Here is a 72,089-nt window from a genome sequence, read left to right as displayed (position 1 = left end):
GTCTAAGGGTTCATTCATTCCCCAAATGAACCTGGCCACCATGAGTTGCTCTTCGTCTAGAGGTGGTGAATACTTGAGGAGAAGAGCAGATGCCTGGTGATATTCTTTGATGGTTTTGCTCCCTTGGTTTAGCTCTAAGAATTCATTCATTTTGGTTTCTAAAAACCCGGGGGAACAAAATCTCTTCCTTAGATAGGCTTTAAGATCATTCCAGGACTGGATATTTCTATCCAGATGGTTGGTGTCATAATGATTTCTGCATGCCACCCTAGCTGTTTCCACAATTTTCAGCCTGGCAAGAGCCATTTTGCTCCGCTCATTATAGCCTGTGATATCAAAATACTCTTCCATAGCTTCCACCCATTTCTTCACAGCCTTGCCCAGGTTCTCCCCTTCTCCTTTGAAGGGTCCTAGCTGAGTTCTGTGAAGAGCCTTGCGAATGTCAAGGTTAAGCTCTTCTTCATCAATGAGAGGGTCTGGCTAACGGCCACGGTTCCCTTGCCTCATGATTCTGCCAAAAATGTATATTATTAAATTTTTATTTTGATATTGTCCACAAGATCCTAAGACTTAAGAGGTTTGAGAAATAATTTCTTAAACAAGATAAATGATCTTATTGGAGATCTATGACATATGTCCAGTAAACAGATTCTACTTCATCAATTCATCAATAAACAATCACTTATACAACAGGAAATTTTTCCACGAAATATTTCTATCTATAGAAAGGTTGCAATATGTACCTAGAGCAGCTTAGCTCTAGAAGTCAAAATCTCCTCGGGAGACGTATAAGATAACGGTACTAGGCTATAGACATACCCTGATACAAATGTTCCTTATTGCCAAGGGATCTACTATCTTCTCCTTAGGAATAAAGCAACTAAGAAGTTGTGAGAAAGAAGAGATGAGAGAAGAGACAATGTACTCAAGAACTCATCAATGAACCACTAGCCAACTTGATTAGAAATGAACTACAATGCCTCATATATGTAGGAAAGTTCCTCCACCCTTTCCTCCACCCAAAAATGTATGTAAATAGGAAAAAATGGAAATGAATGCTATAAATCCCAAAAATGCCTAGAGGCTAAAGAGTGTGCCACTAGCATGACACCATCTGGAGATGACACCTATCCAACACCTCCTCTTCAGGTCTAGATGATGGAAGGACCAACGCCAACGTGCTGAAGAAGATAATCCAAGGTAGGTCGAGGAAGAGGCTTAGTAAACAAATTAGCAACATTATCTTTGGTAGGACAATACTCAAGCTGAATGCGACCTTTAGAAATCCAATCACAAACAAAATAAAAATGAACATCAATGTGTTTGGATCGTCCTCAAATAACTGGATTTTTGGCTAAAGCAATAGCACTCTGTGAATCTGAGTAGATGAGTGTCCGAGTAGATGAACATCCAAGGTGATTCAGAATTTGAGAAAGAGCATCAGACTTCTTAGGTAAGAAATAAACCCATGATTTGCGAGAGAAGTCATCAACAAGAAGCATATAATACATGGATCCACCAAGCGATTGTACTTCCATAGGTCCTGCAAGATCAGCATGAATAAGCTCAAGTATGTGTGTGGCCCTATGAGTAGCCTCCTCTAGAAAAGAAGCCCGATGCTGCTTTCCTTGAGCACAAGAAGAACAAATGTGATGGCGAGTTTTCTAAAGCTTTGGTAGACCTGTAACCATGTCATGTGAGACAAGATGTTGCAAAGTAGCAAGAGGAACATGGCCAAAGCGGAAATGCCATAGATCACTATCTTCATTAGAAACAAGTGCTTTAGGAGAAGCAAATAATTAATGAAGATGAGACTCATGTGGTGGCAATTGTGCTATAAAAGAGCTTATATGATAAAGCCCAACATTTTGATAACCATGTGCCACACAAGAAAGTGACTGTCTATCAATGATTTCAATCACTTCATCACATCCATTTCACCTCACATCTCATTCATTCACATCTATCATGATTCACATCTCATTCATTCACATCTATCCTGATTCACATCTCATCCATTCACATCACATCTCATTCATTCACATCTATCCCAATTCACATCACATCACATCCATTCACATCACATATCATCCATTCACATCTATCCCAATTTACATCATATCACATCACATCCATTTCACACCACATATCATCCACATTTATTTTCATCACACCACATCCTATCACATCCCATTCACATCTTATCACATCCCATTCACATCCTATCGCATTCCATTTACATCTTATCACATCTTATCACATCCCATTCACATCCTATCGCATTCCATTTACATCTTATCACATCTTATCACATCCATTCACATCCTATCGCATTCCATTTACATCTTATCGCATTCCATTTACATCTTATCACATCTTATCACATCTTATCACATCCATTCACATCCTATCGCATTCCATTTACATCTTATCACATCTTATCACATCCATTCACATCCTATCGCATCCCATGTACATCTTATCACATCCATTCACATCCTATCGCATCCCATTTACATCTTATCACATCTTATCACATCCTATCGCATCCCATTTACGTCTTATCACATCCATTCACATCCTATCGCATCCCAATCACATCTTGTTCCCATTTAGTAGCTTTTCCTACTTTGATACCGATAATGGGACTTTTTCTAAAATTTTACCAATTGTTTGGCTTAGATAAAGGTTCTTTTTCTCGACGACTATTTCCATATTCTTTCTCAATTTCTCAAATGAATTATATTCAATATTCCTCTTTTGAATAAAAGAATTCATGGGATTTACAAAAATCAATTCTACCCATATTTCCACTTTTTCATAAATTGAATTATACTAAAAATTCCTCTTTTTTCCATTTAATTTCTTGGATCTCAAATATCATGGGAATTCCTCTTTTTACATTTAATTTCTTGAATTCTAAATGTCAAAGGAATTCCTCTTTTATCGTCAATTAAATTTATCTAAAATTTCTCTTTTCTTTAATAAACATATTCAATATTCCAAATATACCAAGAATTCCTCTTTTTCCATTTAAATGATTGAATTCCAAATATGATAGAAAATCCTCTTTCATCATTTAAATTTATACATGCATAAAATGATTTTAATTAAAATTTTTCTTAAAAATTAAATAAAAATATCCATTGATCCTAATATGACAAGAATTTCACTTTTTCCATTTAAATGATTGAATTTCAAATATGATGGAAATTCCTCTTTTATCATTTAAATTTTTTCATGCATAAAATAATTAATCTAAAATTCTCTTTTAAGTTTTAAATAAAATATCCATTATTTTAATATTCTAATTTTTCTCTTTCTCCATTGGGATACATGGATCTCCATTATCATGGAAATTCCTCTTTTATCATAAAAATAAAATTACTAAAAAATTCTCTTTTTCTTTAATTTACTATTTATAAATAAACATTAAAATTTAGTTTTCCATGGAGATGACGAGCATTCTTCATTTAACATAGGATGACTAATCCTAGAATATGGTAGGAAGTCTTCTTTTCACATTATGCATAAAAATGATTTATGTGTTAATTTTCAAAAATTTTACCATAGCTCCGCTGTTAATACTGATTATTTTTAATATTTTCTAAAAGAATAAGACTTAGTAATAGGATTATGATAGAGTAACTATTATTTGGACCAATATCCAATTTATGGACTTAATTCTTAAGTTTACCATAATTTATGTAACATTAAAGCATAAAAAGCCATCTCTTTGGCCTCTAGCTTGACTAGCATAGAGTTTGATTTTAGAATTAGCAATTGCTCCATGAGAAGCATCATTTGAATTCAGAATTGGTCATAGGAACCACCATTCTTTGGGGAGAGAGAGATATACAAAAATAAAAACATCCTAAATTAAGAATAAATGTAAACTTTATGTGATTAATCAAATTAAAATTCATAGAGAGCTTCATTTGCATTGAAAAACCATTCAATTGACTACTTCTCAAGCTTGAGAGGGGTTGAGAAGTGAAAAACATTTAGAAGATTAAGAAAAAACCATAAAATCACACCTTACCTCTTGTTTTGCTTGATTCTATATTCTTAGGAGAGGCCCCCAACCAATCAATTGGTTAGTATGTTGAGGAAATCTCCAAGGAAGGTTGAAGAGAGAGAGAAGCTCCAATCTCTCCAAAATGTAGAGGATTTTTAGGAGATAATAAAAAATATACTTATTTTAAGGTAATACTTGCATGGTCTAGTTCACAGATGATAATACAAAAGAAAGAGGGTCTATTTATAAGTGAGGGAGGCCACTAATTGAGTCCAACTAAGTTCTAGAATTTTCCAGCTTCAGTTTGACTGAATTTGGACAAGTTTTGGACCAGTTTGGCTCCCTTTTTTATTTGGTTTGATCCAAGAGAGAGGAGAGAGAAAACTATCTTAATATTTTTCAGTTTAAAACTCATTCACATGTGTGAAATAGGCACCTCCTTGAAGGCTCCCCCTTTCCTTACCAAGGTGTCAAAATTGTATGATTACTCCAAAATATCTCATTTTTTTTAGTAATATTTCATAATTTTTAACTAATAAATCTTGTACTCAGTCGACTCTTCATCTTATGTGGGCATTTACTCATTTTTGGGTATTTTCTTTTATTCATTGGATTTATCTCATCCCAACACTTGGATTAATCTTATTGGTCCATAGGAACCTTAATTGGACCATAATCCAAAAATTTCAGAAAATCTTGACCCTTAGGCTAAGGTCTTTTTAATCATTTTTAATTGATTTCTAATGCACCTTGGAAAATTTATTTTGATTTTTTGTTTTAGGGAAACATATTTTTAATATTTTTAGAATTTGTATATCCAAAAATATCTCAATATTGAATTACCACTCTCTAGAAACTTTTATCTCACTAGGCAAAAACAAGGAAAAATAATACTTTCTTGTATTCAGAAATAGGGAATGATTACAGGGGATTGAAGTAAAGCTTATTCATTATTCAGGCTGAGGAGGAATCTTACAAACAAGGCTGGATCGAAGGATTCCTACGAAACAATTAAGATAGGATTAGTTACGTTAGTTAGATGTAATCCTGAGAGAACCCTTGTTCTGTGGGAGGGAATCATTGGCTGTGCCTCGTTAAAGGAGCAAAAAAGCGATGATTCTATGGACCTGCAAGTCTCTTCTTGATCTGACCGCGTGAGTTCAGGTTTGGTCGGATCAGTTTAAATAGTGATGACTTTGACTCGTTAGATTAATTCCCTCATTTGAAGATTTTCCCTGGAGGAATCGCCCGTGCCTTCCAGGCGAGGTAAGTTTTTGCGGGCTTGATTTCGGCCCCGAGTGTGGATCCCCACCCCACGTGGGAGGTTGATGCTGCTTCCTCCCTGCCAGCACCCTTGGAGGGGGCACTGCGGAGGAGGGGGCAGGGGATCTCACAGCTGGTATCAGAGCTTTTTGAAAGCTAATAAGGAGGAATGAATTCTTATCAGAAAATTGTAATAAAAACTCAGAAAGAGCATTTATATATTGTATTTTTATTATGTAAGCTTTGTAAACGAAGAATTTTAATCAAAGAATTTGATTTTATAGATGGAATATCCACACTTATCTGGTGTTCCTGACCTCACCAAGTCACAAGACATGATTGCGCTCGCCTTCGAGCATCTCATCTCTTCCGCTACAACTCAAACGTGCCAAGCCAGACTTGCAGGCCATTTTGAGGATCTATATTTCCCAGACCCCCACAGTGGAGAGACGACAGCACAAGTGGGTTGCAGGGTAGTATGTCCACGCCTCTTGCGATGAGCGTGTGATGCTGAGGCAAAATCTCTCATTAACCATGATTTTGATGAGGCTGAAAGTGATACATGGTGTTATTTTATATCACCCAACGCCTCAAAATTTTAAACTTTCATGCCAAATCTACAGACTCTTGTTGGATAGTTGTCATCTCCAGATGGTGTCATGCTAGTGGCACACTCTTTAGCCTCTAGGCATTTTTGGGATTTATAGCATTCATTTCCATTTTTTCCTATTTACACACATTTTTGGGTGGAGGAAAGGGTGGAGGAACTTTCCTATATATATGAGGCATTGTAGTTCATTTATAATCAAGTTGGCTAGTGGTTCATTGATGAGTTCTTGAGTACATTGTCTCTTCTCTCATCTCTTCTTTCTCACATGGTATCAGAGCAAGGTGGTGGTGCACATAGAGCCTCCTTATCCTTCTTCCTCTCTACCTCTAGTCCTCTTCAACCCCGCTTTCAATTACATTTTTTCATTCTTCAATTTTCTGCCAAACAAATGCATTTTTGAGGATTGTGCCTAACGAACCTACTGGAATCATCGTGGTCTACAACTTTGCAGAAGAAAGTTTTCGCGAACTCCTCACCGTTTTTGAGTTATTCTTCGCAGACTACCTGCATGCAGAATTTCTACTTACGTTTTTTGCAAAAGCCCTTACTCATCATCCTTGCACTCATTCAATGATGCAAGAGGCTTCAAACCAGCCCCTTACCATCCTCTACAAGTGTGTTTTTAAAGCACTTTAATCCAAGTCCTACAACTCTACTTGCGGTGAAAACATTGCCAACTAGTTTTCCCTACATGTGGTAGCTTTTTTTGGAGGCTTCTTGTGGAGAGATTTCGTGGCTACGTTTTCATCATCAACTTCAGCCCTCTTCATGGTGTTTTGAGGTACATATTCATCCTCTTTTCTACACCTTTCTACCGGCTGAAAATTCTACTTTGCTACACACTTTCTGTTTGCGTTTTTGTGGACAATCAACTCCTCCATACTCCTTCTACCTAAGGCTACATTCTCAGCCCTTGTTTGGTGGTTTCTATCGAGTCTATTGGTTCATATATCGGCTGGTTTTGTGGCTGCATTTTTCGCACTATCTTTGTGCATATTTTGGAGATACTTCCTTGGTGGACAACCCATCTATTGGCTGCGTTTTTGGAGGTACGACACTTCTTTCCTTGTGTTTTCCCAGCCTCCACTCCCTATGGGATCTCGGAAGTTCTCTACTCCAAAAGACAAAGGCAAACTTGAAGATACTATGGATCCTACATCTCCTATGACGTTGGACCGGCAACTGATATGATGTGATGTGGATCGGGGTAGATATGAATGGATGAGATGTGAATGAATGTGATGTGATGAGATGTGGATATGGGTAGATGCGAGTGGATGCGATGTGATGAGTATAAATGTGGAAAGATGTGATGAGAAGGAAAATGATGTGATTGGATGAAGGATGATCGGAATACATATGATGAGAAGGAAAATGATGTGATTGGATGAAGGATGATGGGAATACATATGATTGGACTTGGATTATTGATGTGGAACAATGTGGAAACACGAGAGTTCATTATAGAAACTGTATTTATGACCTACTTTTAAATGACTGTTTTATGTCAAGAATGCTGGGGAAGCATTTTGACCATCTTGTGAATGAGGTCATGGAGACCTGAGTGTTGGAGACCTGAGTGATAAAGTTGCAACAACTAATGGAGAGTTAATGGAGGACATCTCATGTAGCACAGTCAGCCAAGGTCTTGACCAGCCTCGCTTCGATTTAAATGGTGAGCTTCCAGTATCGTGGATGAGGGACCAAGGAAACGGCCTGAGTGAAGTGCTAGGTGAACTGCGAAGGATCCTAGAGTGTGCTGACCATGCGGTGCTCAAGCTCTAGGCTGCCAAAGATACCCACACGTGCATCAAGGAAGATATTGGAACAAGGAGTAAGAGTTGTTTTCTGAGTTTGGGCATGGATTTGGTTGATTGACCTTGCTGGTCCTTAATGGATGAGTCCATGGCTCTTTTATATGGATTTGGTTGATTGACCTTGCTGGTCCTCAATGGATGAGTCCATGGCTCTTTTATATGGATCTGTTGGTTGATCTTGCTGATCCTCCAAGGGAGAGTCCATCTAGATTTTTATAAGTGAATATATTTCTGAGTACTATGAGCTAGGAACTATTGAAAAGGCTCCTGAGTGGACAAGTGGTGAGCGTTCTGGTTGCCAATGATGCCATAGGTACACCGATGAAGGAATGATCGGAAACTAGAAATCACTCGGATATTTTGGAGGATTATGATCAGTGATACTATGATTTCAGTAAAAGATTGTTTTAAAGTTAGCTGAATCTATGAAACAGGTAATTTCATTAAAAGATTATTTTAAAGTTAGCTAAATCTATGAAACAGGTAATTTCATTAAAAGATTGTTTTAAAGTTAGCTAAATCTATGAAACATGTAATTTCATATTGGGTGTGTAAGTGGTGTGACTATCTTGAAGTTTGCATGAAGTGCCGGCCAGGGGGCCTGGGAACTCTTTTCCCTAGTACCAGGGACAAAACATAACCAAATTCCTAAACGGATACTATCACTACAGTCGTTGGGCAGTCGGCTAACCCATGGGACTGAGGCTGGACTGATGGATTCCTAAAATGAGACTCAATTTTGTTATAGTACGATAGATGAAGTAAATCCCAGACAGTCCTTGTTCTATGGAAAAGAATCAACGACTGTGCCTCTCGATGAGGAAAAAAGCGTTGGTCTCTATGATCCAAGTACAAGTATTTTCCTTGATCTGACCATGTGACTTACGAGTTCGATCGGATCAGTTTGGTTAGTGAGGTGACCTTGACTACGTTAGAATAAAAAATATCCCATGGAGGAATCGCCCGTGCTTTTTGGGCAAGGGAAGTTTTTTTGGGTTCAGTTTTGGAAGAACCGAGGGATTAGTCTCTTGTCTATATATCCATGGGTGAGGCCCCGAGTGAGAGGCTCTTCCCTGCACAAGAAGTGCTACTTCCGCTATTAGCACCCCCGAATTCATTGTGCGGAGGGGGTAGGGATCTTTCAGCTGGTATCAGAGTGAATTAGCTAAAGTGGAACAACCGAGAAGCCAAAAATGTCAAAAATTTATGAAGTACCAGTAAAAGATTGTAATTGTGTGATGAAATTCATACAAATTGAATTCAGAATGTAGCTTCATAAATTTGTAATTGGGTCTTCATATGGAAGTACCGCAATTGTATGGAATCCTTGACTTGCCTGAGGCCCATTAGCAATAGAGTTTGATTTTAGAATTCAGAATTACTCCATGAGAAGCATCATTTGAATAGAGAATTGGTCATAGGAATGACCATCTTTGGGCGAGAGAGAGATACACATAAAAACATCCTAAATTAAGCATAAAGATAAACTTTTTGTGATTATTCATTAGAATTCTTTGGAGAGCTTAATTTGTAATGAAAAACCCATTCATTTGAAACTTCTCAAGCTAAGTGATAAAGTTGCAAACAACAGCTGATGGAGAGTCACCGGAGGACGTCTCGTGTAGCAAGGTTGACTAGCCTTGGTTCGATTTAAATGGTGAGCTTCTAATAAGGGACCAAGGAAGCGGCCTATGAGTGATGCGCTAGGTGACCTGCGAGAAGGAGCCTAGAGGGTGCTGACCATACGGTGCTCGGGCTCTGGGTCGCCAAAGATACCCATGCATGCATCGAGGAAGAAAATGGAACAAGGAGTTAGAGTTGTTTTCTGAACTCGAGCATGGATCTGGTTGATTGTCCTTGTGCTGGACCTTTAACGCGGATGAGTCCATGGCTCTTTTATATGGATCTATTGGTTGATCTTGCTAATCTTCAACAGAGAGTCCATCTGGATTTTCTTATGTGATTATATTGCTGGATAGTATAAGCTAGGAACTATTGAAAAGGCCCCTGAGTGAATAGGTGGTAAGCATTCTTGTTGCCAATGATGCCATAGGTACACCGATGAAGGAATGATTGGAAATTAGAATTCAAGCTCGATATTTTGGAGGATTATGATCAGTGATACTATGGTTTCATTAAAAGTTTGTTTTAAAGACAACTGAATCTATGAAGCATGCAATTTCATATTAGGTGTGTAAGTGGTGTGACTATCTTGAAGTTTGCTTGAAGCGCCGGCTAGGGGGCCTCGGAACTCTTTTCCCTGGTACCAAGGGCAAAACATAACCAAATTTCTAAATGGATCCGATCACTACAGTGGTTGGGCGATTGGCTAACCCATGGGATTGGATGGGGTTAGGTTGGACTAATTGATCCCTAAGATGAGACTCAATTCTTTTAAGTTATAATAGTTAAGGTAAATCTCGGATAACCCTTGTTCTATGGAAAAGAATCAACGGTTGTGCCTCTTAATGAGGAAAAAAGCATTGGACTCTATGATCCAAGTGCAAGTCTTTTCCTTGATCTGACCATGTGACTTACGGGTTCGATCAGATCAGTCTGGTTAGTTAAGGCTCTTGACTACGTTAGAATAAAAATATCGTGGAGGAATTACCTATGTCTGCTGGGCGAGGGAAGTTTTTCTGGGTTTGATTTTGGAAGATCTCTTGTTCAGATATCCGTGGGCGAGGACCCATAGTGAGAGGAGAGTGAGAGGCTCTGCCCTGCGCAAGAAGTGCTACTTCCCTGCTAGCACCCCTGAATTCATTGCGTAGAGGGTGCACGGATCTTTCTGGTATCAGAGCGAATTGGCTAAAGTGGAACAACCAAGAAGCCAGAAATGTCAAAAATTTACAAAGTACCAGTAAAAGATTGTAATTGTGTGATGAAATTCATACAAATTGATATTCAGAATAAAGATTGATAAATTGGAAATTGGGTCTTCAAATGGAAGTACCATAATTGTATGGAAATCCTGACTTGCTTGAGGCCTAGATATGATGGTATTTACCTTATAGCTCCAAGGACCGTGCTACCCGTATATACCATGGGTATATCTACAGCTCTTTACTGACAATATATATGAGTATATCTAAGAACTTGAAGTTATAACCAAAAATGCAATCTAGAGGATGAATTCGAATGCTGGTTTTGATATGATTTTAGAATGCTAGTTGAGAATTGATGAGTTGATTTGGATTGTGATTGAAAGATGATGGTTCCTGAATTTTGGTTGAAGGAAGATAAGTTGAACAAAGCCACAATGAGGATGAATGGGATGAATCCCAGTGATGATGTTAGTAACTAGAATGAGGATTATGACTTCAGCAAATCACTATGAGATTAGTGGATTGTGCTGACAGATTGCTGCTGTTATTGTTAACCTTTGACCTAGTGGATCTAATTAGGGGATGACAAATTGAGAACCTGCATAACTGAAATTCTCGTGGAGGAATGTTCAGATGAAATTTTCGGTATGATGGACCATTATTGTGTTAAGGATATGAATGATATGTTCTGAATGAATTTTTCTCTGATAATGAGTTATGTGTGTTCTTCTTGTAGAATGGATATTTATCCCAGGATTCTGCGTGGATTGACCAGACTATAAGGAACCCCAGAATCAGTTGGATCTTAAGGTGAAAGAGTTTTTCCTCCTGCTGTTTGTGAGATGAGGACATCTCGCATTTTTTAAGTGGGATAGGATGTAAGATTCCTCCCTCCAGTTTTTGAGGTGTAAAGGTGTAAGAGCCTCCCCTTCTTTTCTTGAAATTATTCCCGTCTCTGAAATAGGAGAAAGATCTTGTTTTACCTTGTTTTGGCTTAGAGAGAGAAAATGTCTAGAGAGAGATAATCCAAAATTTAGATATCTTTGGATTAAAAAATCTTCCTAGTTTCTAAAATGTATTCCCCTGAAACAGAAGTTTAAAATGAAATTCCCAATGTGCATTAGGAATTAATTGAAAATGGTATAAGGGCATTAGCCTAAGGGTCTACATTTTTAGAAACATTTGGATCATGGTCTAATTAGGTTCCAATGGGTTGATTGGATTAATCCAAGTGTTGGGATGAGATAAATCTAAAGAATAAAATAAAATATCCAAAAATGAGTAAATGCTCACATAAGATGAAGAGTTGACTGAGTACAAGGTTAATTAGTTAAATATTATGAGATATTACCAAAAAAATGAGATATTTTGGAATAATGATGCATTTTTGACACCTTGGTAAGGAGAGGGGAATCTTGAGGTAGGCGCCTTTTTCACATGTGTGGAAGGGTTTTTAATTCAAAGAAATTGTGATATTTTTATCTCTCCTCTCCTCCTGGATCAAACCAAATCAAAAAGGGAGACAAGTTGGTCCAAATCTTGTCCAAATTGAGTCAAAATGAACCTGGAAATTTCTAGAACCTAGTTAGACTTGGTTAGTGGCCTTCCTCACCTATAAATAGACCCTTACTGTAAGATTCCTTCCCAAAACCCCCTTTTGATGTCTAGTATCTTCCCCTGTAATCAATCCCTCTTCAGAAATATAAAGACCTTGTTTCTAACTGTTTTAACCTAGAGAGAGAGAATATTCTAGAGAGAGAATATTCAGATTTTTAATATTTTTAGATAGAAAATTATCTCATCTTATTAAAATAAGTTCCCCTAAAACAGAAATTCAAAAAGAACTTTCCAATGTGCAATTAGAATTTATTGGAAATGGGTATAAAGGAGGTCTAAGGGTCTAGATTTTCAGAAATTTTTGGATTATGGTCCAATTAAGGTTCCTATGGGCCAATAGCATCAATCCATGTGTAGGGAGGAGATAAATACAATTTATAAAAGAAGATACCCAAAAATGAGTAAATGCTCACATAAGATGAAGAGTTGAAAATGTACAAGGTTTATTAGTAAAAAACTATGAGCAATATTAAAAATATGAGATATTTTGGGTATCCAAAAATGAGTAAATGCTCACATAAGATGAAGAGTTGAAAATGTACAAGGTTTATTAGTAAAAAACTATGAGCAATATTAAAATGATTCCATTATGACACATATGTAAGGAAGGGGAGTTCTTTAAAGGAGGTGCATATTTCACATAAGATGAAGAGTTGAAAATGTACAAGGTTTATTAGTAAAAAACTATGAGAAATATTAAAAATATGAGATATTTTGGGTATAATGATTCTATTATGACACATATGTAAGGAAGGGGAGTTCTTTAAAGGAGGTGCATATTTCACATGCTTGAATGAGTTTTAAACTCATAAAAATTGAGATATTTCATCTCTCCTCTCTCCTCATTCAAGTCTAGTTCCAAAAAGTTAACTTAACTGACCTAAAAATGGTCAAAAATTGACCAAACTGATTTGGAAAATTCTAGAATCAGTTTGTTTGGTTAGGAGCTCAATTTTTTCTATAAATAGAAGCCTCCCCCTTGTTGAAAAAAATATAGTGTTTATGCATCGTTACTCTACTCCACCTAAACTAAGAACTGTGAATTCATTTAATAATTCACTAGTTTTTGGAGCTTCCCTATTTCTTCAATCCCCATTAGTGGCTCCATCAACATACTTAACCAATTGATTGGTTGGGGGCCTCTACCGTGAACAAAGAATCAAGCAATTTGTAAGGTAATTAGTGAATATTGATCTTTTCTATGTTTCTCTCTTCTCAACCCCTCTAAAGCTTGAGAAGCTTAATTGGTATGGTTTTTTTTAAATGCTATTGAAGTTAATTGGTGAATAGTAGTGAAGTGTTACATAATTTAATAAATGCTATTGAAGTTAATTTCCATTTATGTTTAAATTCTAATGGTTTTTATGTAATTTCTCTCTCTCACTCAAGAAATGGTCATACTCATGACCCATTCTCAATCCAAATGAAGCTTTTCATAAAGCTTTTCCTTAACCCAAGATTAAGCTATGCTTGAGGCCAAATTAATGGCTTTTTTCTATACTTTTAGTTTATGCATATTGATGATTCAACCCATTATGGATTGATGATCCAATTAGAGACCATTCTAATTATTTCCTTAATGATAAGCTTTATCCCTTAGAAAAATTGAGATTTATCAGTCATAGCAGCGGAGCTATGGCAAAATTTTATAAAAATTACGCATAAAATAATTTCATTCAAAGCATAAAAAGAGGACTTCCTACCATATTCTAGGAATTATCATCCTAGATTAATTGAAAGAATTTCATTATAATCATGGAGAAATTGAATTTTTATATTATGCATAAAGAATAAGTTTTTATATCAAAAGTGTTACTTTTATCATTTTTATTTACATACATAGAAGTATGCATAATGGATAAATTTTTATATCAAAAGTGTTACTTTTATCATTTTTATTTACATGCATAGAAGTATGCATAATGGATAAATTTTTATATCAAAAGTGTTACTTTTATCATTTTTATTTACATGCATAGAAGTATGCATAATGGATAAATTTTTATATCAAAAGTATTACTTTTATCATTTTTATTTACATGCATAGAAGTATGCATAATGGATAAATTTTTATATCAAAAGTGTTACTTTTATCATTTTTATTTTCAAGCATAGAAGTATGCATAATGGATAAATTTTTATATCAAAAGTGTTACTTTTATCATTTTTATTTTCATGCATAGAAGTATGCATAATGGATAAATTTTTATATCAAAAGTATTACTTTTATCATTTTTATTTACATGCATAGAAGTATGCATAATGGATAAATTTTTATATCAAAAGTGTTACTTTTATCATTTTGATTTTCAAGCATAGAAGTATGCATAATGGATAAATTTTTATATCAAAAGTGTTACTTTTATCATTTTTATTTTCATGCATAGAAGTATGCATAATGGATAAATTTTTATATCAAAAGTGTTACTTTTAGCCTATTGAATTTCATGCATAGGGATATGAAAAAAAAAATGATTATTTTATTATAAAAGTGTTACTTTTATCACATTTGAAATTCTTGCATAGAGGTATGCATAAAAGATGATTACTATATTGTAAAAATGTTACTTTTATCATAATTGGATTTCATGCATAGAGTTATGCATAAAAGATATTTTTATACTAAAAGTGTGATTTTCATCATAAATAGATTTTATGCATAAATTAGATGCATAAGAGAAATTCTTTTATTCTAAAAGTGTAATTCCTACTAAATTGAATTTATGCATAAGAAGATGCATAAAAGATTGATTTTAATTCAAAAGTATCATTCTCATCTAAATTGAATTTATGCATAAGAAGATGCATAAAAGATTGATTTTAACTCAAAAGTATCATTCTCATCTAAATTGAATTAAAAGATTGATTTTTATTTCGAAAGTGTTAGTATCCTTAAATGGAATTTATGCATAATTAGATGCGTAAAGAAATTTTATATCAAATATAAGAATTCCCTTATATTCTATAAATAGATATGGGAAGGGATAGGATGCGATAAGAGATGTATGTATGTGGATGTGTGGATGTGGAGATGGGAGTGTGGATGTATGAATGTGAAAATGGATGTATGCATGAAGATGTATATGCATAGATGTGAATGTGGATGTAGATGTGGCTGTATAGATGTGAATGTGAAATGTGGATGTGGATGTATGTATGTATGTGGATGTAGATGTGGATGTATAGATGTGAATGGGAATGTGGATGTGGATGTATGTATGTATGTGGATGTAGATGTGGATGTATAGATGTGAATGGGAATGTGGATGTGGATGTATATGAATGTGGATGTAGATGTGGATGTATAGATGTGAATGGGAATGTGGATGTGGATGTATGTATGTATGTGGATGTAGATGTGGATGTATAGATGTGAATGGGAATGTGGATGTGGATGTATGTATGTATGTGGATGTGGATGTGTGGATGTATGTGGATGTGGATGTATGAATGAGGACGTGATAATGGATGTATGCATGTAGATGTGGATATATGGATGTGAATACGAATGTGGATGTGGATGTGGATGTATGGATGTGGATATGGATGTGTATGTATGAATGTACATAAGGGATGTGGATGTATAAATGAGGATGTGAAAATGGAGGTATGCATGTAGATGTGGATGTATGGATGTGAATGTGGATGTGGATGTGGATGTATAAATGAGGATTTGAATGTGGATGTGAATGTGAATGTGGATGTGGATGTGGATGTATGGATGTGGATATGGATGTGTATATATGAATGTGGATATGGGATGTGTATGTATGAATGTGGATATGGGATGTGGATGTATAAATGAGGATGTGAAAATGGATGTATGCATGTAAATGTGGATGTATGGATGTGAATGTGAATGTGTATGTGAATTAATGTGTCTTCGATATGAGGAAATGGATGAGAATGAGTACACATTGAATGGAATGTGGAATAAGTAATGTGGACTAAGGAGGGATAATGTGGAAAGACGAGAGTTCGATTTAGAAACTGTATTTTGTGACTGTTTGTAAATGACTGTTTTATGTCAAGAATGCTGGGGAAGCATTTTGACCATCTTGTGGATTAAGGTCATGAAGACCTAACTGTTAAAGTTACAACTGCTGACGGAGAGTCAATGGAGGACGTCTCGCGTAGCAAGGTCGACCGAGGTCTTGACCAGCCTCGGTTTGATTTAAATGGTGAGCTTCCGGTACGGTGGATGAGGGACCAAGGAAGCGGCCTATGAGTGAAGCGCTAGGTCACCTGCGAAGGATCCTAGAGGGTGCTGACCATACGGTGCTCGGGCTCTGGGTCACCTAGGATACCCACGCGTGCGTTGAGGAAGATATTGGAACAAGGAGTAAGAGTTGTTCTGTGAAAACGAGCATGGATCTGGTTGATTGACCTTGCTGGTCTTCAATGGATGAGTCCATGGCTCTTTATATGAATCTGTTGGTTGATCTTGCTGATCGTCAACGAGAGTCCATCTTGATTTTTATAAGTGATTATATTGCCGAGTATTATGGGCTAGGAACTATTGAAAAGGCCCCTGTGTGGACAGGTGGTTAGCATTCTAGTTGCCAATGATGCCATAGATACTCTGATGGAGGAATGATGGGAAATTATGAATCAACTGGATAAATTGGAAGATTGTGATCAGTGGTACTATGATTTCATTAAAGGATTGTTTTAAAGTTAGCTGATGCTAAGAAAAAGGCAATTTTCATATTGGGTGTGTAAGTGGTGTGGCTAGTTTTATGCTTGCATGAACTTCCGGCTAGGGGGCCTTGGAACTCTTTTCCTTAGTACCCGGGACAAAACCTAACAAAATTCCAAATTGGATCCCATCACTACAGTGGTTGGGCGGTTGGCTAACCCATGGGATCGGCGGATGGGGTTAGGCTGGACTGATGGATCCATAAATCGAGACTCAATTTCTGTTATTACGATAGATAAAGTAAATCCCGGATAGTAATTGTTCTATGGATAGGAATCAACGGCTGTGCCTCCTTGGTGGGGAAAAAAGCGTTGATCCCAATGATCCAAGTGCAAGTTTCTTCCTTGATCTGACCAAGTATCTTTATAGATGCAGTCGGATCTGTTTGATCAGTAAGGGTTTTGACTACGTTAGAGTAAAAATTATCTTGGTGGAATCGCCCGTGCTTTCCGGGTAAAGGAAGTTTTTTCGGGCTCGGTTTTGGATAACCGACGGATTAGTCTCTTGTTCGGATATCCGTGGGCGAGGCCCCGAATGTGGGACCCCTGTCCCACGCGAGAAGTGCTACTTCCGCTGCTAGTACCCCGAATCCGTTGCTCGGTGGGAACAGGGATCTCACAGTTGGTACCAGAGCCAATTGGTAATAAAGATCAACTGAGAAGCCAAATATGTCAAAAATTTATCAAGAAGCACAAAAAAAGTTGTAATTGCGTGATATAATACAAATTGTTAATTCAAATTAAAATTCGTAAATTAGTAATTGGGTCTTCAATTGGAAGTACCGCAATTGTATGGAACCCTGACTTGCTTGAGGCCTAGACATGATGGTATTTACCTTATAGTTTCGAGTTTCATGACTATCCGTATATACCGAGGGTATAACTGCAGCTCTTTACCGGCAGTATATACGAGTAAATCTAAGACTTGAAATTATAAGCATTAATGCTATCCAGTTGATGAATTCGAATGTGGTTGATATGATTTTTAATTCTGTTTGGGAACTGATGAATTGATTGGGATTCTGATTGAAAAATGATGATTTTTAAAATTTAGTTGAAATAAAATAACCTGAGCAAAACCACAATGAGGATGAATGGGACGAGTCCCTGTAATGATAAATGATGAAAATGATTTCAGCAAATCACTATGAGATTAGTGGATTGTGCTGTCAAAGTGCTACTATTAACACTTGACTCGGTATATCAAGTTAAGGGATGACAAATTGAAAACTTGCTTGACTGAAATTCCCGTGGAGGAATGTTCAGAAAGAAAAATTTTCGATCTGATGGACCATTATCGTGTTAAAGATATGAATGATATGATCTGAAATGAATTGTTATTTAATGATGAGTTCTATATAAGGGATATTTATCCCCGTATTCTGTTGGGTTGACCAGAATATAAGGAACCCTAGAATAAATTGAATCTTAAGAAAAAGAGTTGTCCTCTACTTGGCGAGATGAGGACATCTCGCACTTTTTTAAGTGGGGTAGAATGTAAGATTCCTCCCCAGTCTTCGAGGTATACAGGAGTAAGAATCTCCCTTTTTGATCTTATAATTATTCCCTCTCAAAAATCAAAGAAAGATTCTGTTTAAAAAAAGGAAGACCCTTTCCCTAGAATACTTCTCAAGAGTCACGCTGTTTTAAGGATTCAGAACAATGAGTTCAGAAGTGAAAATCGGTGTTTTGGATACCAAGGTTTTGGTTTTCATTCGAGTACGGCCCAAAAGAAGTTCTTTATCTCTTGGGGAGTATAAGAACTTATCCCCCAGATATTGTGAGCCTTATATCTGAATTCAATGAAAGTAGATGACTTAGCCTACAAGCTTCTTTTACCTCCTCATCTCAAAGTTCTTAATGTATTTCATAGAAATATATGCCAAACCCAAATCATGGAAAGACGGTAAAACTTCAGTGGCAAGATACCGTTGGCTTCTAGGTTACGCTAACTCCTTCCTTTATATAAGTCGTAACTTTTACCTGTCGCTCACAGTAATCTTACTTCCATCGATCTCCCTTCTTCTTAATCTCCTTCATGGCTTGGCAACAGGAATTAGTTTTATCCATGATGATTTCTCACCTTCAAGACGCAAGTGAGTCTGTGAAGAAAGATTTTATTGAACAGTATGAGCGCTCACTTTTTCCTCACTTGGGAACGTCTGTAGCTCAAACCAAATGGCGTACCTATCAAGACATAACTAGGGTAACACCCTGGGGTCAGCAGCACTTTCGTAACAATGTCCGCTTGGCCATGGTTATCGAAGCCTTGGGTTTGGGTCCCCGATTCTACTGCGTCATGAGATCAAGACATCTTGGGTTTTCTGAGCGGGTCTTCTTACTGGCGTATTTTCTTCCTCATGAGAAGATATGCCTTTACCCCATTTTTGGCTTACCTCTCAGAGGTCCTTTTGTTAGATCACCTCATACCACTGAGATAGGTGCAGCAATAACCAACAGAATTATTCCCATAGATGAGTTACCTTATACGTGCGCAACTTGTGAGTGCTGCTTTTGTGACCATATGATGGACGGGCTTATGGAAGTGTAAAGAGTTCTTCTATCTTTACTGTATAAGTTCCGAGAATGAATAAAGTTTTAATCTTGTTCTTTTCTTGAATCTTGCTCTCTTTGAGACTTTTTCTTGGTGGTTAATCCTGATTTAAATTTTTCTCTAAGTCTCATAATTCGTGCATCTTGCGAAATTATCCCAGTTTGCGAGATGAGGACATCTCGCGTTTTTAAAGTGGGGTAGAATGTAAGATTCCTCCCCAAAACCCCCTTTTGATGTCTAGTATCTTCCCCTGTAATCAATCCCTCTTCAGAAATATAAAGACCTTGTTTCTAACTGTTTTAACCTAGAGAGAGAGAATATTCTAGAGAGAGAATATTCAGATTTTTAATATTTTTAGATAGAAAATTATCTCATCTTATTAAAATAAGTTTCCGTGAAACAGAAATTCAAAAAGAACTTTCCAATGTGCAATTAGAATTTATTGGAAATGGGTATAAAGGACCTTAGTCTAAGGGTCTAGATTTTCAGAAATTTTTGGATTATGGTCCAATTAAGGTTCCTATGGGCCAATAGCATCAATCCATGTGTAGGGAGGAGATAAATCCAATTTATAAAAGAAGATACCCAAAAATGAGTAAATGCTCACATAAGATGAAGAGTTGAAAATGTACAAGGTTTATTAGTAAAAAACTATGAGCAATATTAAAAATATGAGATATTTTGGGTATCCAAAAATGAGTAAATGCTCACATAAGATGAAGAGTTGAAAATGTACAAGGTTTATTAGTAAAAAACTATGAGCAATATTAAAATGATTCCATTATGACACATATGTAAGGAAGGAGAGTTCTTTAAAGGAGGTGCATATTTCACATAAGATGAAGAGTTGAAAATGTACAAGGTTTATTAGTAAAAAACTATGAGCAATATTAAAATGATTCCATTATGACACATATGTAAGGAAGGGGAGTTCTTTAAAGGAGGTGCATATTTCACATAAGATGAAGAGTTGAAAATGTACAAGGTTTATTAGTAAAAAACTATGAGAAATATTAAAAATATGAGATATTTTGGGTATAATGATTCTATTATGACACATATGTAAGGAAGGGGAGTTCTTTAAAGGAGGTGCATATTTCACATGCTTGAATGAGTTTTAAACTCATAAAAATTGAGATATTTCATCTCTCCTCTCTCCTCATTCAAGTCTAGTTTCAAAAAGTTAGCTTAACTGACCTAAAATGGTCAAAAATTGACCAAACTGATTTGGAAAATTCTAGAATCAGTTTGTTTGGTTAGGAGCTCAATTTTTTCTATAAATAGAAGCCTCCCCCTTGTTGAAAAAAATATACTGTTTATGCATCGTTACTCTACTCCACCTAAACCAAGAACAGTGAATTCATTTAATAATTCACTAGTTTTTGGAGCTTCCCTCTTTCTTCAATCCCCATTAGTGGCTCCATCAACATACTTAACCAATTGATTGGTTGGGGGCCTCTACCGTGAACAAAGAATCAAGCAATTTGTAAGGTAATTAGTGAATATTGATCTTTTCTATGTTTCTCTCTTCTCAATCCCTCTCAAGCTTGAGAAGCTTAATTGGTATGGTTTTTTTTAAATGCTATTGAAGCTAATTGGTGAATAGTAGTGAAGTGTTACATAATTTAATAAATGCTATTGAAGTTAATTTCCATTTATGTTTAAATTCTAATGGTTTTTATGTAATTTCTCTCTCTCACTCAAGAAATGGTCATACTCATGACCCATTCTCAATCCAAATGAAGCTTTTCATAAAGCTTTTCCTTAACCCAAGATTAAGCTATGCTTGAGGCCAAATTAATGGCTTTTTTCTATACTTTTAGTTTATGCATATTGATGATTCAACCCATTATGGATTGATGATCCAATTAGAGACCATTCTAATTATTTCCTTAATGATAAGCTTTATCCCTTAGAAAAATTGAGATTTATCAGTCATAGCAGCGGAGCTATGGTAAAATTTTTATAAAAATTACGCATAAAATAATTTCATTCAAAGCATAAAAAGAGGACTTCCTACCATATTCTAGGAATTATCATCCTAGATTAATTGAAAGAATTTCATTATAATCATGGAGAAATTGAATTTTTATATTATGCATAAAGAATAAGTTTTTATATCAAAAGTGTTACTTTTATCATTTTTATTTACATACATAGAAGTATGCATAATGGATAAATTTTTATATCAAAAGTGTTACTTTTATCATTTTTATTTACATGCATAGAAGTATGCATAATGGATAAATTTTTATATCAAAAGTGTTACTTTTATCATTTTTATTTACATGCATAGAAGTATGCATAATGGATAAATTTTTATATCAAAAGTATTACTTTTATCATTTTTATTTACATGCATAGAAGTATGCATAATGGATAAATTTTTATATCAAAAGTGTTACTTTTATCATTTTTATTTTCAAGCATAGAAGTATGCATAATGGATAAATTTTTATATCAAAAGTGTTACTTTTATCATTTTTATTTTCATGCATAGAAGTATGCATAATGGATAAATTTTTATATCAAAAGTATTACTTTTATCATTTTTATTTACATGCATAGAAGTATGCATAATGGATAAATTTTTATATCAAAAGTGTTACTTTTATCATTTTTATTTTCAAGCATAGAAGTATGCATAATGGATAAATTTTTATATCAAAAGTGTTACTTTTATCATTTTTATTTTCCTGCATAGAAGTATGCATAATGGATAAATTTTTATATCAAAAGTGTTACTTTTAGCCTATTGAATTTCATGCATAGGGATATGAAAAAAAAATGATTATTTTATTATAAAAGTGTTACTTTTTGTTACCATATTATAGTAGTGATGTGTGTGAACACACTTAGGACCGCCGGGGCACTTTTTCCCTCACTAGGAGGTTTTTTTCCCCCGTGCATTGTATATACGCCCATTATCTTCTAGGGCTTGTTATCTTTCATTTTTGGCACTCATAATACACTACTGTGTTGTGCTCAAGCTTCCTCATCTTCTTGAAGTTGTGTGTGCATTCCTGCAACCCTAATTCCAACAATTGGTATCAGAGCAGGCTTCCTCCTCCCGGGCAGCATCACCGGCACCTGCCGCTTCATCTCCTCCGATTGCGACGAGGTTTCACGAGCGTCTGCAGGTTAGTATATGCCGTGGTCATTTCGCCCTCCGTTTTTGCATTCCAAGTACTGCGCAGGCAAAATCGTCCTACTGTGCAGATTTTCTGTCAAGATTAAAATCTGCAGGACAGGTGCCCATTCGTCTGTTTTGAGCTGTGCTACATAGCACAGGTCGATTTTATACAGGTTTACCTCTTACAGACAGCATTTACATCTAGTAGTACAGTCATTGGCCATGGCTGACAACAATGATGTATTCCGCATGTTGGCTGCTGAGGATAAGTTGGATGGCACCAACTATCCATTGTGGGCATATATGATGCGACATGTATTGGTAGCAAAGGGGTTATGGAACATTGTGCAGAGTATTGATGCATGTCCTATTGTGGCTGGGAATGCTGCAAACACATCAGAAACAGGTACTGTTGATGATGGTGCAGGCACAAGTGCTGTAGCAGCTGTTCGAAAACCACCACTTTCAGCAGAGCAGATTCGTTGGGATGGTAGAGATGCGCAGGCTCATGCCTTGATTGCGCTGTCTGTCAAACGTACCATTATCCCACATATTCGCTCCTGCAGGACTTCTAAGGATGCTTGGGATGTACTTGCCACATTGTATCAGGCAAGAAATGAGGCTCGTGTTGCTTACCTCCGAAAACAGTTGGAGAGTGAGCATATGAACGAAGGTGATTCTATGGATAGCTTTTTGACAAAGATCAAGGATTTCAAAGAGCAGCTCATTTCTGCAGATGAAATCCTGTCAGACAGTTCACTTGTGCAGACTGTTTTGAATGGTCTACCAGATTCTTATCAGGGTTTTGCTTCCACTCTTCGCTTGATGATGAAAGGCAATCCCAATGCCTTATCATTTGAGGAGTTAGTTTCTGTTTTGCTGCAAGAAGACCAGTCAAGGCAAAACAGGAATATTATGCGTGTCGCAGATCAAGCTTTCGTTGCTAATCAGAGAAGCGGGAAAGGTAAAGCTGGCTTTTCTTCTAGTAAGCAGAAATCTGCAAATGCTGCGCAACCAAAGAAGGAAGACAAAGATGAGAAGAAGGGTGACAAACAGAAGACATTTTGCAAGTACTGTAAGGGAAATGATCATGTCATCAAAGCGTGTCCTAAGCTGGCTGCGAAAGAGGCTAAGAAGAAAGAGGCTGGTATGGCTGTTGTTGCAGATGCCTCTCCTTCTAACAATGAATCTGCTAATGTTGTGCTAGATACAGAATGGGCATTCAATGCGCAGTGCAGTTATGACCCATCTTTGCATGACACATGTATGTCTGCAGTAGATTCAGATGTATGGTACTTTGACAGTGGTGCCACTAAGCATATCACCTCGCAGCGCAGTTTATTCACCTTCCTTGAGTCTGCTCCCACAGGGAATACTGTCACTTGTGCCAATAACTCCTCTTATCCCGTTGAAGGAGTTGGACAGATTGTGCTGAATGTTGCAAATGGCAACACCTTTACACTTTTTGATGCATTGTATGTGCCAGGGATCAAAAAGAATCTGCTGTCAGTCTCCGCATTTGCCAAAACAGGTTTGGTTATAAAATTTGTGGATGACAGATGTACTGTTCATGATCTCTCTTGTGGTGACATCATTGTAGCATCTGGTTCACTATGTCGAGGGCTGTATAAGCTCAATATGGATGGCAAATGTGTAGAGGATTCAGCATGTGCTATTATGGATACGCAGGCTATTTCAAATGCAAAACTGTGGCATGCACGTTTTGGTCATCTGAATTTTGCAAGTTTGCTGCGCCTGCAGAAATCTGAAATGGTGTCTTCTTTGCCTAAGCTTGAGGCACCTGTCAAGCATGTTTGTGAGGGCTGCATATTGGGTAAAATGCAGCGTGCTTCCTTTCCCAAAGATGGATCAGTGAGAGCTGAACGCAGATTGCAGCTTGTTCACAGTGATGTTTGTGGTCCCATGCAAACTCCATCATTTGGAAACTACCTTTACTTCGTGACTTTCATTGATGATTTTACCAGGCATGCATGGGTATATCCTTTGAAGGCAAAGTCCGAAGTGTTTTTGTGCTTCAAACAGTTTTTGGTTATGGCTGAAAATGTGTCACAAAGTAAGATGGGCACCCTCCGTTCAGATCGAGGGGGGGAGTATATGTCTTCAGAATTTAATGCATTTCTGGCTGAGCGTGGGATAAAACACCAATGTACAGTGCCGTATACACCACAGCAAAATGGTGTGGCTGAGAGAAAAAACAGGTCTCTCATGAAAATGGCAAGATGTATGGTTAAGAGTCAAAGTCTACCACATGGTTTTTGGCTTGAGGCTGTCATGTGTGCCACTTATGTACTAAACAGGTGTCCCACCAAAGCATTACAGGTTGTCACTCCATATGAGGCTTGGCATGGCCGCAAGCCATCTGTTGGCCATTTACGTGTTTTTGGTTGCCTAGCATATGCATTAGTGCCTGTGCAACATCGCAGAAAATTGGATGACAAAGCTGTCAAATGTATTTTTGTTGGATATAGTGCTGAGAGCAAAGGCTATCGTTTGTATCATCCACAGACAAAGCGCATTTTGGTTAGCCGTGATGTTGTATTTGTGGAAGATGCAGTTCAGCCCTTGGTTTCATGTACTAAGGAGACAGATATCAGCTCACGTGATGTCTATGATACATTGTTGCCTCTTTTCAGTGGTGCACAGTCAAGTGCAATACCTCATGAGGCAGTTTTTCAGCCTATGCAGGTTTTAAATGATGGCACAGATCAGCCTATATCTGATGCAGATGTGCATGATGCACTTGAGGATGAGAGACAAGAGATTGAGGGCTCTAAAAACATGCCTAGATGGTTGGTGCAGACTTTGCGTGACAGCAAGTTGGATGCCCCTTTGTCTAGTCGCACTCGTTCTGGCTCTCATGGTGCCTCTTATGCGTCAGATTGTTATGCATTGGCTGTTTCTAGTATGTGCGATGAAAGTGAGCCTGTTTCATTTGATGAGGCACAAAGTTCAGAAAATTGGATGGCTGCTATGCAAGCAGAATACGATGCTATTATGAAGAATGGTACATGGTCTTTATGTGACTTGCCCCCTGGCAAGAAGGCCATTGGCACTAAGTGGGTATACAAATTGAAGCGTAAGCCTGATGGCACAGTGGATCGTCATAAGGCTAGGCTTGTTGCAAAAGGTTATGCTCAAGAGAAGGGCATTGATTTTGATGAGACTTTTGCTCCCACATGTCGTATGACCACTGTTCGTAGCATCTGTGCATTGGCAGCTCATAATGGTTGGAATGTACATCAGCTGGACATAAAGACTGCGTTCTTAAATGGAGATTTGCATGAGGAGGTGTATGTATCGCAGCCTCGTGGTTTTGTTCAAAGAGGGCAGGAAAACAAAGTGTGCAGGTTAAAAAAGGCTTTATATGGTTTAAAGCAAGCTCCACGAGCTTGGTATGAAAAAATACATGCATATTTGACTGCACATGGGTTTCAGAATAGTCCAACAGAAAGCACTTTGTATGCTAAACGTGTGGATGGTGTACATCTAATCATTGCTCTCTATGTCGATGACATGCTGCTCACAGGACCAAATGAGAGTCATATTGCTGATTTTAAGGCTGATTTGAATGCCTCTTTTGAGATGTCAGATTTGGGGCATTTGCATCATTATTTGGGGATACAATTTAAGCAGTGTGATGGAGGTATTGCTTTGTGTCAGACAAAGTATATTGAAACATTGTTGCGGAGATTTGGCCTTGAAGACTGCAAGCCTATTGCTACTCCAATGGAGACAGGTTTGAAGTTGAGTCTTCATGATGCTGGAGATCACTTTGATGTCACACTCTATCAGACAGCTGTTGGTTGCCTCATTTATGTATGCATTACGAGGCCAGACATTCAATTTGCAGTCTCACAGGTGAGCAGATTTATGCATAGCCCAGGCATTAAGCATTGGCAGGCAGTGAAGCGTATCTTTCGCTATTTGAGTGGTACTCGGCATCTTGGGTTGTTTTATCCCAAGGGGGGATCATTGTCGCCAGATTTACATGCTTTTTCAGATTCTGACTGGGCTGGTTGTTATGACACACGCGTGTCCACGAGTGGTTTTTGCTTCATGCTTGGAAGCTCATGCATATCATGGTTGAGCAAGAAGCAGCCTACTGTGGCCACTTCTAGTTGTGAAGCTGAGTACAGGGCAGCTTTCACAGCTACAGTTGAGTGTGTGTGGCTCAGACGCCTTATGGCTGATTTGGGTGTTGGGCAGCCATCTGCCACCACCATCTTCACTGACAGTCAGAGCGCATTGGCAGTTGCACGGAACCCAGTGTTCCATGCTCGTACGAAGCACATTGAGGTGCACTACCATTATGTCAGGGAGAGACTCTCTGCAGGAGAGATCAGTTTGGCTTATGTGCCAACACAGGATAACCTTGCAGACCTTTTCACAAAGGCTCTGCCTCGTGAGAAGTTCGAAGCTTTTCGCAAAGCTTTGGGCTTACTCCCTTTTGTGGATTCGTCCACATAGCTAGACACTTCCCTATACATGAGTGCTAGCTCTTGTTCACCGCATCACTCCAGGGGGGATTTGTTACCATATTATAGTAGTGATGTGTGTGAACACACTTAGGACCGCCGGGGCACTTTTTCCCTCACTAGGAGGTTTTTTCCCCCGTGCATTGTATATACGCCCATTATCTTCTAGGGCTTGTTATCTTTCATTTTTGGCACTCATAATACACTACTGTGTTGTGCTCAAGCTTCCTCATCTTCTTGAAGTTGTGTGTGCATTCCTGCAACCCTAATTCCAACACTTTTATCACATTTAAAATTCTTGCATAGAGGTATGCATAAAAGATGATTACTATATTGTAAAAATGTTACTTTTATCATAATTGGATTTCATGCATAGAGTTATGCATAAAAGATATTTTTATACTAAAAGTGTGATTTTCATCATAAATAGATTTTATGCATAAATTAGATGCATAAGAGAAATTCTTTTATTCTAAAAGTGTAATTCCTACTAAATTGAATTTATGCATAAGAAGATGCATAAAAGATTGATTTTAATTCAAAAGTATCATTCTCATCTAAATTGAATTTATGCATAAGAAGATGCATAAAAGATTGATTTTAACTCAAAAGTATCATTCTCATCTAAATTGAATTTATGCATAGGAAGATGCATAAAAGATTGAATTTTAATTCAAAGTGTCATTCTAATTTAAAATGAATTTATGCATAGGAAGATGCATAAAAGATTGATTTTTATTTCGAAAGTGTTAGTATCCTTAAATGGAATTTATGCATAATTAGATGCGTAAAGAAATTTTATATCAAATATAAGAATTCCCTTATATTCTATAAATAGATATGGGAAGGGATAGGATGCGATAAGAGATGTATGTATGTGGATGTGTGGATGTGGAGATGGGAGTGTGGATGTATGAATGTGAAAATGGATGTATGCATGAAGATGTATATGCATAGATGTGAATGTGGATGTAGATGTGGCTGTATAGATGTGAATGTGAAATGTGGATGTGGATGTATGTATGTATGTGGATGTAGATGTGGATGTGGATGTGGATGTATAGATGTGAATGGGAATGTGGATGTGGATGTATGTATGTATGTGGATGTAGATGTGGATGTATAGATGTGAATGGAAATGTGGATGTGGATGTATATGAATGTGGATGTAGATGTGGATGTATAGATGTGAATGGGAATGTGGATGTGGATGTATGTATGTATGTGGATGTAGATGTGGATGTATAGATGTGAATGGGAATGTGGATGTGGATGTATGTATGTATGTGGATGTGGATGTATGAATGAGGACGTGATAATGGATGTATGCATGTAGATGTGGATATATGGATGTGAATATGAATGTGGATGTGGATGTGGATATGGATGTGTATGTATGAATGTAGATAAGGGATGTGGATGTATAAATGAGGATGTGAAAATGGAGGTATGCATGTAGATGTGGATGTATGGATGTGAATGTGGATGTGGATGTGGATGTATAAATGAGGATTTGAATGTGGATGTGAATGTGAATGTGGATGTGGATGTGGATGTATGGATGTGGATATGGATATGTATATATGAATGTGGATATGGGATGTGTATGTATGAATGTGGATATGGGATGTGGATGTATAAATGAGGATGTGAAAATGGATGTATGCATGTAAATGTGGATGTATGGATGTGAATGTGAATGTGTATGTGAATTAATATGTCTTCGATATGAGGAAATGGATGAGAATGAGTACATATTGAATGGAATGTGGAATAAGTAATGTGGACTAAGGAGGGATAATGTGGAAAGACGAGAGTTCGATTTAGAAACTGTATTTTGTGACTGTTTGTAAATGACTGTTTTATGTCAAGAATGCTGGGGAAGCATTTTGACCATCTTGTGGATTAAGGTCATGAAGACCTAACTGTTAAAGTTGCAACTGCTGACGGAGAGTCAATGGAGGACGTCTCACGTAGCAAGGTCGACCGAGGTCTTGACCAGCCTCGGTTCGATTTAAATGGTGAGCTTCCGGTACGGTGGATGAGGGACCAAGGAAGCGGCCTATGAGTGAAGCGCTAGGTCACCTGCGAAGGATCCTAGAGGGTGCTGACCATACGGTGCTCGGGCTCTGGGTCACCTAGGATACCCACGCGTGCGTCGAGGAAGATATTGGAACAAGGAGTAAGAGTTGTTTTGTGAAAACGAGCATGGATCTGGTTGATTGACCTTGCTGGTCTTCAATGGATGAGTCCATGGCTCTTTATATGGATCTGTTGGTTGATCTTGCTGATCATCAACGAGAGTCCATCTTGATTTTTATAAGTGATTATATTGCCGAGTATTATGGGCTAGGAACTATTGAAAAGGCCCCTGTGTGGACAGGTGGTGAGCATTCTAGTTGCCAATGATGCCATAGATACTCTGATGGAGGAATGATGGGAAATTATGAATCAACTGGATAAATTGGAAGATTGTGATCAGTGGTACTATGATTTCATTAAAGGATTGTTTTAAAGTTAGCTGATGCTAAGAAAAAGGCAATTTTCATATTGGGTGTGTAAGTGGTGTGGCTAGTTTTATGTTTGCATGAACTTCCGGCTAGGGGGCCTTGGAACTCTTTTCCTTGGTACCCGAGACAAAACCTAACCAAATTCCAAATTGGATCCCATCACTACAGTGGTTGGGCGGTTGGCTAACCCATGGGATCGGATGGGGTTAGGCTGGACTGATGGATGCGTAAATCGAGACTCAATTTCTGTTATTACGATAGATAAAGTAAATCCCGGATAGTAATTGTTCTATGGATAGGAATCAACGGCTGTGCCTCCTTGGTGGGGAAAAAAGCGTTGATCCCAATGATCCAAGTGCAAGTTTCTTCCTTGATCTGACCAAGTATCTTTATAGATGCAGTCGGATCTGTTTGATCAGTAAGGGTTTTGACTACGTTAGAGTAAAAATTATCTTGGTGGAATCGCCCGTGCTTTCCGGGTAAAGGAAGTTTTTTCGGGCTCGGTTTTGGATAACCAACGGATTAGTCTCTTGTTCAGATATCCGTGGGCGAGGCCCCGAATGTGGGATCCCTGTCCCACGCGAGAAGTGCTACTTCCGCTGCTAGTACCCCGAATCCGTTGCTCGGTAGGAACAGGGATCTCACACTTACTTTTTTGTAAAAAATATTAGAACTATATCATGCAATATTATATTAAAATAATCATATTTTCTATTATCCCTTAAATTTTTCTCTCTGGGGAGCTTGGAGCTCTCTCTCTCTACAACAACTCTTGGAGTTGCTCTTGTCCTCTTGGTGGACCAATTGATTGGTCGACTGCTTCACTACTAATAGAGAATCAAGCCAAACTTGGAGGTAAAATCAAATTTTATGGTTTTTTCCAATTTATCTTAATGACTTTCTTCTTCTCAACCCCTCTCAAGCTTGAGAAGCTTTCTAAATAATTATTTTAATTCAAATCAAGCTTTCCCTTAAAGTCTTAATGCTTAATTAAGAAAAAGTTGATCTTTATGCTTATTTGTAATGCTTTCTTTAAGTAAATCTCTCTCTTTAAAAGAATAACCATCTTTATGGCTAAATCCTTTGAAAAAGGATGCTTCTCAGTGATAGTCTCTTAATTCAAAGCTAAACTCTATGCTTTATAAGCTAGAGATTAAGAAAATGGTATTTTTATGATTTTGTGTTACCAAAATAATGGTTATTTCTTTTAGATTATTTATAAGTAGTTAAAAACTACTTTGATTGATTCTAAATGAGAAAAAGATTATCCTATCAATTTGGGAAAAGAGAAGTAATGGAAATAGCTTAATCTAGTGGGATAATTATAGTTAAGTTTATGATTATGGTTAAAATTATGATTTAAATTCATAATTTGATTTTAAGCATAAAAGAGGAAGTACTATCATATTTCCATTACAAGTTTTTAATCTTTAGAAAAATTTGAGAATTATCAGAGTAATAGCAATGAAGCTATGGCAAATGTTTCAGACAATAATACATATCTTATTTTTATGCATAATGCTAAATAATGCTAAAAGAGGACTTCCTACAATATTCTAGGATTGGACATTCTATGCAAAAAGAATGATTTTTATCATATTCATGAGAAATACTTTTTTTTATAATTATGCATAATTAATTGATTAAGAGAAAAGAGTAAATTTTGGTAAATTTATTTTATGAAAAAAGAGAAATTCCCATGATATTTAAGATCCAGGTAATTAAACGAAAAAAGAGAAATTTTTGGTAAATTTATTTAATGCAAAAAGAGGAATTCCCATGATATTTGAGATCCAAGTAATTAAATGGAAAAAAGAGAAATTTTTGGTAAATTTATTTTTATGCAAAAAGAGGAATTCCCATGATATTTGAGATCCAAGTAATTAAATGGAAAAAGAGGAATTTTTGGTAGATTTATTTTATGCAAAAAGAGGAAATCGCATGATACTTGAGATCCAAGAAATTAAATGGTAAAAGAGGAATTTTTGGCATAATTCAAATTATGAGTATTTATCAAAAGTGGAATTTTGAGCATTATTTATTTTATTGGAAAATATGGGTAGAATTGATTTTTGTAATCCCCATGAATCTTTTACTCAAAAGAAGAATATTGAATATATTTCACTTGAGAAATTTGAGAAAGAATATGAAAATATGCATCGAGAAAAAGTACCTTTAACTAGGCCAAGCAATTGGCAGAAACTTAGAAAAGTTTCATCGGTATCGAAAGTAGAAAACAGTACTAAAAGTGGATGTGATAAGATGTGATGTAGAGCTAAATGAATGTAAATAAATGTGACGGGTTCTAAATAGATGCGATGTGATTAGAGATAAGATGTGAATGCGATGTGATAAGATGTGAATGCGGTGTAATGAGATGTGATGTGATGTAAATGGATGTGGATGTGAATGTGATACAATGTGAATGTGATGTGAGGAGATGTGAGTGGATGTGATAAGATGTGGTTAAGATGTGATGTGATGTAAATGAATGTGGCTGTGGATGTGAATGAGATGTGAATGGGGGTGATGTGATGTAAATGGATGAGAATGAGATGTGAAGTGATAGATGTGCATGTGAATGAATGGATGGATGTGGATAGATGTGAATGAATGGATGGATGTGGATAGATGTGAATGTGAATAGATATGCATGTGACTGATTGGATGGATGTGGATAGATGTGAATGTGAATGAATGGATGGATGTGGATGAATGTGATGAGATGTGATGTAATGTACATGGAATAAATGAGATGTGATGTGAATAGATGTGGACGTGATGTAATGTGGATGGAATGAATGAGATGTGATGTGAATAGATGTGGATGTGATGTAATGTAGATGGAATGGATATGATGTGATATGGATGGAATGAATGTGATGTGATAAGGATAGATGTGGATGAAATGTATGTGATGTGATGAGGATACAATGAATGTGATGGATGTGGATGGGTATGAATGTGAATGGGTTTGATGGATGTGAATGGGTGTGATGAGATGTCAATGGATGCGATGAGATGTGAATGGATGTGAATGGATGTGAATGCGATGAGATGTGAATGGATGTGAATGCGATGAGATGTGAATGGATGAGATGTGAATGGATGTGAATGTGATATGATGATATGTGAATGGATGGGTGAGATGTAAGGTGGATGAATATGGATCTAAGTAGATGTGAATGGATGAGATGTGATGTGGATAGATGTGATGTGACGTGATGTGGATCTAGATAGATGTGAATGGATGAGATGTGAGGTGAATGGATGAGATATGAGGTGAATGGATGTGATGTGGATCGGGGTAGATGTGAGATGTGATGTGATGTGGATATGGGTAGATGTGAATGGATGAGATGTGATGAGGATGGTTGTGACGTGATGTGATAATAATTGGATGTGATGAGATGTGATGTGGATGAATGTGATGTGATGTGGATAGATGTGATGAAATGTAATATGATATGATTGGATGAGAATGGATGAAGACGATGGGAATACATATGACTGGATATGGAATAAGTAATGTGCATTGATGTAGAAGAATGTGGAATAATGAGAAATGATGTGGAACAATGTGGAAAGATGAGAGTTTGTTAGAAAATGTATTTATGACTTGTTTTTAAAATGTCAAGAATGCTAGGGGGAAGCATTTTGACCATCTTGTGAATGAGGTCGTTTGGAGACCTAAGTGATAAAAGTACAATAGCTGATGGACAGTCAACGGAGGACGTCTCATGTAGCAAGGTCGGTCGAGGTCTTGACCAACCTTGATTCGATTTAAATGGTGAGCTTCCGGTTACGGTGGTTCCTTGGATGAGGGACCAAGGAAGCGGCCTATGAGTGAAGCGCTAGGTGACCTGCAAAAAAAGGAGCTAGAGGGTGCTGACCATATGGTGCTTAGGCTCTAGCTCGTCAAAGATACCCACACGTGGAGAGGAAGAAAATGGAACAAGGAGTTAGAGTTGTTTCTGAACTCGGGCATGGATCTGGTTGATTGTCCTTGCTAGTCCTCAGCGGATGAGTCCATGGCTCTTTTATATCATTTTTAATTGATTCCTAATGCACATTGGAGAATTTATTTTGAACTTCTGTTTCAGGGAAATATATTTCAGATATTGGAAGAATTTTTATATCCAAAAATATCTCAATATTGAATTACCTCTCTCTAGACTTTTTCTTCTCTCTAGGCAAAAACAAGGAAAAACAATATTTTCTTGCATTCTGAAATAGGGAATGATTACAGGGGATTGAGGTAAAAGCTTATTTATTATTCAGGTTGAGGAGGAATCTTACATGCTCTCCGAGTTTAAAAATGCGAGATGTCCTCATCTCGCAAAGTGGGGGTAATCTTTTACTAACTCTTCTTCTTTCTCCCAGGTGGCGTCTTCTAGAGGGAAGAACTTCCACTTGACTAAAAACTCTTTGAGGACTCTACTCCTAAGAGAACCTTCTCCCGAACATCAAGGATTTTTTAGGTTGGAGTAACATCTGGCTTTGAGTCAAAGAAATCAATTGTTCATCATCATCAAGCACGTGACTCGGGCTAGGAACATATTTCTTAAGCAAACTGACATGGAATACATTATGTACCTTAAGATGGGGAGGTAGAAGAAGTTTATAGGCTAAATCGCCTACTTTCTTTATAACAGCATACGGTCCACAATATCTAGGAGAGAGCTTCTTGTACTTCCCTAAAGATAAGGAACTTCTGTTTGGACGTACTCGAATGAAGACCATATTTGATTCTTCAAACTCTCTCTCTGATCTCATTTTATCTGCATACTGCTTTTACCTATCTTGGGTTGCCTTAATATCTTTACGGATTGATTGCATTTGCTGGTCCATGTCATCAAGCATTTATCTGGACATTTTAACTTTGATCAATGGGTCGGACCAAGTCAATGGTGTAAGGCAATCTTGTCCATACAGAGCTTTCAAAGGGCTCATCCCAATGCTTCTATGATAAGAAGCTTTGTAAGCAAATTCAACCAGATGCAAATGGCTTAACCACTTCTTGGGTTCCCTGCCACACAGCATGACTGAAAGATATCTTCTATTACCCGATTCACTCTGGCCATTTGTTTCGGGGTGATAGGTTGTACTGAGATCCAACAAAGTTCTTACTGCTTCGAAGAATGCAATCCAGAATTTCGATCTGAACTTGGGATCTCTGTCACTTACTATCCTCTTGGGTAAGCCATGCAATGTGAAGATCTCTTTAAGGAAAACTCTGGCAACATCCACTACAGTGTATGTTTCTTTCACTGGAATCAGATGGAAAACTTTGGTTAGTCTGTCAACTACCACAAAAATGGAGTTGTAACCTAATTGCACTGAAGGTAGTCCAGTGACAAAATCCATACTCATACATTCCCACTTCATCTGTGGAATTTCTAGGGACTGCAGTTTTCTAGGAATCTTGACTCTCTTTGCCTTGACTCTTTGACATATCAAGCATTGTCGCACATGATCAAGTACATCCTTTTTGAGTCCTAGCCAAAAGAGGCTTTTCTTCACAGACATATAGGTTTTTATAGACCCTCGATGTCCCAACTAACAGGCTATCATGGGTTTCTCTCAGAATCCTTCCCTTTATTCCCTCATCATTGGGAATTCATAGCCGATTATTATAATACATGCATCCTTCATCCAATTTGTACCCAAGAACTCGACTCATTTCTTGAGGAGTCTTGCTTTCCTGCATCAGAAGGTAGCAATAGGGGCAAAGAATTTGTCTTGCATGATTCTCTCTCTTGCTTTCACTGATCAATGGATTTGACACCACTGTAATTACAAGCAAGGAGGCTATTCTGTTGAGTGCATTTTCCACCACATTTTCTTTCCCCGGCCGATACTTGATTTCAAAATCGAATTCCTACAGGGTCTGCATCCATCTCCTTTTACGCATGTTGAGATCCCTTTGGGTAAAGATCCACTTCAGACTTTGATGATCTGTCATCAAGGTGAACCTTTGTCCCCCCAAAAGATAATGTCTCCACAACTTTAGAGCATAAACTACTCAGAGTAACTCCAAGTCATGGATGGCATAATTTCTCTCATGTGTTTGAGCTTTCTGGATTCATAGGCCACTGCATGACCTTCCTACATAAGAGCACCACCTAAGAAGGCAAACCCACTGGCATCAGTAACTACCTCAAAAGGTTTGGTAAAATCTAGCAATTTAAGGATAGGGTTGGTTACTAAGGCTGTCTTTATCTTATAAAAGGCACTCTAACACATAGCAGTCCACTGAAATAGGGTACTCTTCTTGAGAAGGTTAGTTAAAGGGGATGCTATCTGAGCATACCTAGGTATAAAGATTCTATACCATCCAGTTAATCTTAGGAATCCTCTCACTTCCTTTATCGTCTTGGGTTCCCAGCGGCTCGGCCAATCTATGTGATTGCTTGGATCTTTGTGGGGCTAGGAGAAATCCCATCTTTAGACACTATGAATCCCAAGTATTCCACCTGGTAAAGAACACTTGCTCTTTTTTGCAAAGAGTTGGTAATTCCTCAGGATTTCCACGACCTAAGACACATGATCTTCATGATCTGCAGCATTCTTTGAGTATAACAAGATGTCATCAAAGAAGATAAGAACAAAATCATCCAAGTATTCTCTAAAAATATCCTGCATAAGATGATTAAACATCGCTGGGGCATCAGTCAATCCAAACGGCATGACTATGAATTCATAATGCCCATAGCGAGTATTGAATGTTGTCTTCGTGATGTCCTGATCCTTGACTCTAATCTAGTAGTACCCAGATTTAAGATCTATCTTTGTGAACATTTGGGTTCCACAACCAATCCAGAAGTTCATGGATCCTAGGGATAGGATACTTATTTTTAATTGTTAATTGATCCAATCCTATGTAGTCAATACAGAGTCTTAATGTTCTATCTTTCTTCTTCTGAAAGAGAACGAGCACACCCCAAGGTGAGACACTAGATCTAACAAATCCCTCCTCTAACAGTTGTCTTTACTTCTCCTTAAGTTCTATGGCTTTAGGGACTAGAATTTTGTATGCACGTTGGGCTATTGGCTGAGCTCTGGGGGGTTAACTCGATCTCATGATCTCCTTCGCGAGGAGTCGAAGACATCTCAGTCGGCACTTCGGGGAACACATCTACATACTCACTTAACCACTCTGGTTCCTTACCCTTGCATTTTATGTCTACCGGATTCATCTTAACGACATAAATAGCTTGCCTCTTTCTGAGCCCTTTTAATAATTTAGAAGCCTTGACTAATTGCAGCAGTGGGGATCTAGGAATTCCCGTTCCTTGAACTTTATTCTCGTGAAGGTCAAGGAAAGAGATGGTTCCATTGTGACAATGAATGTCAGCATGATTCTTATAGAGCCAATCCATTCCAAGGATTCCATCATAGATTCCCAAGGGTAGGACTCTGAACTGGCAATCTATTACGCTCCCATCTAGACTAAACTGAATAAGGTCTGTCTCAAGGTGTGTGAAAAGAATCTTTCCACTGGCCAATTCCACTTGCATAGGTTTCCCTGATTTTTGATTTAGGACTAACTTACACAGACATCCTAGGGAAATAAAAGAATGAGTACTGCCTGAATCAATGAAAAGCTTGAATTGCTTACCCTGGTACTCTACTAGAGTTAGGAAGATTGAAAATTGACGATTCTTCCCCTGATGCTTAATTGCAGCATAGATCTGTCCTTTTTCTTCCTCCACTTCCTCAGCTATAGTGATGGCTCTAGCTCTGCAGTTTGAGGTGGAACTCTCTCGTTCGTTCATTCCCCAAATGAGCCTGGCCACCATCAGTTTCTCTTCGTCTAGCAAAAACGAGAGAGCTTTACGTACTCAGATGACGCTGTCAATAAGAGAACAAGCAAACATTAGTTCTCAAGGGGAGCATGCATTGAGAGGGAAACAATGTGCAAACAAAAGCCAATGAAGGAGATGTGTAGGAAGGATATGTGCATGCAGAAGACATGGAAGAGGAGCACAATACCTTTCTGAGCGGACTTTGCTGTTGGGGGGGCGTATGTTGTCTGGGAAGCTTCACCTTGCTCTGGCATCGTTGAAGGGCATGACTGAGTCAGCATCCGCAAAGGGTCTCTTGCAGCTCCTAGGGGGGGTGTTTTTCTGGGGGGTGGGATCACTCATCTCTATGCACACGGCTGTGAAACGGTGAAACCATGAGTGATGTGAGGTAGCAGAGGGATGAATGGGCAGGAAGCTCGCTTGGTGAGAGGGAATGCAGGAACGGAGCAGAGGGAGAAGAGGAGTACAGGGAAAAGGGGGGCGCACGCGACCGGCCAAATCAATGCATGCTTAAAAGAGGGTGGCCCGTTTCCTTTTCATGATGGCCCACTATTTTCCATATTAAGAGAAGGGGGGCACCAAATCATTACATGCTTTGAAGAGGGGGGCCCAATTAATTTTATGATGGCCCACTATTTTCCATATTACTAATTTTAAAAACACTAATATTCCCTCCTTTTAGGGGCTATTGGTGGTACCACCAGAAGCGTGGTACCACCTATACATGCTTTCACCCTCTCCCGTTAGATGATTTTCTTGGTGGAATCGCCCGTGCCTTTCCGGCGAGGGAAGTTTTTTTGGTTTTGGTTTCTGAGGAGCTGCCGCACTAGTCCCTTGTCCGGATATCCGTGGGGGCAAGGCCCCGAGTGTGGATCCCTGCCCCGCGCGAGAGAAGAAAAAGTCTTCATATAAATAAAGAAATGTTTTGTGGAAAATTCCATGTTATATAAGTGATTGTTTATTATATGACGAAATTGAAGAAGCAAGATCTGTTACTCGGACATATGTCATAGATCTCCAATAAGATGGTTTATCTTATTTAAGCAATTATTTCCTAAACCTCTTAAGTCTTAGGTTCTTGTTGACGAAATCAAAATAAAAATTTAATAATGTATCATTTTTGGCAGAATCATGAGGCAAGCAAACCGTGGGTTGACAGCTAGAACCTCTCACTGATGTGAGGAGGAGCTTGACCCCGATGTTCACAAGGCCCTTCATAGAACTCAGCGAGGTCCCTTCAAGGGTGAAGGGGAGAACTTGCGCGAGGCTGTGGAGAAGTGGGTCGAGGCCATGGAGGAATATTTTAATGTCACCGGATACAACGAGAGGAGAAAAATGGCTCTCGCTAGGCTGAAGATTGTGGAAATAGCCAGGGTGGCATGGAGAAACCATTGCGATACCAACCATCTAGATAGGAATACCAAGTCCTGGAGTGCTCTCAAAGCTTATCTAAGGAAGAGATTTTGTCTCCCCAGATCTTTAGAAACCAAGATGAATGAATTCTTAGAGCTAAACGAGGGGAACAAAACTATTGAAGAATATCATGAGGCATTTGCTCTTCTCCTCAAGTACTCACCACCACTAAGGCTTGAGCATGGAGGGCAAGCTGCCCAAAGACCTTACTGTCGAGGATTTGCCACCTGAGGAGTGGCTGACTGTCTGCAAAGTTCCCGAAAAGAAGAAGACAAAGGTCTTCCTACATATGGTGTAGGATCACCTATACGACGCTTGCTGTCTTTTGTATCAGAAAGTGTACCAGGTGCCACCCTCTAATGGGGAACTAATGACAAAGTTTGCTAGGGGTGTTTGCCTTTGAGAATTGTGCAGCTACTAAAGCTCAACCCGAAAGTCACAAGATTGCATGGGCTATGGTGGGTGGTATGGTCTTGGAGAATGTGAAGGCTCAACGGGGAGGTTTGAATCGCAAAGTGAGGAAGTTCATGTCCGATTATGGTGTTTCTATCTTATATGGACAAACAGAGCATGCTGTTGACTCCTACGCCTTGACAGTGTCTAATCACCCTGCAAAACCGACTGAGGTTGCATCCCAGCCCCTATACATAGAATGGTTAGGTAGAATTGCTGAAGATCTTGATGGGTAGGCCCATATTGCTGAAGCAAAGGTTGGTTCTGCTAAATTGGTCTTAGCAGAGAAGAGGGATTTGTGGCTACGCAACGAAGGCACCTACTCGGCCTATGCCCCGATTATAGTAGAGATGGAGAGACTTAGAGTAGACATGGAGATATTAAAAGCATCTCCCCTAGAAAATGAAGCTCTCATTCTGAAGAAGGAAGCTGAGATAGGAGTGCTGGAGAGGGTAGTCTCAGTGGCTTCTGGTGCTGTGACGTCTGCTGTGCAGAGATGGAGGAGGTATCCACTATGCAAGTACTTTTGAAAACTCAAGCATTTTTCTATCCTTTAAGTAGTGGTCCAAGCACTTGCAAGTGATATATGCACTTGCAAGTGATTTAAGCATTTGAAAGTGGTGTAGCATTTACACCACTTGCAAGTGCTTGTTTCACTTGCATCACTTGCAAGTGCTTAGAGGTCATCGAGTTCATAGACCACTCATAAGTATTGAGACCACTTGCAAGTGCTGTGACCACTTGCAAGTGTTATACCACTGTAAGTGCTTACATCACTAGAAAGTGCATAGAAATCATGCAAGTTCTTAGAAGTTTAACAAGTGCTTAGACCACTTGAAGGTGCTAAGACCACTTGCAAGTGGTCATACCTTTTGCAAGTGGTCATACCACTTGCAAGTGCTAAGGCCACTTGTAAGTGTTCATGCCTTTTGCAAGTTCTAAGACCACTTGCAAGTGGCCTTACCACTTGCAAGTGCTAAGGCCACTTGCAAGTGTTCATACCACTTGCAAGTGCCTAGGCCACTAGCAAAGTTCAAGACCACTTGCAAGTGTTCATACCGCTTTCAAGTGCTCATACCACTTGTTGCAAGTGCCACTTGAAGGCACTAAGAACACTTGCAAGTGGTCATACCACTTGCAAGTGCTAAGGCCACTTGTAAGTGTTCATGCCTTTTGCAAGTTCTAAGACCACTTGCAAGTGTTCATACCACTTGCAAGTGCGCCTAGGCCACTAGCGAAGTTCAAGACCACTTGCAAGTGTTCATATCGCTTTCAAGTGCTCATACCACTTGCAAGTGCTTAAAACACTAGAAAAAGCACAAAGCACATACAATTTCTAAGACCTTTAACAGGTGCTTAGAACACTTGGAAGAGCCACTTGCAAGTGGTTGCATCATTTGCAAGTGCTTAGACCACTTTCAAGTGCTTAGACCACTTTCAAGTGCTTAGACCACTCATTGGTGCTTAGACCTTAGGGCACTGCTGCACAGACCACTTTTAAGTGCTTAGACCTTAGGGCACTGCACAGACCACTAACAAGTGCTCAAACCACTTACACATGCTTGAAAGTTTTGATGGTGGCTGGTTGTTTTTCATTATGTGCAGGCTACGGTTGAGGAAATGGAGCATGTGTTATATGAGATGAGGAGACAAGCCTCCTTCGTGAAGGAGGCATGCACTTTCTTGAAGAGAGAGGGGAGAGCCCTTCTAGTGCCTACCCCGCCTGCCAAGTCTATCCTAGGTGCTGACACTGTCCTCATTAGTGGATCTTGTGTGGCCTGTGGCCCGCGTTGTCAAGCAAACATGTAGCCGGCTTTTATTATCTACCATGTGCCCACAAGTACCACCCCTTTTGCTTTTCCATTGTCTGTGCAACTGAACCCAAGTGCATTGTTCCGGACTATTCGTGGGAGATACCACTTGTAGCAAGATGTTGGGCACTTGGGAATGCATATGAGGAGTCCATAGGTAAGGCATGCCTCTTTCATAGGACAGGATTCATGCTACTTTTGATATGTACATTTGATATGTACAGTAATTGTCTGTTATGTCTCATTTGAGCCAGAGGCTGGCGAGGGGGTGGAACCAGCTGCTTCCACCTCGTCCATGCATGATGTGGATGCCCCCTTTGACCTAGACGCCTTGATGATGAAATACAAAAACATGGTGGGTGATTGTAGTCTATCTACTGAAAAAATTGATGTGCTTAGTGATGGAGGCATCTCAAGGAGGGAGACACCTGGTTCTGAGATCACACAAGGTAATTTTGGTTGCTGTAACATGTTATCCTTAGACATGATTATCCATGATCATTGTGATCATATTAACTACCTGTGCTCCTAGCTTGATTTCCTATTGCTATCCCAGGTATTGATGTCGTTAAGACATTAAGTCATGTTAGTGCTCCAACTGGAGAGCCAAGCCGCGTCGACAAATGTGTACATACTGAAGAGGAGTTGGACCCAGATATGGAAGAGACCCTCCAATTTGTTGCAGGAGAGCTGCAACAAGCCGCATCGTTAAAGGAGTACATACTGAAGAGGAGTTGGACCCAGATATGGAAGAGACCCTCCAATTTGTTGTAGGAGAGCTGCGGAAGAAGAAGAAAAGGTAGGTGGAGGATGGGCCTCTTCGGGACCCCAAGAAAAGTACTAACCCAATTTTCCTCAAAGCCTAAGCATGCAAGAAGCTTTAGCTTCTTGCAACTTTGTAGCTTTTTGCTCATGCAAGCCGCATTATTTTGCAGCAGTATAATATATAAGTCCTTTGTCTCAGTGTCTGTGTGTGTCCTGACCATCTTAATTGACGTGCATGTAGTTAAAATTCAAGTTGTTGGCTCGAAAACCCTACCACCCACCACCACTGATGAGGTAAGCACATTGAGCACTGTCCACGCTATCAGTTTTGACGCTTCAATGACTCTCGAGACCTGGCAGTCGTTGTTGACTTCAACAAGGTTCCTTTGTGCGTGCACGATAAGCGCAGGACAGAGATTCCCCCAAATGTCTCAACACTATACTTTTCCAAAGTTCGTGAGGATGAGAGAACATCACCTATTATGTATGACAGGATGCAGAGGTGTTCTTACTTGCATTGAGTCAGGTTGCAAAGGTATTTGTGTGGACCTCCCATAGAGGTAGGGAGTTGGAGACAGCCATGGATAAGTGCCTGCCTCAAGCCAAGAAATGTATGAGTGGATGGCTATCGCAAACCGCTTGCCATGTTTTCACTTGGCACTTCGATATTCCTCCTAGGCCAATGTTCTTGAAAAACCTGGATACCTTCTGGCATCTTTTCTCGAAATTCAATAAGACAAATACACTTGTGCTAGATGACTCATTGTATAAAATGTACTCTAATGATCCTGCATGCTATGTGATCCTTCCTGAAGTGGAGAAGCAAACTGAGGGGCAGTGGGAAAATTTTTTGAAACAGGATGTAGCTGACTTTGTGTTTGTTGCAGTGGGCAAAAAGTGCTGTGACATAGCAAAAACTGTCAGCAGAGAGTGTCCTTTTGATGTCAGGGATGATGCCTTGCAACGGTCTAATTCGAGAATCGTGCGGAACAATGTTGAGGAAATGAAAGAAATTGAAGCCCCCAACCTGGATCCTAAAGAAAGAAAGTATAAGCGTCCAAAAAGTAAAACAACAAATTAGAAGTGCTTTGGCTGGCATTTTTCCCATTGTATAAAGGACTTCCTGTAGCCCCTTCAATGCCATGACACCATGCCCTTACTATGTAGCTTAATGTATTTTGACACTGTGCCTTTATTGTGTGGCTAACTTCCAACACTCCTTGACATATATACAAACAAAAATGGTTTTGACCTTGGAACGATTTTGTGTCTATCTGGTATCATTTTCTTTAGTTTATACTGTGGTTGCATTTTGTGGAATCTTAAGAAAGTGATGGTTTGAAAGTGCTTGTCTAGGTACTGAAGTGCTTGTCAAGTGGTTTAAAAGTACTGGTCTAGACACTAAAAGTGCTTGTCAAGTAGTTTGAAAGTGCTTGTCTAGGTATTGAAGTGCTTGTCAAGTGGTTTGAAAGTGCTTGTCTAGATACTAAAAGTGCTTGTCTAGGTACTGAAGTGCTTGACAAGAATTTCTCAAGTGGTCTGAAAGTACTAAACATGTGCTTGTCTAGGTACTGGAAAGTGCTGGCTAACTGTTGGTCAGGTAATCTGAAAGTGTTTGTCAAGGTGCTTAAAGCGCTTGTCAAGTGGTCTAGAATGCTTGTCTAGGTACTAAAAGTACCACAGAGTAGGTGCTTACCATGTGGCCTCCAAGTGCTTGTCAAGTGCTTGTGTAGGTACCTTCAATTGTTTAGGAAGTGCTAGTCAAGTGGTCTGAAAGTACTTGTCTAGTTACTTAAAGTGCTTGTCTAGGTACTTAAATGCTTTTCAAGTAATCTGAAAGTACTTGTGTAGATCTTAGAAGTGCTTGTGTAGGTAGTAGAAGTGCTTGTTAAGTGGTCTTAAAGTGCTTGTCTACTACTGAAAGTGCTATCAAAGAGTTGAACGTGCAAAATAGTGCTTCTTAGGAGGACGCATTGTGCTAGCTTGAAAGTTAGAACTTACAAGTTCTCCTTTGGGGGCATGCTATTATAGATTTGTTCAAATACATCATTTGACAATTCATATACTTTAGGCTCACCTTCTACCAAAAGGAAGTTCATTATCTTTAGGGAAGTACAAGAAGCTCTCTCCCAGATATTGAGGACCGTATGCTATTATAAACAAAGCGATTTAGCCTATAAACTTCTTCTACCTCCCCATCTCAAGGTACATAATGTATTCCATGTCGATTTGCTTAAGAAATATGTACCCAGCCCAATTCACATGCTTGATGATAAACAATTGATTTCTCTCACTCAAAGCCAGATGGTACTCTAACCTGAAGAAATCCTTGATGTTCAGGAGAAGGTTCTTAGGAGTAGAGTCCTCAGAGAGTTTTAGTCAAGTGGAAGTTCTTCCCTCCAGAAGATGCCACCTATCAGAAAGAAGAAAAGTTGGTAAAAGATTACCCCCACTTTGTGAGATGAGGACATCTCGCATTTTTCAAGTGGGAGAGGATGTAAGATTCCTCCTCAACCTGAATAATAAATAAGCTTTTACCTCAATCCCCTATAATCATTCCCTATTTCAAAATGCAAGAAAATATTATTTTTCCTAGTTTTTGCCTAGAGAGAAGAAAAAGTCTAGAGAGAGGTAATTCAATATTGAGATATTTTTGGATATAAAAATTCTCCCAATATTTGAAATATATTTTCAAGAAATAGAAGTTCAAAATAAATTCTCCAATGTGCATTAGAAATCAATTAAAAATGATATAAGGGACCTTAGCCTAAGGGTTTAGATTTTCAAAAAAATTTAGATTATGGTCCAATTAAGGTTCCTATGGGCCAATAGGATTAATCCAGGTGTTGGGATGAGATAAATCCAAAGAATAAAAGAAAATACCCAAAAATGAGTAAATGCTCACATAAGATGAAGAGTTGACTAAGTACAAGGTTTATTAGTTAAAAATTAAGAGATATTACTAAAAAATGAGATATTTTAGAGAAATGATGGATTTTTGACACCTTGGTAAGGAGGGGGGACCTTTGAGATAGGTGCCTCTTTCACATGTATGGAAGGGTTTTTTAATTCAAAAAGTTGTGATATTTTTGTTTCTCCTCTCTCCTGGATCAAAGTGGATCAAAAGGGGAGCCAAACTGGTCCAAATCTTGTCCAAATTGAGTCAAACTGAAGCTAGAAAATTCTAGAACCCCGTTGGACTCAGTTAGCAGCCTCCCTCACCTACAAATAGACCCTTATTCTTTTGTATTTTTATCTCTGAGCTATACCATGCCAGTATTACATTAAAATAATCATAGTTTCTATTATCCCTTAAATTTTCCTCTACTTGGGGAGCTTGAAGCTTCTCTCTCTCTTCAACAACTCTTGGAGCTCTCTTCTCCACTTGTTAAACCAATCGATTGGTTGGGGGCTTTACTTCTAGAAAAAGAAACAAGCTAATTCTTGAGGTAAGAATGAATTTTATGGTTTTTTGTTAATTTCCTTAAATGACTTCTCTTCTCAACCCCTCTCAAGCTTGAGAAGTTTTCTAAATGGTTGCTTTAAATTCAAATCAAGTTTCCCTAAGAACCTTAATGTTTAATTAAGAAAAAATTAATCATTATTCTTATTTAGAATGCTTTCTTATGTATATATATCTCTCAAAAAGAAAAGTCATCTCTATGACCAATTCTCTAGCAAATGAATGCTTCTCATTGATAATTTCATAGTTCAAAACCAAACTTTAGGCTTGATAAGCTAGAGATTAAGAAAATGGTATTTTTATGATTTTTTGTTAACAAAATAATGGTTATTTCTTTTAGATTATTTATAAGTAGTTAAAAACTACTTTGATTAATTCTAAATGAGAAATAGATTATCCTGTCAATTTGGGAAAAGAGGAATAATGGAATCAGCTTAATTTCTGTGGGATGAATATAATTGAGTTTATGATTATGGTTAAAATTATGATTTGAATTCATAGTTTAGATTTAAGCTTAAAATTAGATTTTCTATCATATTTTCATTACAATTTTTTATTCTTTTAGAAAAATTAAAAGTTATGAGTAATACAGCGAAGCTATGGCAATTTTTTCTTAAAAAGATACATATCTTTTTTTTTATGTATAATACTAAAAGAGGAACTCCTACCATATTGTAGGTTAAGAAATCTAAAGTAAAAGAATGATTTTGACCATATTTAGGAAAGCATACTTTTTATTGTATTTATGCATAATTAATTAATTAAGAAAAAGAGAAATTTTTAATAAATTTATTTTATGCACAAGAAATTTTTAAATGATAAAAGAGGAATTCCCATGACATTTGGAATTCAATCATTTAAATGTGAAAAGAGGAATTTTTGGTATATTCAAAATAATGGATATTTTTATTTAATTTAAAAAAGAGAAATTTTAGATAAATTTATTTTATGTATAAGAATTTTTAAATGATAAAAGAGGAATTCCCATGACATTCACAATTCAATCATTTAAATACAAAAAGAGGAATTTTAAGTATATTAAAAAAAAGATATTTGTAATTAATTAAAAGAGGATGAAGTGGGAATGTATCAGTATGGATTTTGTCACAATTAAGTTACAACTCCATTTTTGTGGTAGTTAAAAGACAAACCAAAGTTGCCCATCTGATTCCAGTGAAAGAAACATACACTGCACTGGATGTTGCTAGAGTTTTCCTTAAAGAGATCTTTAGATTGCATGGCTTACCTAGTAGGATAGTAAGTGACAAAGATCCCAAGTTCACGTCGAAATTTTGGAATGCATTCTTTGAAGCAGTAGGAACTTTGTTGGATCTGAGTAGAGCCTATCACCCTGAAATAGATGGCCAGGTAATAGAAGATATCCTTCGGTCATGCTGTGGTGGTGGCAGGGAACCCAAGAAGTGGTTAAGCCATTTGCATCTGGTTGAATTTACTTACAATGCTTCTTATCATCATCAAAGCATTGGGATGAGCCTTTTCAAAGCTTTGTATGGACAAGATTGCCTTACATCATTAACTTGGTCCGACCCATTAATCAGAGTCAAAATGTCCAGACAAATGCTTGATGACATGGACCAGCAAATGCTTGATGACATGGACCACAGCAAATGCAATCAATCCGTAAGATATTAAGGCAGCCCAAGATAGGCAAAAGCAGTATACAGAGATAAAATGAGATCAGAGAGAGAGTTTGAAGAATCAAATATGGTCTTCATTCGTGTACGGCCAAAAAGAAGTTCCTTATCTTTAGGAAAGTTGTGAGATCCCTGTTCCCACTGCGCAACGGATTCGGGGTACTAGCAGCGGAAGTAGCACTTCTTGCGCGAGGCAGGGTCCCACACTCGGGGGCCTCGTCCACGGATATCCGGACAAAAGACTAATCCGGACAAAAGACTAATCCGTCGGTTTTTTTTCAAAACCAGACCCGGAAAAACTTCCCTTATCCGAAAAGCACGGGCGATTCCACCAGGATAATTTTTTACTCTAACGTAGTCAAAACCCTTACTGATCAAACAGATCCGACTGCATCTATAAAGATACTTGGTCAGATCAAGGAAGAAACTTGCACTTGGATCATTGGGATCAACGCTTTTTTCCCCACCAAGGAGGCACAGCCGTTGATTCCTATCCATAGAACAATTACTATCCGGGATTTACTTTATCTATCGTAATAACAGAAATTGAGTCTCGATTTACGGATCCATCAGTCCAGCCTAACCCCATCCGATCCCATGGGTTAGCCAACCGCCCAACCACTGTAGTGATGGGATCCAATTTGGAATTTGGTTAGGTTTTGTCCCGGGTACCAAGGAAAAGAGTTCCAAGGCCCCCTAGCCGGAATTTCATGCAAACATAAAACTAGCCACACCACTTACACACCCAATATGAAAATTGCCTTTTTCTTAGCATCAGCTAACTTTAAAACAATCCTTTAATGAAACCATAGTACCACTGATCACAATCTCCCAATTTATCCAGTTGATTCATAATTTCCCATCATTCCTTCATCAGAGTATCTATGGCATCATTGGCAACTAGAACGCTCACCACCTGTCCACACAGGGGCCGTTTCAATAGTTCCTAGCCCATAATACTCAACAATATAATCACTTATCAAGATGGACTCTCGTTGAAGATCAGCAAGATCAACCAACAGATCCATATAAAAGAGCCATGGACTCATCCGTTGAGGACCAGCAAGGTCAGTCAACCAGATCCATGCCCGGTTCCAGAAAACAACTCTTACTCCTTGTTCCAATATCTTCCTCGACGCACGCGTGGGTATCCTGGGTGACCCAGAGCCCGAGCACCGTATGGTTAGCACCCTCTAGGATCCTTCGCAGGTGACCTAGCGCTTCACTCATAGGCCGCTTCCTTGGTCCCTCATCCACCATACCGGAAGCTCACCATTTTAATCGAACCGAGGCTGGTCAAGACCTCGGCCGACCTTGCTACGCGAGACATCCTCCATTGACTCTCCGTCAGCAGTTGCAACTTTATCAGTTAGGTCTCCACGACCTTAATCACAAGACGGTCAAAATGCTTTCCCAGCATTCTTGACATAAAACAGCCATTTACAAACAGCATTTACAAATAGTTTACAAATACAATTTCTATATTAACTCTCATTTTTCCACATTATCCCTCATACAATCCACATTACTTATTCCACATTTCATTTATATGTGTACTCATCCAATCATATCATTTTCCATCTCTTCACTTCAGATTCCTTCACATCTCATATCATATATTCACATCCATATCCACATCCATACATCCACATCCACATCCACATCCACATCCACATTCACATCCATACATCCACATCTACATGCTTAACTCCATTTTCACATCCTCATTTATACATCCACATCCCATATCCACATTCATACATACACATCCATATCCACATCCATATCCGCATTCATACATACACATCCATATCCACGTCCACATGCATACATTCATTATCACGTCCTCATTCATACATCCACATCCACATACATACATACATACATCCACATCCACATCCACATTCCCATTCACATCTATACATCTATATCTACATGCACATTTCATCCATACATCCACATCTATATCCTCATTCACATCCATACATCCACATCTACATGCTTATCTCCATTTTCACATCCTCATTTATACATCCACATCCCATATCCACATTCATACATACGCATCCATATCCACATCCACATGCATACATATATCCACATCCACATTCCCATTCACATATATACATCCATATCTACATGCACATTCACATCCATACATCCACATCTATATGCTCATTCACATCCATACATCCACATTCATGCATCCACATCTACATGCATACATCCATACATCCACATCCACATTTACATCCATGCATCCACATCTACATGCTTAACTCCATTTTCACATCCTCATTTATACATCCACATCCCATATCCACATTCATACATACGCATCCATATCCACATCCACATGCATACATATATCCACATCCACATTCCCATTCACATATATACGTTCATATCTACATGCACATTCACATCCATACATCCACATCTATATGCTCATTCACATCCATACATCCACATTCATGCATCCACATCTACATGCATACATCCATACATCCACATCTATATCCTCATTCACATCCATACATCCACATCTACATGCTTATCTCCATTTTCACATCCTCATTTATACATCCACATCCCATATCCACATTCATACATACGCATCCATATCCACATCCACATGCATACATATATCCACATCCACATTCCCATTCACATATATACATCCATATCTACATGCACATTCACATCCATACATCCACATCTATATGCTCATTCACATCCATACATCCACATTCATGCATCCACATCTACATGCATACATCCATACATACACATCCACATTTACATCCATGCATCCACATCTACATCCTCATTCACATCCATACATCCACATTCATACATCCACATCCACATCCACATTCACATCCATACATCCACATTCATACATCCACATCCACATCCACATTCACATCTATACATCCACATCTACAAGCTTATCTCCATTTTCACATCCTCATTTATACATCCACATCCCATATCCACATTCATACATACACATCCATATCCACATCCACATGCATCTTATCATATTTTATCACTTCCCATATCTTTTATGCATACCTCTATGCATGAAATTCAATTATGCTAAAAGTAACACTTTTATAATACAATATTCAACTTTTATGCATACCTCTATGCATGAAATCCAATTTGATAAAAGTAACACTTTTGATATAAAAAAATTATCCTTTATGCATACTTCTATGCATGAAAATTAAAAATGATAAAAGTAACACTTTTGATATTAAAAAAATTATCCTTTATGCATGATATTAAAATTCAATTTCTCCATGATTATAATGAAATTCTTTCAATTAATCTAGGATGATAATTCCTAGAATATGGTAGGAAGTCCTCTTTTTATGCTTTGAATGAAATTATTTTATGCATAATTTTTATAAAAATTTTGCCATAGCTCCGCTGCTATGACTGATAAATCTCAATTTTTTCTAAGGGATAAAGCTTATCATTAAGGAAATAATTAAAATGATATCTAATTGGATCATTAATCTATAATGGATTGAATCATCAATATGCATAAACTAAAAGCATAGAAAAAAGCCATTAATTTGGCCTCAAGCATAGCTTAATCTTGGATTAAGGAAAAGCTTTATGAAAAGCTTCATTTGGATTGAGAATGGGTCATGAGTATGACCATTTCTTGAGTCAGAGAGAGAAATTACATAAAAACCATTAGAATTTAAACATAAATAAAAATTAACTTCAATAGCATTTATTAAATTACGTAACTCTTCACTACTATTCACCAATTAACTTTAATAGCATTTAAAAAACCATACCAATTAAGCTTCTCAAGCTTGAGAGGGGTTGAGAAGAGAGAAACATTGAGAAATTATAGAAAAGATCAATATTCACTAATTACCTTACAAATTTCTTGATTCTTTGTTCACGGTAGAGGCCCCCAACCAATCAATTGGTTAAGTATGTTGATGGAGCCACTAATGGGGATTGAAGAAAGAGGGAAGATCCAAAAACTAGTGAATTATTAAATGAATTCACAGTTCTTGGCTTAGGTGGAGTAGAGTAACGATGCATAAATACTATATATTTTTCAACAAGAGAGAGGCTTCTATTTATAGGAAAAATTGAGCTCCTAACCAAACAAACTGATTCTAGAATTTTCTAAATCAGTTTGGTCAATAATTGACCATTTTTAGGTCAGTTAAGCTAACTTTTTGGAACTAGACTTGAATGAGGAGAGAGGAGAGATGAAATATCTCAATTTTTATGAGTTTAAAACTCATTCAAGCATGTGAAATATGCACCTCCTTTAAAGAACTCCCCTTCCTTACATATGTGTCAATGGAATCATTTTAATATTGCTCATAGTTTTTTTACTAATAAACCTTGTACATTTTCAACTCTTCATCTTATGTGAAATATGCACCTCCTTTAAAGAACTCCCCTTCCTTACATATGTGTCATAATGGAATCATTTTAATATTGCTCATAGTTTTTTACTAATAAACCTTGTACATTTTCAACTCTTCATCTTATGTGAGCATTTACTCATTTTTGGATACCCAAAATATCTCATATTTTTAATATTGCTCATAGTTTTTTACTAATAAACCTTGTACATTTTCAACTCTTCATCTTATGTGAGCATTTAAGGGACTCCCCTTCCTTACATATGTGTCATAATAAAATCATTATACCCTAAATATCTCATATTTTTAATATTGCACATAGTTTTTTACTAATAAACCTTGTACATTTTCAACTCTTCACCTCATGTGAGCATTTACTCATTTTTGGGTATTTTCTTTTTACAAGTTGGATTTATCTCCTCCCTACACATGGATTGATGCTATTGGTCCATAGGAACCTTAATTGGACCATAGTCTAAAGATTTCTGAAAATCTAGACCCTTAGGCTAAGGTTCTTTATACCTATTTTCAATTAATTCCAATTGCACATTGGAAAATTCTTTTTGAATTTCTGTTTCAGGGGAACTCATCTGAATTAGAAGAGATATTTTTCTATCCAAAAATATTCAAAATCTGAATATTCTCTCTCTAGAATATTTTTCTCTCTCTAGGCTAAAACAGCAGATAGAAACAAGGTCTTTATATTTCTGAAGAGGGATTGATTACAGGGAAAGATACTAGACATCAAAAAGGGGGTGGGAGAGGAATCTTACATTCTACTCCACTTAAAAAATGCGAGATGTCCTCATCTCGCAAACTGGGATAATTTCGCAAGATGCACGAATATGAGACTTAGAGAAAAATTTTAATCAAGATTAACCACCAAGAAACGTCTTAAAGAGAGCAAGATTCAAAATAAGAACAAGATTTAAACTTTATTCATTCTCGGAACTTATACAGTAAAGATAGAAGAACTCTTTACACTTCCATAAGCCCGTCCATCATATGATCACAAAAGCAGTCCTCACAAGCTGCACAAGTATAAGGTAACTCATCTATGGGAATAATTCTGTTGGTTATTGCTGCACCTATCTCAGTGGTATGAGGTGATCTAACAAAAGGACCTCTGAGAGGCAAGCCAAAAAGGGGATAAAGGCATATCTTCTCATGAGGAAGAAAACATGCCAGTAAGAAGACCCGCTCAGAAAACCCAAGATGCCTTGATCTCATGACACAGTAATATCGGGGACCCAAACCCAAAGCTTCAATAACCATGGCCAAGCGGACATTGTTACGAAAGTGCTGCTGACCCCAGGGTGTTACCCTAGTTATGTTTTGATAGGTCCGCCATTTGGTTTGCGCTACAGAAGTTCCCAAGTGAGGGAAAAGTGAGCGCTCATACTGCTCTATAAAATCCTTCTTCTCACAGATTCACTTGCGTCTTGAAGGTGAGGAATCATTATGGATAAAACTAGTTCTTGTTTTGCCAAGCCATGAAGGAGATTAAGAAAGAAAGGAGATCGATGGAAGTAAGATTACTGTGAGCGACAAGTAAAAGTTACGACTTATATAAAGGAAGGAGCTAGCGTAACTTAGAAGCCAATGATAACTTGCCACTGAAGTTTTACTGTCTTTCCATGATTTGGGTTTGACACATTTTTCTATAGAAGGCATTAAGAATTTTAAGATGAAGAGATAAAAGAAACTTGTAGGCTAAGTCACCTACTTTCATTGAATTCAGATATAAGGCTCACAATATCTGGGGGATAACTTCATATACTCCCCAAGAGATAAAGAACTTCTTTTGGGCCGTACTCGAATGAAGACCAAAACCTTGATATCCAAAACATCGATTCTCACTTCTGAACTCATTGTTTTGAATCCTTAAAACAGGTGGGACTCTTGAGAAGTATTCTAGAAAAAGGGTCTTCCTTTGTTAAACAGAACTTTCTTTTATTTTAGAGAGGGAATAATTATAAGATCAGAAAGGGAGATTCTTACTCCTGTGGTGGCTGGGGAGGAATCTTACATTCTACCCCACTTAAAAAGTGCGAGATGTCCTCATCTCGCAAGGTAGAGGACAACTCTTTTTCTTAACATCCAATTTTATTTTGGGGTTCCTTATATTCTGGTCAACCCAACAGAACACTGGGATAAATATCCCTTGTATAGAACTCATCATTAATATTCAGATCATATCATTCATATCTTTAACATGATAATGGTCCATTAGACCGAAAAATTTCCTTCTGAACATTCCTCCACGGGAATTTCAGTCAAGCAAGTTCTCAATTTGTCATCCCTTAACTTGATCTACTGATCAAGTGTTAATAGTAACAATTTGACAGCACAACCCACTAATCTCATAGTGATTTGCTGAATTCATTATCATCATTCCAGTTATGAATATCATCACTGGAACTCGTCCCATTCATCCTCATTGTGGTTTTGTTCAGATTTTTATATTTCAACTAATTTTAGAAATCATCATTTTTCAACTAATTTTAGAAATCATCATTTTTCAATCAGAATTTTCAATCAGAATCCAATTCAATTCATCAATTCTCAAACACAATTAAAAATCATATCAACCACATTCGAATTCATCATCTGGATAGCATTAACGCTTATAATTTCAAGTCTTAGATTTACTCGTATATACTGTCAGTAAAGAGCTGCAGTATACTCTCGGTATATACGGGTAGTCGTGGCTCTTGGAATTATAAGGTAAATACCATCATGTCTAGGCCTCAAGCAAGTCAGGGATTCTATATAATTGCGGTACTTCTATTTGAAGACCCAATTACCAAATTACAAATTTCAGTTTGAATATCAAATTGTATGAATTATATCACACAATTACAACCTTTTTGTGTTTCTACATAAATTTTTGACATATTTGTCTTCTCAGTTGATCTTTATTAACCAATTCGCTCTGATACCAACTGTGAGATCCCTGTTCCCACCGCGCAACAGATTCGGGGTACTAGCAGCGGAAGTAGCACTTCTTGCGCGAGGCAGGGTCCCACACTCGGGGCCTCGTCCACGGATATCCGGACAAAAGACTAATCCGTCGGTTTTTTTTCAAAACCAGACCCGGAAAAACTTCCCTTATCCGAAAAGCACGGGCGATTCCACCAGGATAATTTTTTACTCTAACGTAGTCAAAACCCTTACTGATCAAACAGATCCGACTGCATCTATAAAGATACTTGGTCAGATCAAGGAAGAAACTTGCACTTGGATCATTGGGATCAACGCTTTTTTCCCCACCAAGGAGGCACAGCCGTTGATTCCTATCCATAGAACAATTACTATCCGGGATTTACTTTATCTATCGTAATAACAGAAATTGAGTCTCGATTTACGGATCCATCAGTCCAGCCTAACCCCATCCGATCCCATGGGTTAGCCAACCGCCCAACCACTGTAGTGATGGGATCCAATTTGGAATTTGGTTAGGTTTTGTCCCGGGTACCAAGGAAAAGAGTTCCAAGGCCCCCTAGCCGGAATTTCATGCAAACATAAAACTAGCCACACCACTTACACACCCAATATGAAAATTACCTTTTTCTTAGCATCAGCTAACTTTAAAACAATCCTTTAATGAAACCATAGTACCACTGATCACAATCTCCCAATTTATCCAGTTGATTCATAATTTCCCATCATTCCTTCATCAGAGTATCTATGGCATCATTGGCAACTAGAACGCTCACCACCTGTCCACACATGGGCCGTTTCAATAGTTCCTAGCCCATAATACTCAACAATATAATCACTTATCAAGATGGACTCTCGTTGAAGATCAGCAAGATCAACCAACAGATCCATATAAAAGAGCCATGGACTCATCCGTTGAGGACCAGCAAGTCAGTCAACCAGATCCATGCCCGGTTCCAGAAAACAACTCTTACTCCTTGTTCCAATATCTTCCTCGACGCACGCGTGGGTATCCTGGGTGACCCAGAGCCCAAGCACCGTATGGTCAGCACCCTCTAGGATCCTTCGCAGGTGACCTAGTGCTTCACTCATAGGCCGCTTCCTTGGTCCCTCATCCACCATACCGGAAGCTCACCATTTTAATCGAACCGAGGCTGGTCAAGACCTCGGCCGACCTTGCTACGCGAGACGTCCTCCATTGACTCTCCGTCAGCAGTTGCAACTTTATCAGTTAGGTCTCCACGACCTTAATCACAAGACGGTCAAAATGCTTTCCCAGCATTCTTGACATAAAACAGCCATTTACAAACAGCATTTACAAACAGTTTACAAATACAATTTCTATATTAACTCTCATTTTTGATCCCTCATACAATCCACATTACTTATTCCACATTTCATTTATATGTGTACTCATCCAATCATATCATTTTCCATCTCTTCACTTCAGATTCCTTCACATCTCATATCATATATTCACATCCATATCCACATCCATACATCCACATCCACATCCACATCCACATTCACATCCATACATCCACATCTACATGCTTAACTCCATTTTCACATCCTCATTTATACATCCACATCCCATATCCACATTCATACACACACATCCATATCCACATCCATATCCGCATTCATACATACACATCCATATCCACATCCACATGCATACATTCATTATCACGTCCTCATTCATACATCCACATCCACATACATACATACATACATCCACATCCACATCCACATTCCCATTCACATCTATACATCTATATCTACATGCACATTTCATCCATACATCCACATCTATATCCTCATTCACATCCATACATCCACATCTACATGCTTATCTCCATTTTCACATCCTCATTTATACATCCACATCCCATATCCACATTCATACATACGCATCCATATCCACATCCACATGCATACATATATCCACATCCACATTCCCATTCACATATATACATCCATATCTACATGCACATTCACATCCATACATCCACATCTATATGCTCATTCACATCCATACATCCACATTCATGCATCCACATCTACATGCATACATCCATACATCCACATCCACATTTACATCCATGCATCCACATCTACATGCTTAACTCCATTTTCACATCCTCATTTATACATCCACATCCCATATCCACATTCATACATACGCATCCATATCCACATCCACATGCATACATATATCCACATCCACATTCCCATTCACATATATACGTTCATATCTACATGCACATTCACATCCATACATCCACATCTATATGCTCATTCACATCCATACATCCACATTCATGCATCCACATCTACATGCATACATCCATACATCCACATCCACATTTACATCCATGCATCCACATCTACATGCTTAACTCCATTTTCACATCCACATCCCATATCCACATTCATACATACGCATCCATATCCACATTCACATGCATACATATATCCACATCCACATTCCCATTCACATATATACATCCATATCTACATGCACATTCACATCCATACATCCACATCTATATGCTCATTCACATCCATACATCCACATTCATGCATCCACATCTACATGCATACATCCATACATACACATCCACATTTACATCCATGCATCCACATCTACATCCTCATTCACATCCATACATTCACATTCATACATCCACATCCACATCCACATCCACATTCACATCCATACATCCACATCCACATCCACATTCACATCTATACATCCACATCTACAAGCTTATCTCCATTTTCACATCCTCATTTATACATCCACATCCCATATCCACATTCATACATACACATCCATATCCACATCCACATGCATCTTATCATATTTTATCACTTCCCATATCTTTTATGCATACCTCTATGCATGAAATTCAATTATGCTAAAAGTAACACTTTTATAATACAATATTCAACTTTTATGCATACCTCTATGCATGAAATCCAATTTGATAAAAGTAACACTTTTGATATAAAAAAATTATCCTTTATGCATACTTCTATGCATGAAAATTAAAAATGATAAAAGTAACACTTTTGATATTAAAAAAATTATCCTTTATGCATGATATTAAAATTCAATTTCTCCATGATTATAATGAAATTCTTTCAATTAATCTAGGATGATAATTCCTAGAATATGGTAGGAAGTCCTCTTTTTATGCTTTGAATGAAATTATTTTATGCATAATTTTTATAAAAATTTTGCCATAGCTCCGCTGCTATGACTGATAAATCTCAATTTTTTCTAAGGGATAAAGCTTATCATTAAGGAAATAATTAAAATGATATCTAATTGGATCATTAATCTATAATGGATTGAATCATCAATATGCATAAACTAAAAGCATAGAAAAAAGCCATTAATTTGGCCTCAAGCATAGCTTAATCTTGGATTAAGGAAAAGCTTTATGAAAAGCTTCATTTGGATTGAGAATGGGTCATGAGTATGACCATTTCTTGAGTCAGAGAGAGAAATTACATAAAAACCATTAGAATTTAAACATAAATAAAAATTAACTTCAATAGCATTTATTAAATTACGTAACTCTTCACTACTATTCACCAATTAACTTTAATAGCATTTAAAAAACCATACCAATTAAGCTTCTCAAGCTTGAGAGGGGTTGAGAAGAGAGAAACATTGAGAAATTATAGAAAAGATCAATATTCACTAATTACCTTACAAATTTCTTGATTCTTTGTTCACGGTAGAGGCCCCCAACCAATCAATTGGTTAAGTATGTTGATGGAGCCACTAATGGGGATTGAAGAAAGAGGGAAGATCCAAAAACTAGTGAATTATTAAATGAATTCACAGTTCTTGGCTTAGGTGGAGTAGAGTAACGATGCATAAACACTATATATTTTTCAACAAGGGGGAGGCTTCTATTTATAGGAAAAATTGAGCTCCTAACCAAACAAACTGATTCTAGAATTTTCTAAATCAGTTTGGTCAATAATTGACCATTTTTAGGTCAGTTAAGCTAACTTTTTGGAACTAGACTTGAATGAGGAGAGAGGAGAGATGAAATATCTCAATTTTTATGAGTTTAAAACTCATTCAAGCATGTGAAATATGCACCTCCTTTAAAGAACTCCCCTTCCTTACATATGTGTCATAATGGAATCATTTTAATATTGCTCATAGTTTTTTTACTAATAAACCTTGTACATTTTCAACTCTTCATCTTATGTGAAATATGCACCTCTTTTAAAGAACTCCCCTTCCTTACATATGTGTCATAATGGAATCATTTTAATATTGCTCATAGTTTTTTACTAATAAACCTTGTACATTTTCAACTCTTCATCTTATGTGAGCATTTACTCATTTTTGGATACCCAAAATATCTCATATTTTTAATATTGCTCATAGTTTTTTACTAATAAACCTTGTACATTTTCAACTCTTCATCTTATGTGAGCATTTAAGGGACTCCCCTTCCTTACATATGTGTCATAATAAAATCATTATACCCAAAATATCTCATATTTTTAATATTGCACATAATTTTTTACTAATAAACCTTGTACATTTTCAACTCTTCACCTCATGTGAGCATTTACTCATTTTTGGGTATTTTCTTTTTACAAGTTGGATTTATCTCCTCCGTACACATGGATTGATGCTATTGGTCCATAGGAACCTTAATTGGACCATAGTCTAAAGATTTCTGAAAATCTAGACCCTTAGGCTAAGGTTCTTTATACCTATTTTCAATTAATTCCAATTGCACATTGGAAAATTCTTTTTGAATTTCTGTTTCAGGGCAACTCATTTGAATTAGAAGAGATATTTTTCTATCCAAAAATATTCAAAATCTGAATATTCTCTCTCTAGAATATTTTTCTCTCTCTAGGCTAAAACAGATGGAAACAAGGTCTTTATATTTCTGAAGAGGGATTGATTACAGGGAAAGATACTAGACATCAAAAAGGGGGTGGGAGAGGAATCTTACAAAAGTACAAGAAGCTCTCTCCCAGATATTGTGGACCATATGCTATTATAAATAAAGTAGGCCATTTAGCCTATAAACTTCTTCTACCTCCCCATCTCAAGGTACACAATGTATTCCATGTCAGTTTGCTTAAGAAATATGTACCCAGCCCGTCACGTGCTTGATGATGAACAATTGATTTCTTTGACTCAAGGCCAGATGGTACTTGATATTCGAGAGAAGGTTCTCAGGAGTAGAGTCCTCAGAGAGTTTTTAGTCAAGTGGAAGTTCTTCCCTCTAGAAGACGCCACCTGGGAGAAAGAAGAAGAGTTGGTAAAAGATTACCCCCACTTTGCAAGATGAGGACATCTCACGTTTTTCAAGTGGGAGAAGATGTAAGATTCCTCCTCAACATGAATAATAAATAAGCTTTTACCTCAATGCCCTGTAATCATTCCATATTTCAGAATGCAAGAAAATATTATTTTTCCTTGTTTTTGCCTAGAGAGAAGAAAAAGTCTAGAGAGAGAGAGGTAATTCAATATTGAGATATTTTTTGATATAAAAATCCTTCTTATATTTGAGATATATTTTCCAAAAATAGAAGTTCAAAATAAATTCTCCAATGTGCATTAGGAATCAATTAAAAATGATATAAGGGACCTAAGCCTAAGGGTCTAGATTTTCAAAAATTTCTAGATTATGGTCCAATTAAGGTTCCTATGGGCCAATAGGATTAATCCAAGTGTTTAGATGAGATAAGTCCAAAGAATAAAAGAAAATATCCATTTTCTCAAATGACTTCTCTTCTCAACCCCTCTCAAGCTTGAGAAGTTTTCTAAATGGTTGTTTTAAATTCAAATCAAGCTTTCCCTAAGAACCTTAATGTTTAATTAAGAAAAAATTAATCATTATGCTTATTTAGAATGCTTTCTTATGTATATCTCTCTCTCAAAAAGAAAAGTCATCTCTATGACTAATTCTTTAGAAAATGAATGCTTCTTATTGATAATTTCTTAGTTCAAAACCATTTAACTCTAGGCTTGATAAGCTACAAATTAAGAAAATGGTATTTTTATGATTTTGTGTTAACAAAATAATGGTTATTTCTTTTAGATTATTTATAGGTAGTTAAAAACTAATTTGATTGATTCTAAATGAGAAATAGATTATCTTATCAATTTGGGAAAAGTGGAATAATGGAATTAGCTTAATCTAGTGGGATGATTATAATTAAGTTTATGATTATGGTTAAAATTATGATTTAAATTCATAGTTTAGATTTAAGCTTAAAATTAGATTTCCTATCATATTTTCATTACCATGTTTTATTCTCTTGGAAAAATTGAAAATTATCAGTAATAGTAGCGAAGCTATGGCAAATTTTTCTTAAAAAGATACATATCTTATTTTTATGCATAATACTAAAAGAGGAACTCCTACCATATTGTAGGTTTAGAACTTTAAAGTAAAAGAATGATTTTGACCATATTTAGGAAAGAATACTTTTTGTTGTATTTATGTATAATTAATTAATTAAGAAAAAGATAAATTTTTGATAAGTTTATTTTATGCACAAGAAATTTTTAAATGATAAAAGAGGAATTTCCATGACGTTTGGAACTCAATCATTTAAATGCAAAAAGAGGAATTTTAGGTATATTCAAAATAATGGATATTTTTATTTAATTTAAAAAAGAGAAATTTTAGATAAATTTATTTTATGTATAAGAATTTTTAAATGATAAAAGAGGAATTTCCATGACATTCAAAATTCAATCATTTAAATACAAAAAGAGGAATTTTAAGTATATTAAAAAAATTGGATATTTGTAATTAATTAAAAGAGGATTTTTATGTTATTTTAAGTAGAAAAAGGTTGAAATTAATTTTGATATCAAAAGAGGAATTTTTACCATAACTCCACCTGGAAAATTAGGGTTGATAATTAAATTGGTGGAAAGAATATTCTTAGATATTTTATGTGGATAAATCACCAAATTGATATTTACCCAAAATTGGATTAATGGAAGAAGAGTATCTTTATAAAAATCTGATATTCTCATATAGAACCATTTCTTAATTTATTATGGTGAGGAAGGAATGAAATTCATAAAGTTAGAGTTTTCCTTACAGTTAGAAGTTCAGTAGATGTTTATCTGAAGAAAATCCTTTTAGGAATCAAAGTTAGAAGTAAACCGAATAATTTTGGTTAGACCACGACTGTGAGAATGGCGGCCAGTAAACTACTTGCCCATCTCTCGAATCTGAATCAAGCAAAAACCTTATCACCAATTTCGATTCTTGACACAAAGAATAGACTACCATTGAATTAGCATAGTTCTCCCTTGACCGAAATCACCAAGAATCTAGTTGGAAATTTAGTCAAATGATGGGTAGATTACCCTGGGTAGATTGCCCTGATGAGAGACCAATGATTCTCATTAAGAAAATCTGGATTAAGGGAAAGGGGTTTTGTGGAACCAATCTCGAACCGAGAATTCTATTTGAATAGAACCTTTGTTTTTTTTAAGGACTGCTTTACGCCAGAATGCTAGAGGAAGCATTTGGTATGTGTTTAACTAAGGAGAGACTCGTTGTGCGCAACATCTGGCGGTGGGGAGTCGTCGAGGGACGTCACCCGCGGCAAAGCCTGCCAAGGTCTTGACCAGTCTTGGTATGGTTAAAATAGTGCACTTTTGATACGATGGGCGAGGACTGACGAAGCGGTCCGTGATGAGTGAAGTGCTAAGACACCTACGTAGGATCCTAGAGAGTTCTGACCGGGTGATGCACAAGCTCGCGGTTGCTAGGACACCCAAGCATACGTCGAGGGAGATATGAATGGACTGAAAATAGTTACTTTTGTGAACTAAATTTTGATACTGGATCTCGTTGGTTGACCAGCTGGTCTTCAACGGAGAGTCCGAATGATACATTCTATAAAACAATGGACTCAATATTTTGGAGGACTATGATGAGTAATACTATGATTTCATTGAAAGATTGTTTTAAAGCCATCCAAATTTGTTAAAATGGCAATTTTATATTGGGTGTGTAAGTGGTATGACTACTTTAAATGTTGCTTGAACCACCAGCTAGGGGGCTTGGGAACTCTTTTCCTCGGTACCTAGGCAAAACATAACGAAATTTTTATAAAGGAGTCCCACCAATACAGTGGTTGGGCGGTTGGCTAACCCATGGGCCTGTTGAGATATCGAGCTCATCCACTGAGGCGGTGGACACTGATGACCCGCCTGGGGGATAGGCCCTACTTACACCACTGGCATGGTTGGTGAGATCTTAGGTGATATGCGGCCAGTGGGATGACAGGTTGTGTGACAGCCATTCTAGAGACTGGCATAGTTATAGCGCCAGCTCATTTAGTCGGGTTCACACTATAGAGAACCCGTGTATGTATTGGTTGAGTACCTTTCATATTATGAGTACTCTTATATTTGTATATGGTGTGTTGAGTGTTGTGTGAAGAAGAAGTAGATTTCAGCCTCTCACCTTGTGTGTTCTCTATTAGGGTTTTGTGAGTGTGTGTGTTCTTGCAAGAGCTCAAGCTCTCTTCCCCCTGCATCTTTTCATGGTATCAGAGCCTGGTTCGTGCTAAGGGCTGAGCTCAAGCTCTCTTCCCCCTGCATCTTTTCATGGTATCAGAGCCTGGTTCGTGCTAAGGGCTGAGCTACAAGAAAGAGAACCACATGAAGCGGTACGAGGGTAAGAGCTTCAACTACTCTTCCCTATTTGTGTTGGTGACTACACCCTTGTCGGGAGCTCTACGGGAGGCACCGACAAACGATCTCTGATTGAGGAGCTTTCTTTCTGGGAGTAAAGCTATAGGGCAACTATAGGGAAGAATTTTCTGGATCGAAAATGCGTTTTGGGCGCGTCTGGACCTCCGTTTTTCAAAAAGTAGGTGATTTTTAGCACTGCGGGTAAGTCATCGATTCTCTGCAGAACTCTGTTTTAAGAACTGTAGGAAGACAGATTGACTGTGCAGACACTGTGGGTGCTGCAAAGAGATCAACAGTTGCCATTGGGTGTATAAATGCACATTGAGAAGTCACTGGTTGTGACATTTGAGAGTACTACAGTACCGCTGTAGGAAATACAACAGTTTGTGCAGGACAAACCAGAGTGCTGTTTCTGGTAAAATTGTGTGTTTGGCAAAATGTCAAATGATGGGATAACCCAGATTGTGGCTGAGAAGCTAGATAAGAATAACTTCCATGCTTGGAGGTTCAGGTTGATAAATTTCCTGATGGGAAAGGGCTATTGGGACTACATAGAAGGTGAGCATGAAGAGGCACCGGAGATACCGGACATAAATCCTACTGCTGCAGATGTGAAAGAGTTTAAAGACTGGAACCAAGGAGCCAGGAAAGTCATGTATTGGCTCTCCATTAGTATACAAGACACTATGATTGGGCACATTCAGGATGCCAAGTCCCCCAAAGAGGCGTGGGACACCTTGGTAAAGCTTTATGAAACAAATACCAAGGCATGTAAGATACAGTTGAAGAATGAACTTCATACTGTGGAGAAAAAGAGCATGTCTGTGAATGACTATGCGTTGAAGATAAAGGGTATTGTGGAATCCCTTGCATCTATTGGTGTGTCAGTAGATGATGATGATAAGGTGGAGGTCTGTCTACGTGGTCTTGGGCCACAATACAAGGCATTTAAGATGTCTATTCAGACTCGGGAAAACATTCCCAACTTTACAGATTTGGTGTCTATGCTGATTATAGAAGAGAAGAGCTTGGGTGAAGACCGATAGTCTTCACAAAACAAAAACAATTCAGAGCAACAGGCCTTCTACACAAGTTCAGGAAGAGGACAAGGTAGAGGAGGCCGTGGATGCGGTCAAGGAGGTGGCCGAACAGGTAATCAGAATTATGGACAGCAGTAGCAACAACAACAGTCCCAGAATTAACAACAACAACAACAACACGCAGGTGGAAGAGGCAAATTCAGAGGCAGGGGGAATCAAAGAGGCCATGGAAATTGGCAAAGGCAATATAATGATGCACGTGAATGCTATTATTGTGGTAAGCTTGGACATGTGCAGGCAGAATGTTATAAGAAGCAGGCTGACATGCAAAATGGGAAAGTGCAGCAAAACAACTATGCATCCTCCTCAAGCAGAAATAATGAGGATAATGAAAGGTTGTTTGTTATGCAGCATGTCGTGAATGCCATGTCTGACAATGTTGATGCAGCACAAAAAGATGATGTATGGTATGTGGATTCAGGTGCTTCAAACCACATGACAAGTCATGGGGAGTGGTTCAAGGAGATGAAAAACCCGAAAAGACCAGGTTTTGTGGAAACAGGGGATGACACTGCTCATCCAATTGCCCATGTTGGAGATGTGCCATTGTCTATGCAGGATGGCAAAGTGAAGTACCTTGCAGATGTACTTCACGTTCCGAACGAATCTGGTTTCAGTTGGCCAGATGATTGAGCAAGGTTTGCAGGTTTGGTTTAACCCTGATGGTTGTTATGTTGAAGATTTTAAAGACAAGTGTAGGTTGGTTGCAAAAGGCAACAAAGTGGGCAGAATGTTTACATTGAATGTAGACATACCTGAAATGAGTGCTGCGATGTTTGCAAACGGTTCAGGAATTATTGCAGACACAGACATTTGGCATAAAAGGATTGGACATGTGAATGTGCAGAGATTGAAGTCTATGGAGACTAAAGGAATTGTGACAGGGCTGCCAAAATTTAAAGTGGAAGGTATGCAGAAAATATGTGAAGCATGCCAATTTGGGAAGCAAACAATGCATGTGTTCCCACGTAATAGATATGTGAGCAGAAATGCACTAGATCTTGTGCATTCAGATGTATGGGGTCCTACAAAGACCATATCTATGGGAGGCTGCAGGTATTATGTGACTTTCATTGATGACCACACAAGGAAAGTGTGGGTATATTTCATGAAGGAGAAGAGTGAGGTGTTCACTCACTTTTAGAATTTCAGAGTTTTGGTTGAAAAGCAAATAGGGAAATATGTAAAGTGCCTAAGGTCAGATGGAGGGGGAGAGTACTTCTCCAATGAGTTCTCTGAATTTTTGAAGAAGAATTGTATTCGGAGATAGTTTACATGCAGATACACTCCGCAGCAAAATGGAGTTGCTGAGCGGAAAAACAAGCACATTGCTGAGATTGCACGAGCATTGATGGAAGAGAAGAATATGCCACATAGCTATTGGGCTGAGGCTGTTTCTACAGCAGTATACATCATGAACAGGACTCCAACTGCAGCCATGCATGATGTAACTCCAGAGGAGAGGTTTACTGGCAGAAAACCACATTTGTCTCATCTAAAAGTCTTTGGATGCATTGCATATGTGCATGTGCCAGATGAGCTAAGAACTAAGCTGGATCCGAAAGCTGAAAAATGTGTGTTTATTGGATACTCCCTTGAGCAAAAGGGATACAGGTGTTATAACCTTGTTACACGTGAGTTGAGGGTAAGCAGGGATGTTGTCTTTGATGAGATAAGCAGCTGGTATGCTGATGAAAAAGAAGCTGTTGGGGCTGATGTGAGTGGAAGTGTGGTTGCACAGAATGCAGGTCAGCAATCACAGCCTTTGAGTGGACCAGGAGAGTCCTCATCTAGTGGGTCTGTTGATAGACCATGGAGTGGCAGGCTACGTCATAATACCAGTCCTGCAAATGTGATTAGTACATCACGTAAAGGAAAAGAGAAAGTGGTTAAGCCCCTTGGTATGCCTGACATTTCTGCAGGGCATTCTCATGTTGATGGAGAGTCTAGTGGCTCAGATATGAGCCTTGATGAGGAGCTTGGGATCCCAGCTATGAGAACACCTGGTGTAAAGAAGGCTATGGAAGCCATGAATGCAAAGCTACGAAGATCTGGGAGAGTGAAAAATCCTGTGCAGAGATTTACCTATGATGGTTATGTGGCACATCACTATGCATATATGGCAAAGGTTGTGGAGGTTGTTGAGGCCACATGCATTGATGAGGCTGTTGGAAATGTGTGTTGGGAGAAAGCTATGGATGAGGAGATGGATGCACTATATGGAAATGAGACTTGGGATTTAGTGCAATTGCCTGAAGGCAAGAAAGCCATTGGATGCAAGCGGGTGTACAAAGTTAAACATAACAGTGATGGAAGCATAAACACGTACAAGGCTAGATTGGTAGCCAAAGGATATGCACAGACATATGGCATTGATTATGAGGAAACTTTCAGCCCAGTTGCCAAGATGGCAATAGTGAGAGTTGTGATAGCAGTGGCTGCATCAAAGCAATGGTCTTTACATCAGATGGATGTAAAGAATGCATTCTTGCATGGGGATTTGCAAGAAGAGGTGTATATGTTGCAGCCACCTGGTTATGAGGATGTGGGTCACCCCGAGCATGTCTACAGGTTGAAGAAAGCCTTGTATGGCTTAAAACAAGCACCAAGAGCATGGTCTGACAAGATTTCTGAATATATTGTCACTATTGGCTTTCATGTAGCCAATGCAGATTTCTCGCTGTAGGTGAGACATGGTGATAGGGGGTTGTGCTTGTTGTCATCTATGTAGATGACTTGATCATTACGGGGGACCATGATGCAGAGATCTTTGATGTAAAGATCTTGCTTAGATAGAAGTTCGAGATGAAGGATCTGGGGGAGCTCAAATATTTCTTGGGCATTGAGGTGATTAGGTCACCACATGGTATTGGATTACTGCAGAGACAGTATGGCTTAGACATGTTGTCCAAGTATGGTATGACAGGCTCTGTAAGCCTATTTCTGTGCCATTGGATCATAATGGAAAGTTGAGTGCAGATTCAGGAGAGATCTTGGAGGATCCTACTATGTATAGGTGCATAGTAGGAAGCTTGATCTATATGACGATCACCAGACCAGATTTGAGCTATGCTATTGGGTTGGTGAGTCAGTTTATGCAGGTTCCACGAAAACCGCATTTGGATGCAGTGAGACGCATACTGAGGCATGTGAGGTCTACTTTGCATTGTGGATTATTCTATGAGACGACTGGGACAGAGATATGTGTACATGGGTACACAGATGCTGATTGGGCTGGTAGTATCTCAGATAGAAGATCTACCAGTGGATTCATGTTTTCTTTGGGGAGTGCTGCTGTGACTTAGATCAGCAAGAAGCAGTCTACGGTTGCTCTATCCAGTATAGAGGCCGAATACAGAGGAGCTCCTATGGCAGCATGTGAGGTAGCTTGGTTGAGAAAGCTACTTGCAGATTTGGGTCTATCAGTGGGATAGACAAGTTGTCATTTTCTGTGACAACATTAGCAGTATACAGTTGGCCAGGAACCCAGTATTTCATGCTCGCACGAAGCATATAGAGGTCCACTACCATTTCGTCAGAGAGAAGGTCTTGGCAAGAGATCTTGATCTTGTTTATGTCAGCACAGAGGAATAGGTAGCTGACATCTTCACCAAAGTATTGGGTACAGAGAGGCTTCGCAGATTTAGGGCTTTGCTTGGTGTACATGAGATGGAGTTGAGCTCGAGGGGAAGTGTTGAGATATCGAGCTCATCCAGTGAGGCGGTGGACACTGATGACCTGCCTGGGTGATAGGCCCCACTTACACCACTGGCATGGTTGGTGAGATCTTGGGTGATATGCGGCCAGTGGGATGACAGACTGTGTGACAACCATTCTAGAGACTGGCATAGTTATAGCGCCAGCTCATTTAGTCGGGTTCACACTATAGAGAACCCGTGTATGTATTGGGGTTGAGTACCTTTCATATTATGAGTACTCTTATCTTTGTATATAGTGTGTTGAGTGTTGTGTGAAGAAGAAGTAGATTTCAGCCTCTCACCTTGTGTGTTCTCTATTAGGGTTTTGTGAGTGTGTGTGTGCTTGCAAGAGCTCAAGCTCTCTTCCCCCCTGCATCTTTTCAGGGCCTAGACTGCATCGGGGGATTCCTATGATATAAATAGTTACGAGTAAATTATGTTAGTTAGATTAAGTCCTAGGAAGACCCTTGTTCTGTGGGAGGGAATCAGTGGCTATTCCTTCCTAAAGGGGGGAAAAAGCGGTGATTCTATGGACCAAGTGCAAGTCTCTTCCTTGATCTGGCCATGTGACTTTCAGGTTTGGTCGGATCAGTTTGGTTAGTTAAGACTTTGACTCGTTGTTAGATCAATTCTCGGGTGAAAGCATGTATAGGTGGTACCAAAAAGGAGTGTCTTGGACACTCCTTTTAGCCACCCCTTTTTGGGAGGAGAAAGAGGCTTAAATTGGAAATAGAGGCGGGCTTGAAAATGCAACTGAGCATTCATTAAGGGAATGGCATGCCCATTAAACGCTTCTGAATATTCTCTCCTCCACTCAGTCTGTCTGCACTCGTCCTGCAATCGCCTACCATGACTCACTCTCTCTCACTCTCTCTCACTCTCCGCCTCTCTCTCTCTCTGCCATAGCCTGTGCTTCCCGCCTACACAAAAGGGCCTCTCTTCCCGCCTGAGCGCAAGCTGTATTCATCTGTACTATCTCCCTCTCTCCCTCTCTCTATCTCTTTCCATGAAAACTACAATTGTGCTTTAATGGTCTTCTTTGCAATAACCTCAGCCTCCTAGCTCCCTCATAATTGCTTTAATGGTCTTCTTTGCAATAACCTCAGGCTCCTAGCTCCCTCATAACTGGCTCCACCAGTCTCATAGTGTACAGAATGGCAATACAGGCTCTGTATATCTTCCCCCATTGTCTATCACACAACACATCTCGAGAGAACTTCTGCCAGTTCTTCGAAACTACTGGGTTGCAAAGAAGAGGGAACAAAGAAGCATTGAGAAGAGGATGGCATGTATGCGCGCGAGGATGGTGACATTGATGAGCGAGAGGCAAAGAAAATCTACAGAGCAGTTTCTCAGTGCTAGCGCAAACAAATAAACGGGCTTTTCGAGGGCCTTCAAACAAAGATTTTACAACAGCTCCTCTGTCATCCAACGTTCTCAGTGTTGCAGCACACGTCAGAGACAGTTGAGAGACTCATTTCCTCTAACATTTTTCATACATTATATGAGGTGAAGACATCCCATTCAAATAATGAGTTGTTTTTAAAGTCGGCTACTGTTGTGGCATGCCTCAATGGCAGGTGTTGACAAAAATGAGTGGTAGAGAAGTTGCCAAGGCTTTAGGAGTTTATCGAAGGAATGTCATTGCGGCCAATTTTTGGCTGCAACATGAAGCGAAGGAAGGATCACTTCCCGTGGATTCTTGTTACCATCAAAATTGCATAGGGCAAGCACCATCACAAGTGAAATCACGTTTCAGTTTTGGTTGGTGGAAACTCGCATCTCCCCAAACAAGAAAGATGTTGTTCGGAAGAGGATAGGCAAGAGTGCGTATGCAAGAGTGTGCATGTACTGCATCCAGTGCATCTACTCGATTTTCCTTAGGTATATTACTGTGTTGAGAGTGTGCTGTAAGAGCTACACAGTTGCTCGCATATGATTGATAGGGTATCCGGATATGCTCTTCTATACGATACTGATTTCTAAATGTTAGTTGTTTAGAGTGCTTTTGACAGTTGTAAAATTTTGTATGATAGGGCATTAGAGTGCTTTACCATGCTTCCAAATGTTTGCAAGTGCCTCACAGTGCATTACAATTCTTAACCATGCACTATAGTGCTTTACGAAGCTTTACAATTGATTTCAGATGCTTCTGAGTGCTTCATGGTGATTCCAAGAAATTCCAAGTCATGAGTGCATCTTAGTGCTTCTGAGCATTTTCAGACCACTTCTGAGTGCCTGACAGTGCACTATATTGCTTAACCATGCTTTATAGTGCTTGACATACTTCTTCAAGTGATCACAAGTGCTTCTAAGTGCTTCATAGTGCTTGACATACTTCTTCAAGTGCTTCTAAGTGGGTCATAGTGGTTTCGAGTAATTCTATGTCATTCCAAGTGCATCTAAATGTTTCTGTGTGCTTCTAAGTGCCTTTTGTTACTTCTGAGTGCTTAATAGTGCTTCAAAAAGCTGCCAGGTGCTTGAGAGTTCTTCCAAATGCTTCCAAGTGCTTATGCTCGTAATGGCTTAACAGAGCTTCAGAAGTGATAACAGGAGCTTCTAACTGCTTCCAAGTGCTTCTAACTGCTTCCAAGTGCTTGTAAGTGCTTCCAAGTGCTTGCTAGGGCTTCTAAATACTTGCTAAGTGCTTGCTAGTGCTTCTAAGTGCTTGCAAGTGTTTGCTAGTGCTTCCATGTGCTTCTAAGTACTTCCATGTGCTTCTAAGTGCTTGCTAGTGTTTCCAAGTGTTTGCTAGTGGTTCTAAGTGCTTCCAAGTGCTTCTAAGTACTAGCTAGTGATTCCATGTGCCTCTAAGTGCTTCCATGTGCTTCTAAGTGCTTCTAAGTGCTTCCAAGTGCTTCCACATGCTTTACTTGCTTCTAAGTGTTTGCTAGTGTTTCCAAGTGCTTCTAAGTGCTTCCAAGTGCTCCCAAGAAATTCCATGTTATTCCAAGTTCATCTAAATGGATCCTCAAGCTTCTAAGTGCTTACAGGTGCCTGAGAGTGCTTTATAGTGCTTTACAACATTTACAAGTGCTGCCAGGTGTGCAGAAAGTGCTACTAAGTGCGTCTAAGAGCTTTACCCAATGAGTGTCATAGCTTTACACTGATTGAAAGTGTGTCAAAATGCTTACCAATGCTATAGGTTGCTTCAAAATGATTTATAATGCTTGATAGTGTGTCTAAATTTATCTTCTTTATCACAGAGGGACTTCTATATGTGGTTCCAAGTGGCTCATCCTAACATACGGATCTCCCTCAGATGTTTTGAGGGTCTAAAGCCATACTTCGTACGCAAGTTGAAGGACTGCAACACTTGTTGGTGTGAATACCATGTGCAGCTTGTCTACTTCAAGGAAGCTCTTAATCAGATTCGCTAGGGAAGATATGGGCTACAGGTGCCTTGTTTGCAGTTCTCATGATGGAACAGCACAGTGCGCAGCCTCCAATGCCACATTTCCAAGCTTAACAGACCTGTGGGAGTCTGTATTGTGCCCAAAACCTATTGATTGTGCTTATCATCGTAGACAATGTCTTTTGGGTATATGCCAACATTGTGGCATTAAATAGATCTCCTTGTGTCCACATGAAAAAAGTGATGACATCTCTATGATGACTGTCAAGCTTTTTGACGACGTTCCTACACAGGAAGTGGATGAGAACGATCAAGCAAAAACTCGAAAAGATCTTGTTGTTCGCCAAGTCAGCCCGAGGACTTTCACTTACTTGCTTCAAATCAAATTGGGAAACTTCATCAAACACAATTATAAGTACAGATGGCAAGCTGAACAATGCAAAGAGTGTTTGGATAAATTTCCAGATGATGTAGTGGTGTCGGTAGTGGGTTTTGCAGAGAATTACTCCTTCAAGGTGCAGAATGAAATTCAATCAATGCATTAGTATTCAACTCAGGCAAAAATCTTGGTCCACATTTTGTACCTGCGTGATGTGCTTGGTACCATTCGGAAGACAACCCACTTCTACATCTCTGATGACAAAATCCATGACACTTTGTTTGTGTAGCACTGCTTTATTTTGCACAATGAGTGGCTGAAAGCTCAAGGATGCAGTGTCAAGCGACACTGGGTGTGGTCTGATGGCGCTGCTTCACAATTCAAAGCAAGGCGCCCTTTCTATTTTGTAGCCCAATACTTTAATATGACAGGTATTGAGATGATGCACAGTTTCTTTGCATCCGACCATGGGAAGGGCGAGCACGATGGGGCTGGTGCGGTGCTCAAAAGAGCTCACATAGGAGCAGCTAAAATTTGACGAATGGGTGTTACATAACGCTTCAAGTGTGGT

Source organism: Cibotium barometz, chromosome 54 (assembly GCF_041138505.1).
Source record: "Cibotium barometz isolate CiBa-2024 chromosome 54, ASM4113850v1, whole genome shotgun sequence".
Taxonomy (NCBI): domain Eukaryota; kingdom Viridiplantae; phylum Streptophyta; class Polypodiopsida; order Cyatheales; family Cibotiaceae; genus Cibotium; species Cibotium barometz.
The sequence above is the reverse complement of the archived record's forward strand: the minus strand, read 5'-3'. Positions refer to the sequence as shown.